Source organism: Herpailurus yagouaroundi, unplaced genomic scaffold, assembly GCF_014898765.1.
Source record: "Herpailurus yagouaroundi ecotype Mexico unplaced genomic scaffold, PumYag 67793, whole genome shotgun sequence".
In the NCBI taxonomy this organism is placed as follows: Eukaryota; Metazoa; Chordata; class Mammalia; order Carnivora; family Felidae; genus Herpailurus; species Herpailurus yagouaroundi.
In genome coordinates this window covers 24,857,269-24,927,099 of record NW_024420586.1, presented here as the reverse complement: position 1 = coordinate 24,927,099, position 69,831 = coordinate 24,857,269, and the positions used below count along the sequence as shown (strand labels likewise).

Here is a 69,831-nt window from a genome sequence, read left to right as displayed (position 1 = left end):
GTAAAATGCTTAAAGCAGTTCCTGGCACACAGCATCAGGTACTTTGTAAAGGCTGGCTGACTGAAATCTTACCAGTCAAAGTAAAAATTTCAAAGGTGAAATTTTACTGAGCTTTTTCTTGAAGGTGCCCTTTACTCAAACTCTTAGATAAAAAGGCAAATTTACCTGAATGTATTAAGGCGAACAATTCATTCCATTGTCTTCCACCTACCCAAGAAAAAGAAAAAGGACTCAGATATTTGCCTAAGTTTTTCCATTCAGTAGACTTGGTCTTACCCACTGATTTTTATAGCTCTTAGGAGGCAGGGAGGAGTGTTTTGGCCCCAGAAACCATGTGATCTGGGCGTAGAACAAGGTGCAGTTAAAGCTGGTTGGGGGGGGGGTGTCACTGGGCTCAGGGACACGTGTTTCCAGACCTCAGAGGGCAGTAGGGTGTGGCGCTGTGGAGCAGCCAGGGGCTGGGGCATCGCGTCTACAGTGCTGATGGGGCAGTCCTGGGGGCGGATCTCCTTGGCCAGCCGCCCTTTCTTCTTCAACGTGCAGGCCTCCTGGTACGGTGGTGAGATGGGGGGCTGCGTGGGTGGAGTGTACTTGTACTCTGAGCCATCCTCCAGCTGCAGGGACACATGGTGGGGGGACGGTGAGGACCTGGGAACCTAGGACAGAGCCCCCATCCACCTACTGTTGGTCAGGCACTCACGTCCAGTGGGTAACTGCGGTCTGAATCATAGGAGCTCAGGTCCCCACAGGTCACAAATGGCACAATGATGCGAGTGGGTCCATCTAATTGGTTGAAGTCTGGATCTGACAAGCAGGGAGAAATAAGACAGGACAGGGCTGGGATGCCTGGGACCAGTTAGGACTTGGGCTACAGCAAGGGTACAGAGTCTTCCCCATGTATCTACCAGCTACTCTCACACTCCTTCACCAGGAATACTTCATTTGGTTCAGATCACCTCCTTAGGAAAGCCCTCCATGATCACCTGTTCTAAAATATCACCTTCCCCTGCTTTCCTCACACTGCAGTTATATCCACCTGCCATTCTACCATACGCTGCCTGAACTCTGTCTCACTCAAGCGTGCTTAAGAGCAGACTCTGTGCCTTTTCCCACTGTGGACCAGGCTAAAGACTCTCTCGGGGCAAAATTCTTATGCAGGGGTGCAGTATCCACCTGCAGGCATGACCGAGTCTTCCTAGGCTAGAATCTGAGGTGGGAGGAATCTCCACTGGGGCAGGACTCAGGACAGAATGTTCACCAGACTTGACAGTAACCCTTAGAGGACCAGGATGAAGGTCCTCCTAGGACAAAACATCCATACAGGGGTGGAATTTCTACCACACGGTGGGGCTAAGGATCATCTTGGGACAGAATTTCAACAAAGGGTAAGTTTCCACCAAGGGGTGGGGCTGAGGGCCCTCCTGAGATAGAAATTCCATAAGGGGGCAGAAGTCTCCCCCGGGAGAGGCCCAGGGCTCTGGCTCTCACCGTATGAGTGGTCCAGCAGGGGCTTTGTCAGGTCCGGAAGGAAGCCCGCAGGGGGGTCATAACCCTGACAGACAGCGAAGGCCTCTGTGGGTGGAAGGTGGAGTGAGGAGAGACTTCTGCCTCTGCCCTGCACAGGATGTGTCCCCAAGACGCGAATCCACCTGCCCGGCCTTTCCACCCCACTGACCTATGCTGGAGTTGCGGCTGCTCCTGGGCTTGGCACACAGCACACTGGAGAAGAAGACACGCAGCTGGCTGTAGATCAAGGTCACATCCCGGCCTCGGAAGATCTGTAGGGGGAGGAGGCAGAGATGAAGAAGGCATGAGGGCGGCCCTCGAGGACCTCTCTTGACCCCTCACCAGGTTCTCTGAGACTTACCTTGGCTACAAAGCAGCCCCCTGGCTTCAAGACGTGTGTAGCAATGTTCAGAGCCTGTGGGTGGGACAAATGGCTAAGGCTGAGGTGGAGACGGGCATGAGGGGTCCAAACTGAGGCAGGGGCAGCCAAGGTTACTCACAGCTAGGAGGAGCTGGGCCTGCATATACTCATCAACATCGTGGAGGCCAGTTACTGCAGCAAGAGGAACAGTGTTAGGGGGAGCCATCCAGTTCTGGCCATCTTCCTGTCCCAGAGAAGTCAGAATGCTAAAAGCATATCCCAGGCTCTTTCACTGCTAAGGTTCTGCTTGCAAAGTAATATCTGCCAACTGGAGGCTTATTTTGACCTCCCAACACTTACTCATTTTAATTTTCAAAACAACCTTACACATAAGTATCATTAATTTGTTTTCAAAGATTTTATTTTTTAAAGTAATCTTCACATCCAACATGGGGTTCGAACTTACAACCCCGAGATCAAGAGTCGCACGCCCTACTGCCTGAGCCAGCCAGGCACTCCTACACGAGTACCATTACCATCACTTCTACCTTCAACCCAGACTGCTCCCCTGAACGCCTGACTATAGATCAGACTCAACATGTCCAAGACCAGACTCCTGACCTGCCTGCTCAAACTCTACTCCTTACACCATCTTCCCCATCTCATCCGATCCTTCCAGCTGTTCCAGCCAAAAGCCTTAGTACCATACACCTTCCATTCTCTCCTCACATCCACGTTCAAATATTAGCAAGTCCGGTCGGCTGTACTTTCAAAAGATCTCCTGGATCAACCCTCTTCCCGTCTCCACCACCGATACCACTGTCATCGCTTCCCTGGACTACTGCCGTGGCCTCCTCCTTGCACCCTCGACCCTCACACTGTTCACAGCAGCCAAAGGGATCCTGTTACAACCTGAGTCAGGCATGGCCGTCCTCTGCTCACAACCCTCTCCTGGTTTCCTCCGAGCTCTCATCTCGGTGAAAAAGCCACAGTCCTCACTGTGGCCCACAAGGACCCACACGGGATCTTGCCCTCTGTCAACTCTCTGACCTCACCTCCTACCACTCTCCCCTCACTCGGATCCAACCACACTGATATCCTCGCTATTCCTCATACATGCCCAACAATAGTCCTTGGGGACTTTGCACTGGGTGGTCCTCTTGCCCAGATTGTTCTTTCTCCAGATATGCCCTTGACCTACTCTCTCACCTCCTTTAGGTCTCTGTGTTAAAGTCAGGGTGGGGGGGCCTTCCCATTCACTTTACTTAAAATTCCAACAGGCACTTCCTGTCTCCTCCTCCTTTTCATTGATTTCCTCATGGTACCACTCACCTCTTCACATGCTACATGGCTATCATTTGTTTCTTTTCCATATGCTTCCACTAGAACATCAGGTCTATGAGATCAGATTAGTGGAATTTTATTCACAAATATTTTTCCCATGTGTAGAACAGTGCCCGACACACAACGGGCGCTCAATAAATGTGCACTGAATGAATGGCTGACTGAAAAAAAATGAATGAACACATAGTACAAGAGAAATAGACAATTGCAGGTGAGAGATGAGCAAAGGGAAGGGGAGATAACAGACAAAACCAAAATGGTACGGTGTGGAGAGAGAGGCAGAGACCAGGAAGCAGAGGTAGGGAGAAGTTACTAGATGCGGGGAACAGCTGAGAGTAGAGGGGAGAGGCAGGGAGTAGCTGAAATAGTGAAGAAGCCAACAGAGGTGGGAGCCACAGAGGAGGACACACACAGGGCCCCCGCCTGGCCTCCCAACCGCTGCTGTTTACCATCGGGAGCCCCGTCGCACACCACTAGGTCCGCGGGGCAGCCCTCAAAGTGCTGGATGATCTCCTTGGCAGTGGACAGCTATGGAAGAGAGGGAGGATGAGTGGTCCCAGGCCCCCTGTCCGCAGCCCTCTTACCCCACCTGCCCACAGCCCTAGCCAGCAACCCTGGGTCAGCCAGACCCTCAGGCTTTGCCAGTCTAAGACTGGGCTCCCTCTCTCGGGACCTAGTACTGTCATTTCCAGCTGTCTCCGCGATGACGACCTGCCGGATCTTGTTTCTCCACTGCTACGCTCTCTCTGGCTTCTCTCAGGTTATGCTCTCTTGCTCTCTCTTTTCCACTCTCCATAGCCCCCAGGTTGGAGGGGCTCTCGCCCCAGATATACCCCAATGCCCCCAGCCATGCTCTTACCTGGGTGATGTCCCCTTGGATCTGTAACACACCTGGTAATGGAGCCATCGCCTGAAGGTCCACAGCCACCACATGGCCGGAGCCCTGACCCCTGCAGACAGCATGGCCCATGTCAACCCGGTTTTCACTCCTGGCTCATCCCTGACCTGGCCTACCCTCCCCTCCCGGCCACCCCATCTGGGACTCCACACTCACCCAATTTTCTGGCTCAGCACCTGGCTCCAGCTGCCCGGGGCTGCACACAGGTCAACTGCCCGTGTCACGCCTGAGCACACACAGGAAGGTGTAGTGGTCAGTTGCACCCGCCTCCCCAACCTCGAGCCCTGCAAAGTTCACCCCTCTCCCACATTCTATCCATGCCCAACTCCTTTCAAGCACCTGTCCCTCTTCCTACCTGTCCCCTGTCCCACAGACTCTCCACGTCAGCCCACCTACCACAGGAAGCTCTGCAGACATGGCCCACTTGTCCATTCCCTTTGCCCACCCCATCCCCCGGTGACTCGCCCGCCAGGTGGGGACCTTGGAAGAGTTGGAATTCCTCATCAAGTTGTAGCAGCTTGAAGGCACTGCGGGCACGCCAGCCATTCTCCTTGGCCAGGCGGTAGTAGACATCCCGCTTGTCCTTTGATGTCCGTCCCATCTCACGCTGTTTGCCCAGGGACCTGCCAACAGTAAGCTGATGCCGCCCTATATCAGTAACTGGGTGAGTGGGCTACCACCTATTTCTGCAGGGCAGTGAGAACCACACAAACTCCCCATGAGCCCCATGACAGCTCACTCAGCAGATGGGAAAAGTGGAGCCCGGTCACTGACCCCACTGACCTCACAAGGCCCAAGGGACCCCATCACTGAATTCTAAGGCTCTACTGCTCCCTCAAAGATCCCCCCACTCACCCCACAGATCCCCCAAACCCAACACTTCTAGATGACCCATTACTGACCCTGTTGACCTCCCACTGCTGCCACCCATGCTGCACACACTTAGCCCCACAACTTTCACTTTGAACCCTTCTCCACCCACCATTAACATCTCACTGACCATCTCCCCAGCTGTCTTCATGGCCCCTAGATTCACACAGCCCTATCATCCTGCTGTCAATCCCTTGCTTTCACCCTCGTTATCCTAATACTACCTCCTTGTACTCCTCACCCCCTTAATCTCTCTCCACACCATTCCCCATTAATCCCGAAATGATTAGGTCCCCAGTAACTCCTTTATTTCTACATCCTTATCAACCTCCATTAATACATAGAGGATCATGGCCTATTAACTCCCCGTTAAGCTCTCGGTGACTATGATTTATCAGCTCCCATTAACTCAGCCCTCCAACTGATCCCTCATATATCACACCATTAGTCCCCTGTAATCCCTTCATTACCACGTTAATCCCTGATGACCATCCCTCAGTTCCCCACTCTCCCTCAATGCCCACCTTGCCCCCTCAATAATCACTTTTTTAAGTTTTAAATTTTTATTTCTTTTTTTGAGAGCGAGCGAGCGCACAAGCCAGGGAGGGTCAGAGAGGGAGGGAGACAGAGATTCACAAGCAGGCTCCCCGCTGTCAGTGAAGAACCTGTCGTGGGGCCCGAACCCATGAACTGTGAGATCATGTGAGCCAAAACCAAGAGTCAGATGCTTAACCAACTGAGCCACCCAAGCGCCCAATCAATAATCACTTGATGATCACACCCAGCAGCTTACTATTACCCTCCCTTTGCTCACTCTGTTCCCATCAATTCCACAATTATCATGCCGTGGTTACCTAAAGCCCGTGACTACAACCCACCTTCAACCTCTCATTCACTCTTCTTTGATCACTGACCCCATTAGTTCCTTGATCATGACTCCCACTGGCCTCTATTATCCCCTCCACTGCTTCACCATTATCCTTTTGATTACTATCGCCTGCCGCTCTTCATGAACCTGTTTAATACCACACGTCCAGCAATCCCTCAGGGATCACAGATCACACCCCATCTACCTCCAATTATCCAATTTCTTTCTAGTTGTCCATTCTACTATCCCTTCGTTAATCAATGAACACACCCCCGCCCCCGTGAGCATGTTGACTAAAACACTCCTATTAGCCCCCACTGATTCCCCGGTAACACGCCCATCAGACCTTCATTACTCTCATGCGACCTACCCGCCCCCTCCGTTAAACAGTCGTCTGGCCACACTCCGGATCTCGCATCATTACCTCAACGTCCATGTCCCCATTGGGACCACCGGACCCCACTCAAGGAGGCTCCGCCGATATCTGGACCCCTGAGCCCCTACCCTCAGCCCGCCGTCCACCCCGCACAGCGGTTCCCTTCTAAAGACAAACCTTGGGTCTGGAGCCCACCCGGCACCAGGCGCCCAGACTACGCGGCTGCAGCACGGAAGGCGAACTTCTCTCCTTCCCTCGTCGGCGGGACAGAGCAGGTGTGCCTCAACCGTCTCGGCCTGGACCCCCATCCTCCTCACCCCAGGGCCTACCTTAGCTTTCGGAGTGGGGAGAAGGGGAACGAAGGAGACCGGTCCGTGAGCAGCCCGAGCCTCGGCGAGAGCGCAGACCGGCCAGAAGTCGCAAGGCTGATTCAGTTTGTGTTCTCAGTCAACCCGAATGCCTGTCGCGCATGCCTAAGGGCCCCCACAGCGTGGGGGGCCTGTCATCGCGGAACGCGAAGGCTCCGGCGCGACGCGGGGCCAACCTGAACGTACGACGTGAGCCCCGTCATCTTGTGTCGACGTAGCCGGTCTCGCGGACTGCCGTTCCCAGCATGCAACGGGCAAGACCCAAGCCGCTGAAATCGCGCACCGGGACGCCGAAATGTCGCGAGGCTCAAGAACGGACTCTTCTCCTGTTCCAAGGCTAAGATCGCTTTACTCCCCGTCCCTCGTGTTTTTGGACCGTCGGGTTCACTGGGGACTACATTTCCCAAGATGCAACGAGCACGACGGCACCCATTCCTTTTAGGCGTGGCGCGAGGTGAAGTTACTGCTAGGGTCGCAAACGTGAGAGTGAGGAAAGTGCGTTAATTTAGTGCGCGAAAGCGCTGAAGCCGCTGTGCGCCAAAATTCGAATCCACGTCAGCCAATTCATAGCGCTGCTTCAATTGTACCCTTTCAGAACTTCAGTTTCTCCCTCTGTAAAATGGGGATCACTAATATAGGCTTCACAGAGTTATTGGGAGGATTAAATGCGTGTACTTTAGCACAGCGTCTGTCCTTTTGTAATTCTGTGTTTTTCAAACGTTTTGAACTTCGACCCACAAAAAAAGATCATGCGACCCAGTGCACAAGCAAATAGAATAATGGAAACATTCATTATAGCGTTTACAATGTGCCAAAGCACCTAAAGTGCTCTCAGTGATGTGCTGGTAAATGACTAACAAGCGATTCTCTGGGCGGGGGGAAAGGGGGGGGGGAAGCCCTGATTTCTCACATTTGCCAGTTTTACATGGTTTCCATAGTATCGTCTTGTCAGATTTTAAATTACCAAAGTGTAGTCACGGAACACAGAGTTCGGAAGACATGGCGGTAGTGCACCATTATGTAATATTTCTACCATACAGTTCAAATAGGGGTAAATTTCCTCAAGAGCATAAAGAATGAAATGTAGTAAAATAATCAGGAAGTGACGAGTTTTGAATATCACCTTTTAAAAAAACTAACTTATTTAATTGTAAGTTTATATTATTTCATTTTAAACAATAGCTTTTTACCAACTGGTTGACAGGATTCCTGAAAATGGAACAAGCAGTCTGCAAACCTGTGCTTGGCTCCAGTGCACTGCTGAATTCTTTCCTTGAACTCATTTTAATCCTTATAACAACCACATGAAGAAGTTACTGTAATTATCCCCAGGTTGTAGATATATAGGGAGAATATAGATTACATTAGGTATATAAACATATGTGCTGCTTGATATGTATGTGATTATATAGAAATATAGTGATGTATAACATCCACTAGTATATAGGTTATATGTTAGTAAGAAATATAATAAATATAAATATACTGTTACATGTAAATATAAGAAAATATATAACCTATTTATGCATTTTGTATCATGTACATATAATACACATACCTTATGCATATAATATGCAAATGTGTATGCTGATATATATAAATACGCTGGTATCTATATACATTTACTTAGTAAAATAACTACTAAATTAAACATACTATCGTGTATGTAAATATATAATGTTTGTCAGGTGGTGATAAAATCCATAATGAATAATAAAGTAGGGTGAAAGCGATGGAGAGTAGCAGAGGATTTGAGTTGCTCTTTTATTTTATTTATTTTTTAAAGTTTATTTATTTATTTTGAGAGGGAGATGGACAGCAAGCAGGGGAGGGACGGAGGGAGGGGGAGACAGAATCCCAAGCGGGCTCCGCACTGTCAGCACAGAGCCCCATGCAGGGCTCAGACTCACGAACTGTGAGATCATGACCTGAGCCAAAACCAAGAGTCGGACGCTTAACCGACGGAGCCACCCAGGTGCTCCGAATTTTTCTTTTAGACAGCATAGTCAGGGAGGGCTTCTCTGAGGAGGTGGCATTTGAGCTGAGACCTAAAGGGAAACGCACCCTAGGAATACTTGGAGGAAGAGCATTCCAGGCACAGGCAACACCGAGTGCAAAGACCCTGAAGTGAGAACAAGCTTGGTGAGTATTCAAAGAACTGAACGATTGGGGCGCCTGGGTGGCGCAGTCGGTTAAGCGTCCGACTTCAGCCAGGTCACGATCTCGCGGTCCGTGAGTTCGAGCCCCGCGTCAGGCTCTGGGCTGATGGCTCGGAGCCTGGAGCCTGTTTCCGATTCTGTGTCTCCCTCTCTCTCTGCCCCTCCCCCGTTCATGCTCTGTCTCTCTCTGTCCCAAAAATAAATTTAAAAAACGTTGAAAAAAAAATTAAAAAAAAAAAAAAAGAACTGAACGATTGATTCATCATTCCTTAGAAATATGAGCTTCACTAGGTGGGAATTTTGTTCTGTTCCTTTCACCGCTGCCTCCCGACCCTGGAACAGGGCCTGGCATACAGGTGGCATGCAGTAGATGTTTGTTGAATCCACGCTTTTGTTGCCTTGGTCCTTTAGTCCTTTATTCTTTCCTCAGTGGTGCGCTCTGCATTTATGCCAGGCCCTGGGAGTTGTGGACAGACAAGCAGAGACACAGAGAAAGCACTTCCTGGAGGAGTCCCCAGAGCCAGGGAGGAAGCAAGAGCTGGTGGCAGCGCTCCAGGGCCTTGTGGGGGCGGTGGGAACAAGGCTCCCCTGCAGAGGTGAGCAAGTGTGAGAAAGCAAGGGTTCAAGCCACCTGGCCTCTGCTCCACAGAGAGGAGGGGGTGCCAGGCATTGGGGGCCCATGTTCACCCTGTGGGATGCTTTCCACGTCCTGTTTTCTTGCCTCTCACAAAGAGGATGTTTAATTTTTTGCAAAGAAACTTGCTTCCTCCAGCAGGGCCCGGGGGAATTGGGGGACAGGATCCAGGCTCTGAACTCCCCAGGCTTTTCCCGAAGTAGGGTGTCGGCCTGCAGCTCCCACCCGGCACCCCACTGAGTGTAAAGGTGTCCTCCCCTCAGCCTCCTGAAGAGGTCAAGGAGCTGGGAGCTGCCAGGCCAGTTCTGTACCGGAGGGCATCTAACCGGGGGAGGGAAAGACAGGGGTGGTCCAGGTGCAGGGGACTAGACACAAACTCAAAAAAGCCTTGCTGCCCCCGGGGCTGCTTTGAGGGACGGAAGAGTCTCTCAGTGGGGAGCCTGCCTGAAAGGGGAGATTAGAATCCTAAATGCAGCCCAGTAGGGGGTTGCATTCACAGGCAGAGAAGAATTCATTAATTCCTTTCACAAATATGTTATTGAGCAATTACTGTGTGTCAGGCATTGTTCTCAGCGCTTTACCTGTGTTAATTCACTCGGGTTTTCCCAGGGGCCCTAAGAGTTAGGTGTTACTATGCCGCGGGGGGAAGCTGAGACAGAGAGGTTTCAGAATATGCTCCAGGCCACACAGCTAGTAAGTGGCAGAGCGGGGAAAGCTCTTGGTGTTAACTGCTTTGCTCTGTGGCTCCCTCCCCTGAAGGCTGCTGAGCAGTGACCTGTTTTAATGAAAAGCAGGGATCTGCTTATAAGAACCGACAGGAACCCAAGCCGACTTTTAATAGACTCGATAGGAATCCCAAACGTCACACAAGGGTCTGCTTTACTGAACCAACAAAAGCCTTAAATGACCCCGAGAAAGGACCTTACTTCGGTGAATTAACAAAGCATTCTTATCCCTGGCACAGTCTCAAGGCCTTGGTCAAGCTTAAAGACATCTGTTCCTTCTAAAGCAAGCTGCCCTCCCTCCGCAGCCAGATTTCCCTTTCCCTTTGTTTTCCCTCCTACCAGCATATGTTGAACACTTGCCATTTTCAGTGCCCTGAAACTTAGCTAAGCTATAGGGTGCGGAGCTGGGTGCAGGTTTGTCCCTCCCGGAGAAGAGTTCACTTGGCAGAAATAAAAATAAGAATGATGATAATATGGCACTTGATAAGTGGCATTTATTGAGCACCTGCTGTGTGCCTGGCGGCCCTGCACCGGGCAATGTTGGAGGGCCAGGGAATGATCAGGGCAGGACATTGCTGCTGGGAGGTGGTGGATAGGGGTATCTGTTTGTTGTCCAAGGTATACTAGCTTTTTTGGGCAGGACGCTTCAGACTTCTCTTGAAATCTAGACATCTGCCTAGCCTCCCCCCCCCCCCCCCAACCCCACCCGCCACACATACCATAGCCATGTAGGCCAAGGCCTCTGCCAACAGGTGTCTCTTTCCCTGGCCAGCCTCTAGCACAGATGTGTAATGGCTCTAGGGGGAGGAGGACCATGAGAGGAGAGAGACATCAGAATAGGCCGGGATAGACAAGGGGAGACTCTGTGGTGTGTGTGTGTGTGTGTGTGTGTGTGTGTGTGTGGGTGTGTGGGTGTGTATTTGAATACCCTCAATGTATCTCATCTGCCTGTACATGTTCTCAGCCACAAACACACGTATGTGAGCTCCACTTGTGTCTTCCTATGCAACTTGCCTGGGTGTATCTTGTGACCATGGCTGCCTGTCCAACTCCTGTGTTCCCTTTATGGCAACTGGGTGTGTCACTATGGCAACGGTGGTCTGTTTGCGCAGTTCGTCTCTATGGGGTCGTGTGTATGTTCCTTGGGTGTTTACGTGTCTCCTTCGTAATGCTGATGGGCGCTGAGTGTGTTTGTCTTGCCCGTAGGCGTGTGTGTCCTGTGTCTGTGTGCCTTTCTTCTCTGCCACCCTGTTTGTGTCTGTCTGTGGTGAGGTAGTGTAGGTGTGTGTGTTTCTTTTGGTGCTGCTGTTTGTGTACTCTCTGGTTCCTTTGTTTCCTCTTCATGCAGTTTAAGATGTATTTTCTGGATTTCCCCCTTTGTAATGACAGTAAGTGTACTCTCTGCCTCCCTGCTTCCCCTGTTTGTGCACCCCTATATGTGTCTCTTCTGATTTGATTTGTGAGACACTGGGCCCACGCATGATGTTGTCGGCTGTAGGAAATCATATTTGTGTGCTCTGTGTGCAGCTGTGAGTCTGTGTGCGATTTGCCTGTCGGCTCCCTAGGGTATGGCTCTTGAGTCCCTGGGTGATGATGTCCATGAGTCTAGAGGGGCTGTAAATCAGCACGAGCCCATCGCGTGTCAGTCTGTGTTCTCTGGACGCGACGCTGAGGCTGGGGGTGATGATACCTGGAATAGTGAGTCGTTTGGTGTGGCTGTTGAGTATGTGACTGTACTCTCAATGTGACCTGGGCTCTCGATGCGCAGTCTGTGAGTGTTCTTATGTCAGCCCATATTCTCTGTGTGTGGCTGTGAGTCTGCGTGCAAGTTTGTGCTTCTGTGGGTGATGGGTGAGGCGGCCTCTACCTCTGAGCCCCTGGATGGGGTTGTGACCCCTGAGTGTTCTCTCCTGCTGTGGGGGAAGTAACCGCCCCATCCCTTACCCTCCTCCGACTGCGGGTAGGGTGGGGGCATCTAGGCTAGCTTTGAAGCCCCAGCCAGCCCCTGGCCTTTCCGGGAATTCTGTGCTCCCTGTGGGGGATGGGCAGGAGGGTGAAGAGGCCCAGACAGAGGCCTCTTGTCCACCAGGGCCTCAAGCAGCCCAGTGGAGTTGGGCCCGGACCCCAAGTCCGATCCGCCTGACTCTGTGCAGGAGACACATGCTTTGCCTGGGACAGACATGCCTGTCACATGCTTGGATGAGAGTGAACAGACAGACCCACATAGAAGGCAGACAGACAGACAGTGGGGCTCCTAAGTTAGGGTGTGGACAATCCCCACCCAATGCCTGGGCTGGGGTCCAGCACTTTTTTTTGCCTAAGCTAGGCTCTCTCTCTGAGGTCAGCCCATAGTGGCCTGGCTGTGTCTTCCTGCACCTGTCGCACTGCCGCTCCCAGGTCTGTCCATCTACCCTGTCTGTCCCTCTGCCTGAATCTGACTCTCCCTCTGCCTGTCGTCATCTGTCCCTCTAGGTGTCTCCCTACCTCAACCACTCCCTCTTTCCCCTTGTCTCTCTCTGCTGGTGTGTCTGTTCCCAGCCTCTGGGGATGTGTCTGGCTGTGTCCACCTGTCTGTCTGCCAGTTGCGTCTCCTGTTTATTACTGGGCCTGACTGCCTGTCGCCTTCCTCCAGATGCTTCTGAGGAGGCCTCCCCCCCTCCCCCGTCTGCTTCTGAGTCTGTCTGCACCTCTCTTTTTTTTCCCCATGGCTGCCCCTCTGCCTATCGACCACTCCTCAACATGGCTGTCTTTCTGCCCTCTCTGTTGTCTGTTCTTGTATTGTGTCGCCTGCCCGCCTTTCTCTATTTGTGATCGTTTCCCTTACGATGTCTGTCTCTCCTCTCTGCATCCTCCGTGTGTCTGATCCCTGAGTCAGTTGCCTCTGCCTGCGTGTCCTTCTAAGTGTGGATCTACCCCCTCAATCTTTCTGTCCACCTCCCCCTACCCAAGGCCCCCACACACCTCTGTCTCTCTCCACGTGGGTGCAGGTGAAGGAGGGCGCCCTCCTCCCCCACCCCCTGTCCTCAGCCGAAAGCCAGATGGAGGGAAACTGAATTAAAATTAAAAGTTCTTCCTAGAAAAAAAAAAAAAAAATCCGCGGGCCAGATGCGGCGCGGGCTGCGCTGATTAGCCACCTAGCAAGCGCGGAGGAGCTGATTGGCCACGGGGCGGGGCGGGGGCAGGGTCCGCTGAAGGGGAGCCTTGCCGGGGCCGTGGGGTCCCAGAGCCCTAGTGAGTTACGGTGGCTTCAGGAGCTGAGAGGAGCAGGGAGGTGAGGAGGGGATACTGGCCGGGTCGGGGCTCCGGAGACCCCGAGGCATGAGTGGGGATCCTGGGAGAGGTTCTCTGGGGGAACCTCCGTAGAGGGGGGTTCCCCTGGAGACATTTTTAGCCCTAGTGGAGAATTGAATGGTACCTAGCTCCCAGGAAGTGAATTCAGAAGTGATTGAGAGTCTCCAGAGAGTGCTCGCGACTGAGCATGGGACTCCTTGAGAGCCCTCCCCTTCCCAGGAAGGGGATTAGGGGCTTGGGGAGGGGGTTTCCCAGAGGCACTTTTAGCAATGATGGGGACCTTGAATGGGAGTTTCTGAGATACTGCACTCTCAGGAAGTGAGCTCTGGGCGCGCGCGGGGTGAGGGGGTATCTTCAGAGACACTCCATCCAGAAGACAGGGGCCCCTCCTGGAGCACCTCCACCCCAGGAAACACATCAGGCCTTGGGATGGAGCTTTTGATGCAGGTTTCTGAGATAGCTCATCGTCAGGAGGGGGAGATTAGGGCTCAGAGCAGGTTCCTGAGACACCCCAAGACCAAGAAGGATCTTAAGTCTGGAAGTGTCTCTAAAGTTATTTGTGCCAGAAGAACGAGTGTTTAGGACTTGACAGGGGTCTGAGAAAAAAATCTAATCCCTAAAAGGGGGATTAAGTGGGGGTCCCTGGGTCATTTCTATCCCTGGAAGGAGGCTCTGATTGGAGAATTGTCTTTGGCTTCTAGTGAGGATATTCAGAGTTGTGGCGGAGGGCAGTTTGCAGCATGGGGTGGGGGTGGGGGGTTAAGGTCACCAAGTTGGCCCCCCACCTCCAGCTCCTGCAACAGCTTGCATCAGCTCTGGGCTCAGGCTCGGGGCCCAGGCCGGGGGGGGGGGGGGGGGCGGGGGGGGGTCGGAGGGGGGGGGCAGCCGGGCCGACACGTGTCCCTGTAAGGAGTAAGAGGCTTGGCCAAGCGGTGAGGGTGGAGGGAAGGGGGGGGGGGGCCGGGGTGGTGGCAAGGAAAGAGACAGTGAGAGAGACAGAGTGAGTGTGGGTTCTGGAAGGACAGGCTATCCCAGCTCCAAATGGCCATCTCGTCTGCTGTGGGGTCGGTCTCTCTCTCTCTCTCTCTCTCTCTCTCTCTCTCTCTCTTTCTTTCTCTCTCAGTCTCTGCCCCTCTCCCCCTCTATTTGTCTCTCGCTGCCCTCTTTTTCTGCCTGTCTGAGTAACTGTTGGCATCCCTCCCCCTCCGATTCCCTTCTCTGCCTCCCATCTCTTTCTGTCGTCCTCTCACTGTTGTCTTCGAGTCTCTCCATTTATCTCTCAGTCTCTCTCATCCCTCTGTTCCTGTTCCCCTTGCCTCACCTCTGTTTCTGTTTCTCCATCTGTCTCTGTCTGACCCCCTACCCTATTCATCTAGCTCTCCCTACTCTGTAGCCCCCCCATCTCTGATCCCCACCCCCATTTCTCTGCCCACAGGATGGAACTTCAGGACCCAAAGATGAACGGAGCCCTCCCTGCGGATGCTCTGGGGTGAGTCGGGGGCCCAGGGGGACAAAGGTTAGAGGTCAGGATTACCCTCTCACCAGCCCCAATTTCCCTGCCTTCTCCAGCTACAGGCAGGAACGCGAGGGCTTCCTGCCCAGCCATCCTCCTGCTCCTGGGAGGAAGCCAATCGAGTTCATGGATGTGAGTGACCTCACAGGATCTGTCCTGGCTGCACCTTGCCCAGCTCATCTCTTCCCCTACTGTTCCCTCTTCCCAGGGGTTCCCTGCCTGGCTATTTCCTGTCCCCAGCCGCTCTGGTCCCTCAGCCACTCTCCTCCCTCACTGTTTTGCCTCTGGTGGCTGCTCCACCCTCCTCCCCTGTTCCTCTCCATTTCCAGCTGCTCCCGTCCAAAGTTCCTCCTAGTTCTTCCTTCCTAGCTCTTGCTTCCCCAGCTTCTCCCTGGCTTCCACTTTTTTTTCCTTCCTAGTTTCCGTCCTATAGTCCTTTCTGGGCTTCTCCCCGTCCTGGTCACTTCTCCCCTAGTCTTTCCTGGGCCCCAGCGCTGGTCCCGTTACCTGATCTCCTTCCCCATGTGTGCCCGGCCTGGCCCTTACCTGCAGTTCGAAGGGAAGACATCGTTTGGAATGTCCGTGTTCAATCTCAGCAACGCCATCATGGGCAGTGGCATCCTGGGACTGGCCTATGCCATGGCTCACACAGGGGTCCTCTTCTTCTTGTGAGTCTTGGGCGGCCGGGGTGGCCTGGGCCAGGGGGCAGGGGTGCTGTGTGGGACATGCAGGAGGCCTGGGGCCAAGTCTGAGCTGTGCCATCTGCCACAGGGCCCTGCTGCTATGCATTGCGTTTCTATCTTCATATTCCATCCATCTCCTGCTGACCTGTGCCGGTGTTGTAGGTAAGGCCAGAGCTCAACGCAGATCTTGGACCCCAGACTCTGGATCTACCCCTCTGACCTGAGACCCTAGACCTCAGCCCAAACCCTAGATTCTGAAAGTACCACATGGATCCCAGATCCTGGACCCAGGACCCCAGACCCCATACTTAACTCCCTGGACTCCAGACCTCAAACCACACCTTGGCCTTCAGAACTTATCTGGGCTCCCAGATCTCCTCTTCTCAATCCTCACCCCTCACCCTCAGTCTGGCGTCAAACCTCATTTCTCAGACCCTCCCCACACCCAGATTACTCCACCTCTCACCTCCACTCCTCAGTCTCCAGCTCCCCCTAATTGTGGAAGCCAGCTTCACAACCCAAGAATCCCACGACCCACTACCCACATTTGGTCCCCAACCTTTTCTCTGGTCACAGATTCCCACCTCCCAGGCTCCACTGCAAGCCTAGCCCAAGTTCACTGCTTAACCCTCATCTCCAGCTTCCATCAATCAGATCCAATTACCCCAAGCCCCAGTTCCTCAGCTCCCTGACCCTCAACTGCTCCCCTCCACCCCCCACCCAGTTCCTTACCCCTTGCCTAGCCTCCTGGACCCACAGCGCATTCCTTCCTGTCTCCCTACCCCAGGCATCCGAGCCTATGAGCAGCTGGGACAGAGGGCGCTGGGGCCTGCAGGGAAAGTAGTGGTGGCTGCGGTGATCTGTCTGCACAATGTTGGGGGTGAGGACTCTGGGAGGTAGGGGATCAGCTTGGGGGAAGAGGGTGAGGTGGGGTGGGCTTCCTCAGGCTGGGCTGGGAGGATGAGGGGAATCCTTCTGCTTATACCTCCCCCCACCTGCACCAGCCATGTCCAGTTACCTGTTCATCATCAAATCCGAACTCCCTCTGGTTATCGGCACCTTCTTGGACATGGACCCTGAGGGGTGAGTGAGAAACACCCCTTAGCTCTGGCCTGCAGGCCACTGACTCTACCTGTGCGGTCTGGCTGCCATCTTCAACTCTGTGCTCAGTTGACTCCTAGGTGTTCAGAGATTGTTGGGCTGGCCAGTCTGGTCAGACTGTGATTCTTAACATATTATGATGCCGACAGAAAGTGTGACCGTTGATCTGACTATACAGCAGACCACGCGTTGATTTTTGTGACTTGTTCTGGCTGATTCTGTCGGGTAGCCGACTCCGTATGTCCAGTACACTCTGATACCGACCAGGCGACTGTACATATCGAGTAGACCTAAACTCTGTGGATTTGGTTCTGGACTGCTGTACTGGCAGATTCTGTGGCCAGCTGTATGACAACTGACTACAGCTGTGTTCTGAATGCTGCGATCCCAACCATGTGTGTTTGACATTTGCTTACTCTGACTTTCCCTGTCCAGCAGATTCTGTTTGATTCAGGGTCCATCAGGCTGGTGGAAATCTGTCTAGCTCGAAGTGCACGGTCACTAACTGCAACCGTGTGTGTGCAGCGAACTGTGGTGCCAACTACGTATATGTGATTTGCTCCAACTGTATGTTCCAGTAGAATCCCACCTGTGTGTTTAATTTGGCAACCATTTTTTTCTGGCAAATTCTCTCTGGCTGAGTGTGTGTGATCCTCTACTCTGACTATATGTCCTCTGTACTATGGTTCCAGCCGTGTGTGTTTGACTGATGTTCTGCGTATGCGTCTAGTTGACTGTATGTTTGATTTTGGATCCATCTGCTAACTAAATCTGTTCAGTTGTTTGTATATAATGGCTGACTCTGTGTATCCTGTTAGATCTTTGGTTTCATTCTGAAGCCATTTAGGTATCTGATAATCTGTGTGACTAGGTGTGTCTAATTATTATAATTATCTCCCACTGTATATATATGGCCAATGGTGCTTTGTTGGTTTATTTCTGTGTAACTGTGTGTATGAGATAGTGTGTGAATGCCTGGAACATAGCAGGCAATTAATAAAATTCCTTTGAACAAATGAGCAGTTTTTCAGCTGATTTTGTGTAACTGTCTTACCTGGGTACCTCCCTCCAATATCTGTACAGTTTCCACTCTTTCTTTGAACTTGGTTCCAACAGTATAGCCAGCTGGCTGATTTTGTCTCTAGTTCAGTCTTTGGCTATATGGCCAAGTTGGCCTGGCTACTTTTGGATATTCGACAAACCTTGACCTGTTCAAAAAACCACATGTGTGTGTTCCTGACTTCTTGTCTGACTTTGCATCATTGCCTGACTACCAGATCATCAGACTGTTGTTCTGCCTGTCAGACACACCAGGGTCATGACTCACTCTGTGTCTGGTACTCTGTGTTGGACTGTGTGAGTCTCACTGATTTGGGGCATTTTCTGCCCATCTGGTTGTATGTCTGCTGGCGAGTCTGATGGCACAGTTTTGTCCAGCCATGCGTGTGTTCTTTCTTAGCTGTGTCCCTCTGACAGTGTCTGACTGACAGTCTGATAATCAGTCTGGTTGTTTCTGTCAATCCTATTGTGCCATTTGTCACTGTGACCACCTGAATGGCTTCTCACAGCTGAGACGTCAGCTCACCTCCCCTGACTGCAGGTAGAAATCTGTGTGTCCGGCTGTCGTTTATGACTGCCTGCCTGACAGTTTTCTTTGGCAGGCAGCTAGTCACTGTGTTTGCCTGTCTCCCTAGGGGCTGGTTCTTGAAGGGAAACCTCCTCATCATCATTGTCAGTGTGTTAATCATCCTGCCACTGGCCCTCATGAGACACTTGGGTAAGAGGCTTCCTGTGTTGTTCATTGGATAGTGGAGTCAGAAAAAGGGAGCCAGATTGAGAAAATCCCCATTTTCAAGGGCTATGGAATACCAGGGGTGAGCTTATTTGATGTGGGTTTTAACAGATAAATAGGAGTTTGCTGTGGAGAGGAGGCTGGTTCAGGAAGAAGTAAAAGCTTGTGCAACATGTGGCCTAACTGGGGTGAGGTAGCCTTGAAGGCCAAACTGGGGCTTGATATTTGCTGTAGGGAGTCCCTGGATTTCTGAGGCTCTCTATATTACCTCTTGCAGGCTACCTGGGATATACCAGCGGTCTCTCTTTGACCTGTATGCTGTTTTTTCTCATCTCGGTGAGTCTGAAAGAGAAGAACATGAAAAAGTGAAGCAAGAGTTTGGAACATTGGGTCATAGCCTTCCCCATGACCTCGCTTCCCCACCCTCCCCCAGGTCATCTATAAGAAGTTCCAGCTTGGCTGTCCTGTAGGTCTCAATGAGACGGAAGTGGAGAGCAAGAACCCTACGGCCCTTCCCATCCAGGGACTCAACAGAAGCTGTGAGGCCCATATGTTCACAGTTGACTCACAGGTGGGTGTGCAGGCATGTGTTTGGAGCTTGCACCACACTTAGGCCCTCTGGTCCCGTCACATGGTCCACTCTGTTCACAGTGGAGCTGGGCATCAGATATCGGGGGGCTTCCATGTGTCTTATATGGAGTGCAATGGTGGGGTCAGGCGGATGAGGAGGGGATATAACCCTGTAGGCTCTAACCTCATGTACTTGGGCCATTCCCCTAGATGTTCTACACGGTGCCCATTATGGCTTTTGCCTTCGTCTGTCACCCTGAGGTGCTGCCCATCTACACAGAACTCTGCCGGTGAGTGGGCAGGCAAGTGGGCATATGTGATGGGCCAGCAACTGGTAGGAGAGTCATAATGTCCGACAGCCCCTCAAGTGGTCCTTGTACTGTAGCTTGATGGTGGCTAGTTGGTGCCGGTGGTGGGGGGCGGTTGAAGTGGCCTTGGGGAATGCAGGGCGGTGACTTTTTACTGATTAGGGCTTAAATATTCTACTTTTAACATCCTGTACAAGTGTGAATGGACAGAGTGGGGAGGCAGGAATGATCAGAAGGAGGGTGTAGCATACGTGGATGGGGATGAGGAGATGGGGATGGGGAGGTAGAATGGGGGATGGGTGAACAAAAGAGGGAGCAGGGATTATATGGTAGGGGGATGTGTGGATGAATCAGATGGGGGCGCAGCATGGATGGTCAGATGTGAGGGAAAGGCAGAGATGGGCAGACAGAGGAGATGGACAAAGATGGTCATATGGGGTGAGATGGCTGGACAGAGGGAGGCGTGGCTAATCACACAGGGGAGGTGGAGATGGGCATCTCAGCATGTACCAGCTGAATGTCAGCTCAGGAACAAGGGGACTCTGGAGAGTGCAGGCTACTTTGGAAGCGCCTGTACCAAGTCCAGGGGTCTGGGCATGACAGTTCCATAACCTCTATGACTCAGGCCCTCCAAGCACAGAATGCAGGCTGTGGCCAACGTGTCCATTGGGGCCATGTTCTGCATGTATGGGCTTACTGCGACCTTTGGATACCTCACCTTTTACAGTGAGTGGGGCTGGGGCCAGGGTTGGGTGGGGGCTGGAGTGGGGAGTGGGCAGACTGCTGGGGCAGGAACCTGAGTGCTTTTCCTCTGTGCCCTGGACCCATCAGTTTCCAAACAGAGGGTGCACATCACACATGTAGATTTTGGTGTGTGTGTGTGTGTGTGTGTGTGTGTGTGTGTGTGTATGAGTTTGTGTTTCTGGGACACTGGTCCTAGTGCTCCCACTACATCCTGCATCCCATGTCCCATGTCCCACATCCCAGATAGCGTGGAGGCGGAGATGCTGCACATGTACAGCCAGCAGGACCTGCTCATCCTTTGTGTGCGCCTGGCAGTGCTGCTCGCCGTGACTCTCACTGTGCCAGTTGTGCTGTTCCCTGTGCGTGGGGTTGAGGGTGGGCCCATGGAGTGGAGGGATGTGGATGGATGTAGAAGGCATAGGCATGGATGTCTGACTGGGGGGTGGAGATAGGAGTGGATTTATGGATGGAGGAGGCAGGGATGGACAGATAGGGAAGGCAAAGTTGGCAGACGGACAGAGAACGCAAAAATAGATGGTCAGACAGATGGGGGATAGATGTCAGGGCAGAGAGAATGAGAGGGAGAGGGGTAGTCAGTTGGAGGGAGGGGGCACAGATGTCTGTCCAGACAGAAGAGGGAGGCAGGAATACTCAGACAGGGTAGAGGCATAGAGATGGACACTCAGAATGAAGAAACAGGGATGGACAGAAAAAGAGTGGAGGCAGAAGTAGTGAGGTATAAGGGGGGCCAAGGCTCTCAGATGGGGAGGTGGGATGACTAGACAGAGGAGGGAGGCTGAGGAAGTCAGATGGCAAAAGAGAGGCAGGGATCTAAGACAGAATGGAAGGACAAGAGGGTGGTCAGACAGGGAGGCAGAGATTTCAGATAGTGGGTAGAAGCATCGATGGGTGATCAGACAGAAGGAAGACACATGGATCGTCAGAAGGGCGGCGGGATACTCATTCAGAAGGTGGAGGCACCGATGGGTGGTCAGACCAGGGGGACATGTAGATAGTCAGATGGAGGGGGAATCAGGCATCTCACACAGGGTGGAGGCACGATGGGTGCTCAGATGGAGGGTGGAGTTAAAGTCAGATGACCGCATGGAGTGGGGAGGCAGCACGTGGGCCCTGACTGGTGTCCTGCCCTACTCTGACCACAGATCCGCCGGGCCCTGCAGCAGCTGTTCTTCCCAAGCAGAGACTTCAGCTGGCCACGACACGTGGCCATAGCCCTGATCCTGCTTGTCTTGGTCAATGTTCTTGTCATTTGTGTGCCAACCATCCGGGATATCTTTGGGGTTATTGGTTAGTACCCCTAACCCCAGTCCCAGACCCCACCTAATACGGGCCTGGTACCCCAAACTTACATTGGTTTCTGTCCCTCCTGCTTGTCCTTCAGGGTCCACTTCAGCCCCTAGCCTCATCTTCATCCTTCCTAGCATCTTCTACCTCCGCATTGTACCAACTGAGGTGGAGCCCCTCTACTCCTGGCCTAAGATCCAGGTGAGCATTCCAGGAGAGGGTTGGGGAAGAGGGAGAATTCTGAGGAGAGAGCACTCCTGGATGGCCAGAGATAAAAAGAACATTTTCAAGAGGGGGCTGGGGGGAAAGGAGCAGGTGGTCTGGAAGAATGAAGGAGATTGTCTTAGAAAGGGGCTGAGCAGACAGAGTACCAGCAGGGTCTGCAAAGACAGAGGGAGCATTCTACAGACAACAGAAGGAGTACTATTTGAAGAGGGTCAGGAGCACTTTCAAGGAGGATATAGGAGAGTACTCTCTGAAGTGTTCTAGAAGGATGAAAGAAGAATTCTTAGGAAGGGGCTGGTTTTGAGGAAGGGGAGGGAGCAGGAGGGTCTGGAATGCATGGGGCACTCTGGAGGGGATGGAGGGCTAGAGGGACATTCTCAGGAGGAGCTCTGGTTTGGAGACCCAACCAACTGCATCTTGTCTCCCTCTCATCCACAGGCTCTGTGTTTTGGTCTCCTGGGGGTCCTCTTCATGGCAATCAGTCTAGGCTTTATGTTTGCCAACTGGGCCACAGGCCAGAGCCCTGTGTCTGGACACTGACCATGCCCTGCTCCTCCCTGGGCCCCCGTGCGCATGCTCCTGTGCACGTGGAGGAAGATGGGGCCCCTGTCCTGGGTCCCTCCTGCCTGTTGTGTGGAGGTGGCTGGTTCCCATTATCATGGCTGTTGGAAGTAGGGGGCTGCAGAGGTTGCAGAGTGGTCCACTTCCCTCCTCCCCAGGGATGCTGAGCTTGGATCATGGCCCTAAGCCCAACACCATGGGAGGAGGAGGAGACCAGGTCTTTGGGGAATCCCTGCCCAGCCCAGTCCTTTCTGCCTCTCTTGGCAGAAGCTGTTTGTCAGGATCACCCTCGAGCTAAAGGGGAAGAATAAAGATGCTGCATTGCAACTCTGGTCTCAGCCTTCTCATCTCTTTCTAAGTCTTCTTGGGGGAGTCTGCCTAGGTTCAGACAGGGGTAAACTAAGGCCCTGAGAGTAGGACTGAACTGGCTCTCAAGTATTCACTCACTTCTCCACTCCTTCAGTAACTTGCTACTCAACTCATTGTTCCATTCACTTCCTCACTCAAGAAACCTGTTGAGAGCCTACTGGGTGCCAGGCACTGTTCTAGGTGCTGGGGTTGAATCAAGCAGACAATAATCCCTATAGTTGGTGTTCTAGCAAAAGAGTAGGCAAACTATGACCTACAAGCCAAATTCAGCAGCCTGCTGCCTCTTTTTGTATGGCCTGAGCCAAGAATAGTTTGCACATTTCTAAGTACTTGAAAAAAAAATAAGAAGAGGAATAATTTGTGACACCTGAAAAGTATGAAATTTAAATTTCAGTGTCTGCAAATCTTTTATTGGAACACAATAATGCTTGCTCACTTACATATTGTTTATGGTTATTTATTGCTACAACAGCAGGGCTGACGAGTTGCAACAGAGACCACATGGCCCACAAAGCCTAAGCTATTTATTATCTGGCCCTTTTCAGAAAAAAAAATTGCTGATCCCTGATCTAGCAGAAGAGAGGAAAAGAGATTAATTATTTCTGATAAAGATGAGCACTATGAGGGACTCCTGGCTGGCTCCGTCAGTGTAGCATGCGACTCTTGATCTCAGGGTTGTGAGTTCAAGCCTCACGTGAGGTGTAGAGATTACTTAAAAATAAAATCTTAGAGGGGAGCCTGGGTGGCTCAGTCAGTTAAGCGTCCAACTCTTGGTTTCTGCTCAGGTCATGATCTCACAGTTTCGTGGTTTCAAGCCCCGTGTCAGGCTCTGTGCTGGGAGTGCAGAGCCTGCTTGGGATTCTCTCTCCCTCTCTCTCTATCCCTCCCCCTCTCAGGCTGTCTCTGGCTCTCTCAAAATAAATAAATAAGCTTAAAAAAAGATGCACACTGTGAGGAAAATAAGTGATGTGAGTGTGGTGTGCAGGGGGCAGTGAGGGGGTAGTCAGGGAGGCCTCACTGTCGAGCAGACAAATAGCTGAGTCAGTCCTAGATTGGCAAGAAGGAGTGAGTCCCATGCTTATTTAGACAAAGTGTTCTTGGCTGAGGCCCCAGCAAGTGCAAAGGCCCTGAGGTAGAAACAAGCATAGCAGGTCCAACAGGAGCCAGCATAGCCATCTTGCTCTCCCACTGGCAATGTGTATGAGTGCCAATTTCACCACAGCCTTGCCAACATCCTGAGTCATGAGACATGGATTTTTTGCCAACCTACTAGGTGAAAATGGTATTGCTGTTAAAATTCGCATGTGTTTCTTTATGAGAGAAGTTTCTGGATATTTAAGAGACTTTTTGTTTATCTTCCCAGATAATTTTTAATGCATGTGCAAGCCACCACAGATAATAATCTTTCTCCTCTCTATATTTAGAAATAGGGCAGTTGACTGTAGTTGAATATGGTATCCTTCTTATTTCACTCTTCATTCCTTACTGCCACTAGGCTCAACACTAAAGCTCAACAAGCTGGCTTTTTAAAAAAGCTTATTTATTATTTTTTTAAAAAGTTCATTCACTTATTTTGAGAGAGAAAGAAAATGCGAGTCAGGAAGGGGCAGAGAGGAAGAGAGAGAGAATCCCAAGCAGGGTCCGCACTGTCAGCATGGAGCCTGGCACGGGACTCGAACCCACAAACTGCGAGATCATGACCTGAGCTTCTATCTGCTGTTTCTCAAATGATCAGCTCAAAGCCATCCTTATGCCAAAGAGGCATATTTTGGGGTGGCATATTCTGGTCTCCTACAATATGCGACAAATTAAAAGTAATTATCCCTAATATGTAAACAAGCTTTTGCAGATCAATAAGAGAAACTGGAGTAGCTCAATGAAAAAAAAATGTGTTCATGCAATGGCATTACTTCACATTACAGCACAAAGGATTAAGAAGTAGATAGTATGAAAGAAATAAAGGAAATGGAGGATAGGCCCCAGAAGTTTCAACATTCATCAAATAGGAGCTTCAGACACAGAAAATAGACAGTGGGGAGAAGGCAATACTTGAAGAAATAATGTTCTAGAATTTTCTGAGCTGAAAAAAGACAATCATCAAACTGAAAAGAGCCACTAAATTCTAAGCATGATTTACGCGCATGCACGCACACACACACACACACACACACACACCATGGAAATAAAATTTCTAGGTTAAAAATAAAATCTTAAAGGATAACAAAATCCTGAAAGGTCCCAGCAAGAAAAGAGAGAAGAAAGAATACAGTGGAGGAGTTCTTCAAAGAGCTGATGAAAAATAACTTTGAACCTATATTTCAAAAAACCTGTATCTAGACAAGATAATCCAGATGAGAGCAAAAATATTTCAGAAAATTCATCACACACCTACCCCTTCTTAAAGGATTATTAGGGTATGTGATCCAGCAGAAGAAAACTGGATTAAGGAGCCAGGAGGGGGTTCTGGTAAGCAATGGTGAGGGGAAAAATAGTAACATTCATTGAAAAGTCTAAATAAGTTTTGATTGTAAATTTTAAAGATCACCATCTTGAACTAAAATTCCAGGTAATATAAACATGGGAGATGAGGGGAGGAAGAGGAAAGAAAAGAGAGTTCTTATGTTGTTTAAGGGATGACTGTAGATGCAAATTAATGGTAGAATTGTAGAACAGTTGCTTTTTAAAGTGTAAACTCTGGAGTCAAACTGCACGTGGTCAAATTCTGGCTTCTCAATTTGCTGGCAGTGTGACCTTGTGTAAGTCACATAATCTTTCTGTGCCTCAGTCTACTCAAGAGTAAACTGGGGATAGTTATTGAACTCACTGGATGGTTATGATGATTACGTGAGTTAATATATGTAAAGCACTTAGAATAGCCCCTGTCACATGGTAATTGGTATATCTATTTCAGCTATTGTTGTTGTTGTCTTAAGTAATGACTTCAAATGTCTGCTAAAATATAAGGCAGGGTACCTGGGTGACTCAGTCAGTTGAGTGTCCGGCTCTTGATTTTGGCTCGGGTCATGATCTCATAGTGTGTGGGATCAAGCCCTGTGTCGGGCTCTGTGCTGACAGCATGGAGCCTGGTTGGGATTCTCTCTCTCCCTCTCTCTCTGCCCCTCCCCCCTCAAAATAAACAAACTCATAAGTAAGTAAGTAAGCAAATAAATAAAATGTAAATGTAGCTATAGATGAAGATGTTGACAAGCAATAGCAGATACCACAGAAGAGGTAAGGAGCTGGTCAGGTTTCAGAATACTTCCCAGTCACAAAACTCTTGATGGTTTGGTCCCCAGTCGGGGATGCGATGGCCCAGAGTGGGAAAAGGTCAGAGGTCATCGATGGAGGATAAGCTGAAGTGGAGCTCTCTGTGTCCTTTTGTCTCCTTATATTTTTTGGAAGGCTCATTACCTGTCCTGTAAGCACTACAAAGCAAAAAAGTGGCAGGGCTGGCCCAGTGCCAGTCTGAGGAGACATGGTTACATCGGGGTAGAGTGGGTTTGGAAAGCTCATAGAAAATGTGCAGTCAGGCTAGCCAGTATATAGGCAGGCATTCTTCCCTTCACCCTCTGGGCTAGGAAACTACAACAAATAACACCCCCCCCCCCACCGAAGCCCCTCTACATCCTCACTTGGTGCAGAAGTCCTGGAAGTTTCTTTGGGGAGTCACAGGCTGGGGAGGGAAAAGAAGGATTAGCTGAGCCCAGAGGACAACTCTAGAAGTTCTCTACCCTGACATACCAACCTCCAAACCCTCAAACCCACAAGGAATGTCCAGGCTACATATCTTCCCAGAAGGTTATATAGAACTTTTACCTGAACCCGGGTTCACCTTTTGGTAGGTGTCTAGCTAAAAGACAAAACTAAGCCAAAGAATAAGAAAAGGAAGGGTTTTACTTGCAACAGGTATAAGAGAACACCAGAGATATTTCTCAAAGCAGTGTCTCCTCCAACAACTAAAGCCAGGTTAATTTTTTTAAGCTTATTTATTTATTTTGAGAATGGGGGAGGGGCAGAGAGAGAGAGAGAGAGAGAGAAAGAGAGAGACAGAGACAGAGAATCCCAACCAGGCTCCATGCTGTCAGCACAGAGCCCAATGCAGGGCTCGAACTCACGAACCCTTGAGATCATGACCTGAGCCAAAATCAAGAGTCAGATGCTCAACTGACTGAGCCACCCAGGTGCCCCTAAAACCAGGTTAGTTTTAAGCTAAGAGTGCATACATATTTATGAAGGGGCTTGCACAATAGGGAATTACAGCACGGAACTGGGGCAAAAGTCATTTTAAGGTGACTGAGTCCAGGTCAAAGTCACAAGGGCCAGCAAGGGCCAGCATCATCAGTTCTCTGGCTCCAGATCATCCAGTCTCTGAGTGCTTAAAGGGGTTTAGATCCTGCAAAGATAACTCAGCATGCATCTGGTCAGTCTTCACTTTTGAGTGGGATTAGACTATCTCCTGGCCTGATAGTGACTGTTTGTTATATTCTTTTACAAGTCGACTGGGGGCCTAAAATAACTTTTCTTATATCAAGAAAGCTGTGTCTGTTTTTCTTTTTCTGGGGACCCCAGCTCTTTCTGCTTAACAGAACTATTAGGAATACTAGATATTAATTTCTCAAATCAATAATTCAGTGGGCTAGGTTGGATATTAAAACAGATGCATTTGAAAAGGCAAGAAACATGATGAGGAATGGATAGAGATGGAGTAAATGAAAGAAATGCTAATTAATATGGAGGATAGATGTATACATGTCAAGACCCATCTAATAGTAGCCTCGTAAGGACAGAATGCTTAAATTAAAAAAATGAGTGAGAATATCTCAGACTTAGACGACTTCAGATTTAAAGGGATCATAGTATGCTGAACAGAGTAGATAAAGACATGCACATATATACACTCCCCTAGACACAGTAAAATTCCAGATTATGAAAGATAACAAAAATTATTTTCATTTTATTTTATTAAAGAGTTTATTTGTAAGTCATCTCTACACCCAGCGTGGGGCTCAAACTCACAACCCCGAGATCAAGAGTCACGTGCTCCACTGACTGAGCCAGTCAGGTGTCCCCCAAAAATGATTTTTAAAACATCTACAGAGAAATAGAAGTTTACTTACAAAGCAAAAGTAATTTAACTGACATCAGATTTCTCAAATACCATACCAGATGCAAGCAGACTAGGGTGTAATAACTCCAAAGTGTTGAAAGAAAGGAACTTTTATATAAGGTGGAATAGAGACAGTTTCAGGCATACAGATTGTCAGAAGTTTAAAGACAGAGAGAAAGTCCAAGCAATAAAGGCAACCACACAGCAGTAAAATGAATGTGCGAGGAAGGATAATTTTTGCACAATACTAAGCAAGAATCTGCTTAACCTGGTATGGCATAAAGGTTTCCCTTCCATCACCAAGGGTGAGTATTATATTGAACTTTTATTTTTTATTTTATTTTTTTCACTTTCAATATACTAGCTAAATACATTTATTGAACTTTGAAAAAAATTTTTATTAGTTTTCTTTTATTATTTTTGAGAGGCAGAGAGAGAGAGAGAGAGAGAGAGAGAGAGAGAGCACGAGTGGGGGAGGGGCAGAGAGAGAGGGAGACACAGAATCCTGAGCAGGCTCCAGGCTCTGAGCTGTCAGCACAGAACCCGATGCGGGGCTCGAACTCACAAACCGTGAGATCATGACCTGATCTGAAGTCGGTCGCTCAACTGACTGAGCCACCCAGGCACCCCCATTTATTGAACTTTTAAATTCATTCTATTGTAATTATGATGGTTGCTTTCCTTTGCCTCTTACTATGGGTTTACTGAATATTTTGGTGGCTACAAACTCCCCGAGAAAGGCAGAAATGGCAATGGAGGTATTTTAAATATCTCCATTTAATAGTGTTGGGGCGCCTGGGTGGCTCAGTCGGTTGAATGTTGGACTTCGGCTCAGGTCATGATCTCACAGCTCGTGGGTTCAAGCCCTGCATCGGGCTCTGTGCTAACAGTGAGGAGCCTGCTTGGTTCTCTCTCTCTCTCTCTCTCTCTCTCTCTCTCTCTGCCCCTCCCTGACTTGTGTGCTTTCTCTCTCTCTCAAAATAAATCAATACATTACAAAAAATAAAAATGGTAGTGTCACTGTAAAAGAATAACCAAAGAGGAACACTGTTAGGGTAAATAAACACAAAACTGAATTTTCCCTGTTGCCAAAAAAGGGAAAGAGACTTCCCCTCCTTCACTTTTCTTCAAGCATTTCCTTGAGAAACCTAGGATTTTGAATCTTTCTCTGCCTCTTTGATATGTCTGTACATCTTTTTAAGAGCTAAATAATCCTGTTGCCAGCCTATAACACAGGAATGCCTTTCTTAATAAGAGCATTGGAGCCATATCTTTGAAATGTGGTTGTCAAAGAAGATAAGCATCCCATTTACCTGTCACCTGGGAGTTTCACCTACGTGCTTGGCTCCAAGCTGTAAGCACCTGCTTATCATAGAGATAGTGGATAAAGGCAATTAGCTAGCACAGATGGCTAGTACAACTACCAGGTGAACTTAGGACTTGCCTGGGAGTACTTAGCGCTCACCCTTGGATGCTGCTCTAAAGCCAGGCCAGTGAGCTGCACGCCTGGGCTTTTTGGCTCCTTCCATCACTTCTGATTGTATGAAATGCTGGGTCTCAGAAGTGTGTAATCTGGCTTCCCAAACGTCTGTCAAAGGGGTCAGGTGGTGCAATCTGGAAATGTGGGGAGTTCATGCCTTCATGCCTGTGGGGTGCATTTTGGCCAACAAGAAAAGGATCCGGGAGTGAGCTGGGCAGATCAAGTCTCTCCTTCCTCCCTCTCTTCATGCAAAGTTCTGAGCTGCATTTCTTTGTATAATCTGCCTGGAGACATCCTATATGCCCAAAGTCTGTTTCTTTGGGAATCTGGCCTTAAACAATGGTCATTTGAACTTGTGAAGGCCATGCTAAGTGTTGATTGTGGAGAACCCAAGTCTGAGCAGAGTAAAATTGTCCAAAAGAGAAAAAGGGCAAATATGAGGATTCGGGATAGATGGAGGTGATGTATGCTGGCTGGGGCCAAGGACCCAGAGGGGATCCCACAGGACCAGCCAAGAGGGTCCTTGGCTTCACACAAGAATAGAAATGGAGAACTGAAGAGGAAGTGATGGCAGAGTTTATTGATTAGTAGAAGTGATAGAGTACAGTAGAATGGAGACTAGAAAGGAAAAGAGAGAGTCTCATTTTTGCTTGGGGTCTGCAGTTTTTTTTTTTTTTTTTAAGGAAGAGATTTTATTTTATTTTAAAAGTAAGCTCTACCCACAACGTGGGGCTCAAACTCATGACCCCAAGGCCAAGAGTTGGCATGCTTTACCGACTGAGTCTGCCAGGTGCCCCTGGGGTCTGAGGTTTTTATTGAGGATGGAGATGTGGTGTACGTTGTCCTCTCAGGCATCCAGGAACTAGTCAAAACAAGGATGAATGCGGGGCCCCTGGGTGGCTCAGTCGGCTGAGTGTCCAACTCTGGCTCAGGTCATGATCTTGCAGTTCATGAGTTGGAGCCCCACAGTGGGCTCACTGCTGTCAGCCCAGGGTCTGCTTCAAATCCTCTGTCTCTCTCTGTCCCTTCCTCGCTTGTGCTCTTTCTCTCTCTCAAAATAAAATAAAATAAAGTACCAAAAAAACCCAGGGATAAGTGCTCAGGTGTCCTCCATAAGTCACTTATGCCCTGGGGGCACAGGCCTGGAGTCAGTGGTCTGGAAAGGTACTGTACTGGAAGACTCCAAAGAAATCATTAACTCCATGACCTTTACAAGGAGTACATACACCGTTTTCTATAAGGTGTGTGTAAGGAGGGGGGTATAGGTCCTAGCAAGAACAGAGGCAGGAATAAAGCAGTATATTATGGGGCCCCTTCAGTTTCCCTGTCTTAGAAGGAATAGAAGAATGGAAAGAGGACTTTAGATGCCTCTATTTTGACCTCGAGCTTTCTAGTTGGGTTCTTTCCTGTTTGTCTCTTAGCTCAGGTGGAAGACCCCAGGGCAAAAGCATCCCCTGATGGGAACTGCAAGTACACTCCCCAAGCAATAGGGACTGCCCTGAGCCAGCAAGACCCCATGTGACTGACCCCAAGACAACGATCAGTTTGACCTTCATTGCCCACCTGCACTTACGCACGCGCCTTTACCCCACATTGTCCTTATATAACTTGGAACTTTCTGGCATTTTGGAGTCAGTCTTTGAGACACTAGTCTGCTGTCTTCCCGGTGTTGGCTTCATTGAAATCATTTCCATTCTTGTTCCACTACCACTCGTTTCTCAGGCATTGGGTTTTGTCAGTGGCGAGTGGCCGAACCTGGTCTGTTTAGGATGCCTGGAGCCAGGTACTCTTGTACCACAATACCCCGGCTACAGAAACAGTAGAATAGCTTAAAGGCAAGTTTTAAAAAGTTAATGTTAATATATTTTTGAGACAGATAGAGACAGAATGCAAGCTGGGCAGGGGCAGAGGGAGGGGGAGACACAGAATCTGAAGCAGGCTCCAGGCTCCACAGAGCCTGATGTGGGGCTCGAACCCACAAACTGTGAGATCATGACGTGAGCCGAAGTTGGGCACTTAACTGACTGAGCCATCCAGGCGCCCTTTAAGGGTGATTTTTTTAGGGGTAGGGAAGGCAGTTTAGGTGATTTTTGCAATGAACTTCTCAGCTCTGTAAAATATATACTTCCTTCACCTCCACTAGTCTTCTCTATGAAATCTTCAATAAATTGTCCTTTTATAATGATATTGCCTTGTGAAATGAATTTTCCTTTGGGGAATAAAACACATTGAGTCCTGTGCTAGCATTGGTGCAAGAGAGACTGCAGAGCAGAGCCTGGGGAAGGAGCAGGTCTCAGAGGACCTAAGCCTGCCATGTGAAGAAGCCCAGGCTGGCCTGTTTGAGGATTAGACCACAGGAAGCAAAAAGACTCAGGCTAGCTGAGCACCCTACCAACCTGCAAACTGCAGTCGAATGAGTGATCCCAGGCAAGACCAGCAGAAGAACCACCTGGCCCGACCCAAAGAGCTAACCCATAAGATCCTGAGCATATAAAATGTTTGCTGTTATAAGCCAAACAAAACAAAACAAAACAAAACCCCAAAAGCATATCCCCAATGGAACCTGCACATAGCCAGGTTACAAAATATTATATACAATAATTTTAAAAAAAATTTAAAGTAGGCTCCACACCCAACGTGGGGCTTGAACTCACAACCTGAGATTTAGAGTTGTGTGCTCTACTGATGAAGTCAGACAGGCGCCCCTTATACACAATAATTGATAGGTTTCAAGAACCATTTAGAGAATAAAATGCCATTTAGAGAATAAAATGGAGGAAAATTGGGGCGCCTGAGTGGCTCGGTTGGTTAAGTATCTGACTCTTGATTTCAGCTCAGGTCTTGATCTCAGGGTCATAAGTAAGCCCTGCTTTGGGCTCCATGCTGGGTGTGAAACCTTAAAAAATGGAGGAAAATTACACTCATATAGTGACAAAAATTCATTACATCTACAAACAGATGATCGGAGGAGGATGGCAAATAGAGACTGTACGTCTCTCTCCCATCCCACCCAACATTATATTGATTTGGGAAGTGTTTTTAAGGATAAATTCTTTTTTTTTTTTTTAAAATAAGTTCCACTGTCAATGCAAGGCTCAAACTCATGAGCCCTAGATCAAGGGTTGCATGCTCTACTGACTGAACCAGCCAGGCATGCCAGGGATAAATTATTTTTTTAAGTTTATTTATTAATTGAGAGAGAGAGAGAGAGAAGAGACTGCAAGCAGGGGAGGGGCAGAGACAGAGGGACAGACAGAATCCCAAGCAGGCTCCGCACTGACAGTGCAGAGCCTGATGTGGGCCTTGAACTCACAAACCATGAGATCATGACTTGAGCTGAAATCAAGAGTCAAACGCTTAACCAACTGAGCCACCCAGGTGTCCCAGGATACATTCTTAACAGTACAGGGAAAAGGTGCTGGTGGGCCACCGGAAATGCTGAAACACTCCTGGAAGATAGAAACAAGGTGGGATCAGACTGAGAGAGAAGTCCAAGGAGACAAGATCACACCTCAAATCACCAGAGGCAAGAGCTGTTCTTTGTAACAAAGCCTCCGAAAAAGTCCAAACTCAGAGTCAAAAAGGACAAAGAGCAGGGGTGGGGGGGCTTAGGATAATCATCTGGTGAGTTCATTGAAAAGTTCATTGGTAGATTGCCCTCCAACACTTACATAGATTGGCTGGCAGTAGCCCTTTCTGCCTCTAAGGTGCAACTCCAATAACTGTTCATTAAAGAAAGTAAATAATCAGGAATCTGCCCAACTTTCTGTATAATACCCATGAACATTAATACATTTGACCATGTAACAGGCCACAAATAAATCTTGAAGCTGCCCCTCAAGATGTAGAAAATGCAAGGGACATTCTCTGAACACAATAAAAGTAAAACAACGGTTTCTACTCGGAAGTTTAAAAAACACCCTTAAAGATGTTCTGAAGATGGCTGCTTGAGCAAACTTGTCTACCTCTCCACTGAAATAACAGAAAAAAATTGTACAGAGTACCAGGAAACAAGAAAGGATGTCATTTGGGGACCAGAAATTGTGACGGATTCCTTAAAAACAGAAAGTAGCTCAGATGAGAGTTTCAAGGGGGAAGGGAGCCAGAAGCCAAAATGAGCAGGAGGAAACAACCAAGAAGAGAAGAATATATCTGGAGAAACTTCAAACAGGGTAAAATGGATAAAAAATCAAGAACTACACTCACAGCTAAACGGCTAGTTGGACCTTCAACACCCTTACTTACACTGGGCAGATGGCACACTAATGACCATGAACTCCCTACCTCCTACATGGGAAAGTCCCTTAGGATGCATGTGGGGAATGCTGAGAAAGAAGCATATCAGAGCCTGGGGTACCTTCAGCCCTCCATAGTAATAATGAAGGAGAGAAATGCATTTGTAGAGAGGGAACCATTTTAAAAAATTTTATTTTTAAGTAATCTCTACCCCTAACGTGGGGCTTGAATTCACAACCTCGAGGTCAGGAGTCGCGTGCTCCACTGGCTGAGCCAGCCAGATTCCGTGAGAAGGGACCATTTCTAGTCTGTCTGCTCCATGGCTAGTCATGCCAAAGCAAAGAGGAATATTCAGCATGCCCTACCTGCTTACAGAGAGTCTGAGACAGGCACCCTACAATGAAACTTTCATGCGTTCTATGATAGTAATATTTAGATAAAACGGTAAAACACAAAAAATGTTGTCAAAGGCATCATTGGCCTATTTCACTGGCTCAAAAACTGTTCCCACAAGTACATGTGTCTCCCTAAGGAGAATAAGTCTTTTTATTGAGGTAAAATTAGTATATAACATCACATAAGTTTCTGGTGTACCAATATTATAATTCAATATCTGTATACACTACAAAGTGATCGCCACCAAAAGTCTAGTTACCATACATCACCATACAATTTAGCTCCTTTACTCATTTTGCCCACCCTCCGACACCTTTCCCCCCGGTAACCATCAATCTGTTCTCTACTAGGTTGTTTTTGTGTTGTTTGTTTGTTTGTTGTTATGTTTTGTTTTAGATTCCATGTATGAGTGAAATCATGCTATTTGTCTTCCTCTGTCTTATTTCACTTAGGATTATACCCTCAAGGCCGTCCATGTTGTCCTCTACTCTGAGACTTGGGACAGAACCTGAAGCTTATTCATGTTCCCCCTCCAATACACACCTGTTCTCCTTTTTTGAAAAGTTTACCTATTTATTTATTTTGAGAGAGGGCAGGGAGGGGCAGAGAAAGAGAGAGAGAGAGAGCGCGCATCCCAATCAGGCTTTGCGTTGTCAGTAGTGCGGAGCCCAAAGCGGGGCTCAATCCCACAGACAGTGAGATCATGACCTAAGCCTAAATCAAGAGTCGGAAGCTTAACCAACTCAGCCACCAGGTACCCCCACACCTATTCTCCTTAATGTCTGAAGTCTCAGTGAGCTCCAAGCCCATCCATCCCACACATGCAACTTACAAGAACTCTGGCAAGAAGTCTGACATCTGCCAGTGTCTCTGTGTATAATCTCTCTCTATTTATATATAACATCTATTAAATGCATGGTGAATATTAATTGCACTTTATATGGTTATTATGGAAGGTGGGCTGAGAAGACCCCAGTGAACCAGACCTCCCCCATTCCTGCAGATGGGGTTCTTGTCCTGGGATGTAAAGTCCTGGATTTGGGACTTGTCCCACCCAGAGGTGTGACAAGTGACAGGATAATATTCTCAAAGAAGCAGGTAAACAAGGATGTCCTCGATACACATTCCCCAGGAGCTGACTTTGTGGGGAGGGTCGCCCCTGTGAAGAAGGCTGTATCATGGGGAACATGCTGGTCAGAAAGAGTTCATGTATGTATCCCTATCTGCCTATACCCCTGGCCATGCTTTATTCCTCACCTGTCTTGTCTAGAGCTCCAATGAATGGTGATTCTTTGAGGCTTTTCTCAATCTCTCAGGGCAAAGTCCTCCGGAGTAGGGTCCACCAACTCTCAGGGCTTTAGGAGACCCAGCCTCAGGGCTGATGTGAGGACAGCAACCCTGCGGCTGTCATAGTGTGTACATGGGAGAGGGCAGACCCAACTCCGGCCCAGCAAATGTGGACTTAGCCTCGAGTCATAATGATCAGTCAGACCCCCAGGAGAGCCTTTAATTCTTGTCTGTCTCCTCTGGACCCAATCATCTGTGGCTTTATGGCTTCTCCCTACTTTGGATCCAAATCTATTGGGATGAGGAGACAGGTCCAGAGGTGGAACAAAGGCAGAGGTAGGGGAGATGGAAGCCTCAGCGGAAGAGTAGAGACCTGCCAAGGCTGGGTGGTTGCTGGGAGGCTGAGGTGATGGGCAGTGGATGGTTAAAATAGCACCAACCCTGCTTCCATCTGGGGCTGGTATTTGATGTCCAATGCAAGTCACCTTGGTGACCTCTGTTGGCAACCTTAATGTCCCTTAATGTACCACACAATGGTTTGTTCCCTCAAAGACTCCCCTCTTCCTTTTCCCAGAGCTGATTATGTGGTCTGCAATGGTATGTATAGGAGGAGACTCTCCCATTCTCAACTCTTCATCCCCTCCCCAGCCCTCAAAACTTTGGTCATGAGACCCTTGATGGGCAGTTTCATACTTTTGTTCAGTGGATTTTTCCATCTGCTGCTCTCCTGCATCATGACTAGCAAACTTCCATTCCTGCGCACCATATGCTCTCCAGGGGACCACTCCTTTTTCTATTCTTCTACGTTCCCCAGTTGATGGTTTTATCTCTGTCTCCTCTCACAGACTTCCAAATGGACCATTCCAGCCCCTTACTAAGGAGATCTTACAGAGAGCAAAGGCCAAGGTGTCCAACCAGCACCTGCCCCAGAATTTGGGGTGTATAGTGTCCATCAAAATAAAAACTGGAAACATCACCCATTAGAATGTTAGCTCCATTTGGGCTGGGACATTTGTCTGTCTTGTTCCCTGATGTCTTTCAAGCACCTAGAGCAGTGTTCAGTACACAGTACATGTTCAATAGGTGTTTGTTGAATGAATGAGCCCTTTGACACAACAATTACACTTCTAAGACTGCGTGCTAAAGAAACACTCACACATATGCACAGGGCTCTGTGCAGAAGAATGAAAGGAGCAAACAACTGAGAAAAGCTTGTACATGTTTATTAACTGTCAATGACTAATACAACATAGATTAATAATGTGGATTTACAACATGGAGCACCTGCTGAACAGGAACAAAATGAATGGTACTTGTCCAGGACACGCTGGTAGTGGGGAAAAAGCACGTGGGAAATGCTTATAGTAGTACCGTATGTGTGTGTGTGTAAATGCAGAGGAAAACATGTGAAATCAAACACCCAAAACTGCCCTCAGCAGTCACATCTGCACATCTGGGGAGGAGGGTAGTGCTCTTCTATGCAGAGAATTACCTGACAATACAATACTTATTTTCTAAGATAAGTGCATGGATACACAGAAAGAAATATGTATTAGGTATATGTTTTACTCATCAACAAAACTCTTATATCTAACAGAACATTTGGCACACAGTAACAAAAATCATGCTTAACTTTTCACTATTGTGAACTCTTTCTTTTGCTTGCTATACACCTGATGGCTAGGAATTCACAGCCATGCCCATGTTCATGAAAGGCCACCAGGTTCTGCTTCTTATCATGGGCACTTGTACATCCCTGAGGTTGAGGCAAGGAAAGAGAAGGAGAATCAGTGGCAGTGAGCTCCTATTGTCTGATAAATCAATACCAAACTCCTCATCCACACCTGCTCGGCTGTGAGCACTCTGATTCTACCCTACTTCATCATCTGCATGCATCTCCCACTGCTCCTCAAAGTGAACCTTATGCTCATGCCATAGTGACCCCCTTACCTGTCTTTTGAGTTTTCCCAGACTACAGGAAAGTGTGGCCTACACATCAGTAGCTGACCAGGGGTTTGGGAGCCCACATCATTCTAGGTAGGGAGGATCCCTGGGTATACTGAGCAGGGAGCAGAAAGAGCATGGGAAACCTCATCATTTAGCTTCAATGCTGCACCCCAAGGGACTAGGAGAAAGGAATGGTTTGGGGAATAAGCGACAAGATGGGATACCAGTTCTATAACAGACAAGTACATTTTGCAGGGCTGCGGGTATGGACTGAAGGGTTACTTACAGGATTAGTCATCTTCCTCGGGATCACTGATTTCTTCATATGCTATCAGGTTCTTTCTTTGGCGCAGTCTATTGGCCCAAATATTCTTCCCTTTCTTGGATCCTATGGTGGAGAAGAGTTGGTAAATGAGAGTTGGTTGGGTTGGGGAGTATAAGTCTCTTGTTTTGTTTTGTTTTGTTTTGTTTTGTTTTGTTTTCAGATAAGGAGATGCCTCCTCCCTCCCAAGTGCCCACAGGCATTTGACATAGTCTGTTTTCCACATCTTCTGGCTCAGAGAGGTTGAGATGTTAGACCAATACACACCAAATGCCCACAGTTTTAGCTTCTGGCTCTTCCCATTGTCAGATTTAGATTTCCAACCTCTTTACTTAGCAGAAAATTCATTCAGACCTTCTTTCATTCAGCATATTTGTGTTAAGGGCATATTGTGTGTCAGGCTGAGGGCTGGGGATACAACTGTAAGATGCATTCCCAGGTTATCACAGATGGAATTACTTGACCACATTTCATATTGTCAAGCTTTCTAGATTTAACGCCCTTGAACAATTTGTGAACTATGATTCTTTATTTCCATTTTATGGACTAGGAATCTGGAGTTCAAAGAATTTAGAAGACTTGCCTATAGTCACTTGGATTTTATTTTTAATTCTTATTTTTTTAAAGTAGGCTCCACACTCAGCATGGAGCCCAACATGGGGTTTGAACTCACAACCCTGAGATGACCTGAGCTGAGATCAAGAGTCAGACACAACCAACTGAGCCACTCAGGCACCCCTAGTTACTTAGCTTTTATATCAATGACAAGTCAGGTCTATGACCCTGGAAGTCATGTTCTAATATCTCAGCTGGAGCTCGGTGAGCTCCTTAGTCCAGTCTGGCTACAACCCTGTCCAAGATCCATCCCCCATACCTAGACCACATACTTGAACATAGCCAGGAAACAGAGGAGTCGTTCCCACATAGCTACCTCTTACCTGGTTTCTTCTTACTCTTTTTACCAGGGGCACTCGCTTTTCCTGGGCAGTGCTGCTGTTCCTGAACCTGCTTAGAGACAAGTGTTACTGGCACTGGGTCTGAATCATCTTTTTCCTTTGGTTTCTTGTGCATCACCTTTTTAATGTGAAGGTCATACATAAACAGTATCAACAGCATTTCTCTAGTGCTTTAGAGCTTACAAAATGTCTTCACATGCAGTACTTTGATTAATGTCCTAAAACCCTGGAAGATCATTATATCACCTGTACCTAAATTATGAAGAGCCTGGGAGATTAGAACAAAAAGGAATGGCCTAAATGAGGATGTCTCCAGGGCTAGAACGTTTGTCTTCACCTTCTTGCAAACAGCAAAATGCTCCATGTAAGTGGAGTGTTGTAGACAGAAGAGTTGGGGTAGAATAGCATTCTAAGAATCCCCATGAGGGGCTCCTTTCTTGCATAGAAGCTAGTAGAGAGCTGCAGGGAGAATAAATGTAAAAATGCACAGAGACAAAACACTGCTGGAAAATGGTATAGAGGAGAGGAGTACAGGGAAGGGAGAGGAAAGGAATAGTTCACAGACATTAATATAGACAGCAAAGAAAGCAGCACCAGATGTCACCTACTATCCTATGCTGGCAAGAACACTGAATGTGGAATTAGGCAAGGTGGCTCTCATACCAATTCTGCTTGCATCAGGATGTGTCACTGACCAACAATCTTAAGTTACCTTTCATTCAGTTCCCTCGTTTATGAAATAGTGAACAATAAAAGTAAAAGAAGCTAAGTGAAAGTACTGAGCTTGCAAACACTTTAATGTGGTAATAATGAAAATGAATACTTTCTTTTATGATCCTTCTTTGAATTCTCTCAACTGTCTCCAACCGTCTCAACTGTCCCAGATGCCTTTACCCTCTAAAGTAGAGTTTATTCTACAATTGTGGAATCACTTATTCAGTGAACATTCAGGTACCTCTGAGGGACTCCCTGGGCTGGGATCGAGGCTTCAGAGATGCCTCAGATGCTGACAAAGCCCCAAAGGAGATCACAGTAGGGAGGGGCTGACAGCTCAGGCCATTCTCAAGCCACATGAAAGTGTCCCTGCCACAGAGCAGAGGGGAGCTGGTATTTCATTTTGCGAGAGTAGGTGTCTAAACAGAAGCATGATCAGCTTCTGTGGGGTAAAGCTTTGGGAGAAACCTTCGAACTTCATAAACACATGAAAAGTTTCTTGAGCTTGGAAATCCTTTGGGGGCTTTTCTTAATTGTCCTGTGATTCATTAACAGTGTTTAGCAAGAACAATCACCCCTTTAAAAAAAGAAATGTTTCAAATGTACAGACTACTACCACTACCTCTGTGGTCTCAGGCAAATTACTTAACATCTCTGCACCACAACATCCTCATCTTTATGATTAGTTTTTATTACTAATATCCTCAATATTATCTGAGAATAATGATAGGAAAACATCATAGACGTTTTCTGAAGATTAACGAAATTAATCCTTGTGAATTGCTTAAAATAGTATCTGACATCAGTATGAAAACAACAGAAGTATCAGCTATCACAATCTCTAATTATTAAGTTATTGATGCTACATCAGGAATTGTGATAAACAGATCATGAAAGGGAGGCAGCAAGGGTCAGGCAATATTCAATATTCCCTCGCTCTTACCGATATTCATATCTGTGGAGGAAGAAAGAGTCTCTGGTTCTTTAGATTTGGGAGATACTCACCTTCAGGTGTTTTCTCTGTTGCACATCAGAATCCTCCTGAAGAGGTTCATCTAAAAGAAATGATAAGTGGAAGTTTTTCTCTGTTGACAAACATTCCCAAACACCAGAGACTCCTGTAGTATCAGGGAATTCTGAGGAAAGGGTTATGAATCCACTTATTGTCAAGGAGTTATTTTGAGACTGGCTTTAAAATTTTTTTTTGATGTTTATTTATTTTTGAGAGAGAGAAAGAGACAGAGCACAAGTGGGTGAGGGAAAGAGAGAGACAGGGAGACACAGAATCCGAAGCAGTCTCCAGACTCTGCACTGCCAGCACAGAACCTGACGTGGAGCTTGAACCCACAAACTGTGAGATCATGACCTGAGCCGAAGTTGGACGCTTCACCAACTGAGCCACCCAGGTGTCCCTGAATTATCTTTAAATTGTGATTATACATTTATTCATGGCATCATAATTCATAATTTTCCTTCTGATGATTTATAAAATGTGAACTAAACTCCATCACTACCTCATCCTATTCTACTACATATTTCTTGCGTCTCCCCCCAATTAAACTGAATTAATTAAACTAAATTGATTGCATTCATTTAAAGATGTGTGACAACTAAAATCACTGTCTACTTAAACCTGGTGAATTTTATAATATGCCAGTTATACTTTAACCAAGTCATTAGGCGTATGATGAACCATGGATGATTTAGCAGTGGTTCTGGAATGTTTCCAGTAAAAAGATACTCCTTTAGTGTCAGGGGTGCCTGGGTGGCTCAGTCAGTTAAACATCCACCTCTTGGTTTTGGCTCAGGTCATGATCTCACAGCTCGTAGGTCCGAGCCCCATGTCATGGTCCTGGTGCGGGGCCTGCTTGGGATTCTCCCTGTCCCTCCCCCATTCACACACTCTCTCCCTAAAAATAAATAAATGATAATAATAAAAAGATACTCCCTTAGTGTCAAAAATTTTGTAGATTTTCAAGCACTAGATTTTCAGCCCTCTCACAGTAGTTTTGGGAACTTGTGGAATCTGGTCTGTCTTCCTGGAGAGTCACAGGTCTGTTGGAGATGGTTTGAACATTCTGACTCTGTCTGCTTACAACTGTGCCGTCAGAGCAGAGACCAAGTGAGTATATCTCATCCTCTTTACAGCGAGTACACACACTGCTCAAATGCACACAGATTTCTAGAATCTGCTACCCTTTTCACTGTGTGTTACCTGTGCTCACTGACAACTAGAAAAACTCGGTGTGTGGAGAATCGCTGTCTCAAACTCTCTCCCAAGCTCAACACCTAGAATCAGGTTGGATTAGGAGCAAAAAGACTACTTGGTTTGGGTAAAAACACCAAATAGCTGTATGTCATTATATAATCCATATGATGCATTATACACACACACACACACACACACACACACACACACACGTATATTATATAATGCATTAATCACTCTCTCTTAAGATATTTACCCAATACCTCTGCCCTATTATGAAATTGACTCTTGAAGTTTTTTGTGGATTTATACTTTTTTATTTTTTATTTATTTAAAAAAATTTTTTTTCAACGTTTATTTATTTTTGGGACAGAGAGAGACAGAGCATGAACGGGGGAGGAGCAGAGAGAGAGGGAGACACAGAATCGGAAACAGGCTCCAGGCTCTGAGCCATCAGCCCAGAGCCTGACGCGGGGCTCGAACTCCCGGACCGCGAGATCGTGACCTGGCTGAAGTCGGACGCTTAACCGACTGCACCACCCAGGCGCCTCAGTGGATTTATACTTTTTTTTTTTTTTAAAGTAACTTCTGTGCTCACTTTGGCAGCACATATACTAAAAAAGTAATTTCTATGCCCAATGTGGGGCCTGAACTCATGACACCGGGGTCAAGAGTCTCATGCTCTACCAACAGCCAGCCAGGTGCTCCACATGGATTTAGACTTTAATTATATTTTTCTTAATTGTCCTGTGATTCATTAACTGTGTTGAGCAACAGTAACACATTAAAAAAAAGAAGTGTTTCAAATGTACAGAAAATTATGGAGAATAATATGGGAAACACGTGAACATCTATCACTGAGTCTAGTCAGATATTACCATTATCCCACAACTGCTTCAGATTGTTCTGAGATCTTTATTCAAAATATAAGAAAACATGGGGCACCTGGGTGACTCAGTCGGTTAAGCGTCTGACTGGATTTTGGTTCAGGTCATGATGTCATGGTTTGTGAGTTCGAGCCCCACATCGGGCTCCATGCTGACACTGCAGAGCCTGCTTGTGATTTTCTCTCACTCTCTCTCACTCTATGCCCCTTCCCTGCTCTCTCTCACACACACACTCTCTCAAAATAAATAAATAAAACTTAAAAATATATATAACAAAACACAATAAACAAGTAACAGCTGAAGTCATCTGTACAGTCCTCACTGATCCCTGCCCTCCCTCTTTCTGCATTCCTGAATTTGATGGGTTTTATTCTCATTCAGGTTTTATACATTTACCATTGCTTATTATCCATAAAAATATATACTCTCATTTTGCATGTTTTAGGATTTTATATGAATGGCCTCTGACTCTACTTAACCTTCTACATCCAACTTTTCTCACTCAGCCCTGATACTTTTGAGAGAGCAAACTCCTGAGAATCCTTCCCAAGCAGCTGGACCCAAAGCAGTTGGGCTTTAGGAGACCCTTTCCAGGCCCTTCCTGTCCACTTACTCTCATTCCCGGAGTCCTGGTCTTCATCAGAATCATGCCCACTGGACTTTGTGGCACATTTTTTAGGACACATGAAGGCTGGGAGGGTGGTCTTGAAACCTAGAAAGAAGCAAAATATTTGTTCTTTAAGAGACAACCTGAGAGGAGAGGAATGTGGGGTGGGATCCTGGGAAGCAGCAGGAAAAGTAAAGCTCATCAGCTGGGGGAATCCCAACAAAGGTGAGCAGAAGAGAAACATGTGGGATCTATGTTTGAGCATCTTTGTGGCCACCCCAGGCCCTCAGCCCTGCACAGAATAGAAAAGAGCAGAGGGGCGCCTGGGTGGCTCAGTCGGTTGAGCGTCCAACTTCAGCTCAGGTTGTGATCTCACAGTTGGTGAGCTTGAGCCCTGCATCAGGCTTGCTGGTGTCAGCGTGGAGCCTGCTTCAGATTCCCTGTCTCCTTGTCTCTCTGCCCCTCCCCCGCTCATGCTAGCTCTCTCAAAAATAAATAAAACACTAAAAAAAAAAAAAAAAAAAAGGAAAAGAAAGGAAAGAAAAGAAAAAAAGAAAAGAATGCCTTGAAGTTGCCCTAGGATTTCTCCCCGCACAAAGGGCAGGTGTGGGACACTTGCAGCCTAGGAAGAAGCCGTGGCATGTAAAGGGACTGAGGGGGTAGTGATGTGTTCCCAGGCTTGTCTGTACCCAGAACTTCCTGTTACCTAGACCATTCATGATGTCATAGTTTCTCTTCATGTACACATAGGTGATTTTATCTGAGTATCCAAGTTTTGCCCACTCTTCCTTAGAGAAGAACTTGGAAATAGCTTCGAATTCCTAGGAAAGAAAAATAAGTAAATCCTAACAGCAACTCAGCTAAACATGTCTGGTCTTCAGTTGGGGTCTCTTCCTCTGCCACAGGATCTCAATGTTGGATCTGTGAACTGGGGATAATAATCCTTCGCAGTTAATGTCATGGGTAACATTCTCTAGCCTTTCCCCAGGCATGCAGTAGATGCTTAATGCTGGTAGCATGCTCTTTCACCTTCCAGAATGGACTGAGAGTCACCAAATGCAGTGCAAAGTCACAGATCTGTTGTCTCCAGGGATGGTGGATGAGGAGAGAGTGAGGATGGGAAGCTCCTGAGTCTCTGGATCTCCCCCTGACACCCTGCTCCTTTTCTCCAGTGCCTCTTACCTCACCTCCTCAGAAATCTAGTCACTCTACAGTGTCCCCTGGGCCACTCCTCTACCCCCTCCAGATCACCTCACCTTGCATTTCTCCTCTGATTTCTGGGTAACCTCTTTGGGCCTCTTTGCAAAGGAGTTGCCTTTGTCCATAGTGCTGGAGATGGTTTGATCTTGAAGGGACATAACCTAAATCTCTCCAGTCATGTATCCAAAGGACCTGAGGAAGGGAGATAGCACTGAGGGTAGGCTACATTTCGTCAGTTACCTGGAGTTCTAGGTTCTACTTTTCTCCATCCTGGGCTTATCTGCCCCTGAAAAAGGACATGGGTTGGGGGGGGGGCAGAGTCAAATTAACAGGGAGCTGGAGATCTTTGGGAGAAGTACTGGTTAGGAATGACAGGTTTTCTGTAAGCATTAATGCATCCTTGAGACTTTGAGAAGGGATTTGTTACTGTTGATAGTAGTTTGCCTGAAGTTTGGCTTATCCTGAAGGAAAGATATAAAGACAACCTTGTTGGGCAAGAAGTGAAGTGAGCATCTAGTTTTATGAGGGGGAAGGGGGCATGTTTTGAGGCAAAAGAGTGAGGAGGTAAGTCCCAGAGACCATATGGTGTCTCTGACAGATGGGTTTAGGTTTTCAGGCAGAGGGATGTGGGGTTTTGCTCTGTTGAAAATAAATGAGGATTGCTAACATAAAGTGGATTTAGAGCCCATTATTAGGTTATTTGAAAATTATTGGTGTGAAGACTGCTAGAATCTCCAAGACTACTCGATCAGCCATCATTTAGGCAATGCAGCAATGTGGAAAGTTTCAATGCAGCAATCTGGTGTTCCTCAACATTGGGAATCTCTTAGGGAGAGAAAATTCAGGGGTCTCTAAGGCAAAGAAGGTTTCTGCTCTATCCTAGAGGAGTCAATAAAAGAGTCACTTAGGCAGTGGATATTATCTCTGGTTGAAGAAATCTAGGGGCATCTAGCTGGTTTGGGGGTTTCTCAGGCTGACGGGAGTTCTTTCCTCAGGAAGGCCAATTAGAAAGTCTCACAGACGAAAAACTAGTTTTATCTTTGCCTGACGGGGATTGCCCTGAAAGGCTTTAAGTCACTTCTCAGTCCTAGGGATATTGAGGATGTTGGGAGGCCCAGCGAGAATTAAACTACTTGAGTGACCTGTGGAGATTCCTTACTTTTTTACCTGCCCACCTTTGACCGGTCTGCAACTGTCCGAAAAGAACGCTTCCCTCAGAGGCGAAGCAGAGGCGAAAAGCCGCTCCAACGGATGATATCCCACAATTCTACTGCCCAAGGACAACCAATCAGAACAGTGAATGAACTTGAACTGGCCAATCAGGGGGTAAGAAAGTAGGCGAGGCAAGGGAGTCAGTCACGGGGTCTATTAAGTCCAGCTCCAGGGACAGTACCGTTTTTTTCACAGTGGGTTGATTTTCACGCTTGAAGCAGGATTGTGCTCTGCCAAAGTTGGCCGCTCTAGCTTCCGTAGGCCCTTAAGTGCGCATGCTCAGATGGTCCCTTTTTCTTCAGCGTACTGCTCTGTTCTGTGCATTTGTTGTTTAGTTTTAATAAATGCGAAATATGAAACCATCGCCTCAAATCCTTGCTATCAATCTCCAACTTCCTCAGGTATGGGGGTCTTTTTTTTTTTTTCAACGTTTATTTATTTTTGGGACAGAAAGAGACAGAGCATGAACGGGGGAGGGGCAGAGAGAGAGGGAGACACAGAATCGGAAACAAGCTCCAGGCCCTGAGCCATCAGCCCAGAGCCCGACGCGGGGCTCGAACTCATGGACCGCGAGATCGTGACCTGGCTGAAGTCGGACGCTCAACCGACTGCGCCACCCAGGCGCCCCTATGGGGGTCTTTTCTAGGACTACTCTAGTGACTTCAGAATTTTAAACTTTTAAAAGATTGAATTCCTTTCATTAATATATGTATGAAGTTATTGAAACAGAGACTTCATGTAGTTGTCCCATTAAAGATAGCATTTGCAGGTACAAAGCTGCAGAGATGTCTACAGTCTTTATAAGTCGATCCTTCAACAGCAGTCTCATATTGGATTTCCTCATTCTAGATGAAGATTAGCAAATTATCCATAATCAAACTGATGTCTTTGATTAGATGACTAACAAAATTTCTAGTTATTTGGCTAGGAGCTCCCCGAGGAAGAGACACACAAATAGGGCATATCACCGGTACTGTCTGAAATAGGAACTATGTGATCATTGTTACAGTGATTCCATAAACGCTGTCAGGTAAAATTTGACCCTTGACAAAAGGGACACTTAATGATGGGATGTCCAGAAAAGCTTGTATTCTCTTGACAAATTTCTGTGTTGTTAGAGGTGAGTGTTTCTCTCCTATTAATGTTCTCTACTGAATCTTGAGAGATCTGAAAATTTGGAATGATAGAAGAAACACAATATTCATCTTGAAAGCTTTCCTTTTTGAGAGAGAGGGAGAGAGCAGGGGAGAGGGGCAGAGGGAGAAAGAAAGAATCTTAAGTAGGCCCCATGCTCAGTGCAGAGCCTGATGCAGGGTTTGAAGTCATGATCCTGGGATCATGACCTGAGCCAAAATCAACAGTTGGATGCTCAACTGACTGAGCCACCCAGATGTCCTTATCTTGATATTTTTTTTTAAGTTTATTTATTTATTTATTTTGAGGGAGAGAGAGTGTATGAGCAGGGGAGAAGCAGAGAGAGAGAGAGAGAGAGAGAGAGAGAGAGAGAGAACCTCAAGCAGGCCCAGAACTCAGCACAGAGCCTGATGGGGGGCTTGATTGCACGAACTGCAAGATTATGATCTGAGCTGAAATCAAGAGTTGGATGCTCAACCGACTGAGTCAACAAGGTGCCCCCCCATCTTGATACTTCTTAATAAAATTTGTAATGATATCTCAAGTAACAGGATTTAATCTGTTTTGCACAGCATCTACAACTACCTGAAAACTTCATCATGACAGTTTCAAGGTCTAAGGCTTGTTCGGGACATTCTCTCTTAAGTCTAGTCACATTTCCATAACAGAGGGGACAACGTATTCTGCTCTCTCGTTAAAATCAGAAAACATTTCTTTAAAAAATTTTTCAATGTTTATTTATTTTAGAGAGAGAGAGAGAGAGATAGTGGGGGGAGGGGAAAAGAGAGAGGGAGACACAGAATTGGAAGCAGGCTCCAGGCTGTGAGCTGTCAGCATGACCTGAGTCGAATTCGAATGCTCAACTGACTGAGCCACCCAGGCGCCCCAGTCAGAAAACATTTCTTACAGAATGTGCTGATAGGCCATGGCCCCATGGCGGTTTGGAGCCCCCCTAACAGGTGGAGCAGTAGAAATTATCTTTGGTGTAGGACGTGGCCGAAGACAGGTCCTCAGCCATGGTGAGGGATAAAGGATCAAGGCAGTGATGGTGGTGGTAGCAGTGTCAGCAGCCAACGTGGAAGTGGGGGCTTGCATGACTCCCTGTGCAAACCCAGTGAGGGACAGGAATTATTTTAAACTTTTTTTTTTTTTACACTGTTTTTGATAGGTGTTTTTGAAAGATGTGCTTTTTCTAGAAGACCTGATAACCAGGAATGTTTTCCTCCTTAATAGTAATATTTTAATAGTAATAGTATTAAAAAGAGTATCCATATAATTACAGCTTGCTCTGTCCCTCAGGGGACTCAGAAGATACTTTCTCTAGGAATTCGTTCCGACCCCCTACCACCAGTGCCTCCAACGGGTCCCCAATTCCTCCTGTGCTTTCTGTCCACAGTCTTGATCTCTCTAAGTTTTTCCTCCCAGAATGATAGGTCTCTTAGAACAGGGACAGGGCAATGACCCTTGTGCCCAGCACAAAGCTGTATGTGTGCATTATCCCATGTAATTTTCACAACCTCACCTTGAGTTAAGTACTGTTATTATCCCTATTGTGTAGATGTGGAGACTGGGGCTCAGAGAGTTATGCTGCCTGATCAAGGTCACACAATTCACTCTCAAGTTGAATTGAGTCCAAAGTCTGTGCTTTTAATTACTGTTTTATATGGCTTTCAATATTTGTTGGTTAGTTGAATGAATGAATGCATCTTAAAACTACAAGGGACTTTAGGGGCGCCTGGGTGGCGCAGTCGGTTAAGCGTCCGACTTCAGCCAGGTCACGATCTCGCGGTCCGGGAGTTCGAGCCCCGCGTCAGGCTCTGGGCTGATGGCTCAGAGCCTGGAGCCTGTTTCCGATTCTGTGTCTCCCTCTCTCTCTGCCCCTCCCCCGTTCATCCTCTGTCTCTCTCTGTCCCAAAAATAAATAAAAACGTTGAAAAACTACAAGGGACTTTCAACATAATCTACATAATCTCTAATGATCACCCAAATTTCCTATGGCTGCTGTAACAACTTACCAAAAGTTTTGTGGAATAAAACAAGAGAAATTTATTTTCCCAGGGTCTAAAATTAGTTTCTCTAAGCTGAAAAGAGGGTGTCAGCAAGGCTGTACTCCTTCCAGATGCTCTAGGAGAGAATCTTCTCTCTGCTCTTCCAGCTTCTGGAGGCTGCCAGCATTCCTTGGCTGTGGCTGCATTATTCAAATCTCTACCTCCATGGTCACATCCCCCTCTTATCTTCTGTTGGTGACAAATTTCCCTGTGCCTCCCTCTGATAAGAACACTTGTGATGCATTTAGAACCCACCCAAATAATCTAGGATAATCCCCCTATATCATGATCTTTAACTTAATCACACTGGCAAAGTCTTTTTTTTTTGTTGGTATTGTAGGTAACACACATAAATTCCAGGAAATAGAATATCTTTGGTGGGAGAGGTGAAATTATTCAGTCTCCCATAATCTGACCTCTGGTCCCAGAAGATTCACATCCATCCCACATGCAAAACACATGTACTACATCACCAATACCCAGATTTCTCAATGCATCAACTCAAGTCCACAATCTCATTTCATATTATCAGCTCAAAAGTACCAAATCTCATCACTTAAAATAAGTATGGATGAAACTCTTCGCATGATCCATCCTGGGTTAAAATTCCTCTTTGGACTTGGACACTAGAAATCAAGTTATCACTATTAGAGGGAAAGATGGCAGAGTAGAAATATCCTTAACTCACCTCCTCCCAGAGACACATCAAGGTTGTAACTACATTTAAAGCAACTCTTTCTGAGAATGACTTGGAGACTAGCAGAAAACCTCTTCCACAGCCAAAGATATGAAGAAAAATTCCTATCAAGAAGGGTAGGAAAGGCAGAGATGAAACCTGGTTGGGAACCAAAGCCCTGGTGTAACAATCCACAAGTGGGAGGAATATGATAGACATGGGGGTCCTCTGTGAGGAGCAAAGGGTTCAAGTTCCATATTGGGTACCCCCAGCCCTGAAGATATGCACCAGGAAGATGAGCCTCCATAACATTTGGCTTTAAAAAATCAGTGGGGCTTAACTCTGGGAGAGCTGGTGGACTGTAGGAAACCAAGGCTCTGTGTTTAAAAAAATTTTTTTATTAAAAAAGTATTTTTAATGTTTATTTATTCTTGAGAGAGAGAGACAGAGTGTGAGCGAGGGACAGGTAGAGAGAGAGGGAGACACAGAATCTGAAATGAGCTCCAGGCTCTGAGCTGTCAGCACAGAGCCCGACATGGGGCTTGAACTCACGAACTGTGAGTGAGATCATGACCTGAGCCGAAGTTGGATGCCCAACCAACTGAGCCATCCAAGTGCCCCCCAAGGCTCTGTTTTTAAAGGGCTTACACAATCTCACTTGCTCTGACACCCAGCACAGAGGCAGCAGTTTGAAAAGCAGCTAGGCCATATATGAAGAAGATTTATTGGCTAATTTTAGGGCATGTGGTGGAGGGGTAGAGATCTGTAGGAAATTTTCCTGGAACAGAAGTGTTGACAGGTGCCTAGCTGGCCCAGTGTTGGCATGCACCAGTTCTGTCACTGTCCATCTACCTTGATAGTACCACTTATCCTGTCTGACTCCTTGCAGCCCTACCCTACCAATGCACCCACTTCAATAGGCACCCCTTCAAAGCAGCTCCTGCCCCACCACTTTCTATGGACAGCCTCCTTTGGGACCAGTGCCCCTGCAAAGTGATTCCTGTGACAGGGAAGCACAGCTTCCTCCACCAGCATGCCTGTAAGAGTCATGGACAAGCCTCACAGCCAGTAACACCAGGGGATAACTCTACCCACCAACAAATCCACAGCAGCTTCAACCAGGCCTCTCAGGCAGTCATGCTGGGGGTCAGCCCCACCCACCAGCATTCTCACAGCAGTTGTAGCCCATTCACAATAGGAAGGCACATGCAGCCTACATAAGGGACACCCCTGGAGTTCCCACTTCTGGTGATCAGAGGGGATTGTGCTTCTGGGTCCCATAAGATGCCTTCTACTAAGGCCACTACCTTAAAGACCAGTAGATGTAGCTGACCTACCTAATACACAGAAACAAACACAGAGAATCAGATAAAATGAGGAGACAGAGGAATATGTTCCAAATGAAAGAATAAGTCAAAACCTTAGCAAAAGAACTAAATGAAATGGAGATGAGCAGTCTATCTGATAAAGAGTTCAAAGTAATCATCATAAAGATGCTCACAGAACTTGGGAAAGGAGTGAATAAACTCATTTAGAATGTGAACAAAGAGAGAAAAAATACATATATAAAAACAAATCAGAGCTGAAGAATATAACAACTGAAACGAAAAACATACTAGAGGAAATCAACAAAAGATTAGAGGATGCAGAAGAACAGATAAACTATCTGGAAGACAGTGTAGTGGAAATCATTCAACCTAAACAGCAAAAATAAAAAAAAAAAGAATTTAAAATATGAGGATAGGTTAAGGGACCTCTCAGACAACATCAAGCATATTAGTATTTATGTTGTAGGTGTCCCAGAGGAGAAGAGAGAGAGAAAGGGGCAGAAAACGTATTTGAAGAAATGGTAGCTGAAAACTTCTCTAGCGTGGGGAAGGAAACAGATATTCTGGTCCAGGGATCACAGGAGTCCCCAAATAAATGAGCCCCAAAAGGTACACACTAAGACACATAATAGTTAAAATGTCAAAAATTAAAGATAAAGAGAGAATCTTAAAAGCAGCAAGAGAAAAGTAATTAGTTACATACAAGGGAACACCCTTAAGGCTATCAGCTGATATTTTAGCAGAAACTTTGCAGGCCAGAAGGGAGTGGCATGATACATTTAAAGTGATGAAGGAGGGGTGCCTTGGTGGCTCCATCAGTTACATGTCCAACTTCAGCTCAGGTCATGATATTGCGGTCCACGAGTTTGAGCCCTGTGTCGGGCTCTGTGCTGATAGTTCAGAGCCTGGAGCCAGCTTCAGATTCCGTGTCTTCCTCTCTCTCTCTGCCCCTCCCTGTCTCTCTCTATCTCTCATGCTCTCTCTCTGTCTCGAAAATAAACATTACCTAATTAAAAAAAATAAAGTGATGAATTTAAAAAAAAAAAAAAGAAGAAGGGGGCGCCTGGGTGGCGCAGTCGGTTAAGCTTCCGACTTCAGCCAGGTCACGATCTCGCGGTCCGTGAGTTCGAGCCCCGCGTCAGGCTCTGGGCTGATGGCTCAGAGCCTGGAGCCTCTTTCCAATTCTGTGTCTCCCTCTCTCTTTGCCCCTCGCCCGTTCATGCTCTGTCTCTCTCTGTCCCAAAAATAAATAAACGTTGAAAAAAAAATTTTAAAATAAAAAAAATAAAGTGATGAAGGATAAAGAAACCTGCAATCAAAACTACTTCAGCAAGATTATCATTCAAAATTTAAGGGGAAATAAAGAGTTTCCCATACAAACAAAAGTTAAAGAAGTTTATCACCACTAAATCAGGCTCTCAAGAAATGTTAAAGAGACTCCTTTACATGGAAAAAAAGAAGGTCATTACGAGATGTAAGAAAATTGAGAAATAAAAAATTGGTAAAAGCAAGCATATAGTAAAGGTAGTAGATTAATAACTTATAAAGCTAGTATGAAGATTAAAAAACAAAAGTAGTAAAATCAAATATATCTACAATAAGTAGTTAAGTGATACACAAAATAGAAATGCAAATTATGACATCAAGTACATGAAACATTCAGGAGGGGAGGGAGTAGAAATATAGTGATCTTAGAATGTGTTTGAACTTAAACAACTATAGATTTAAATAAGATTGCTATCTATATAGGGTGTTACATATGAAGCTCATGATATCCACAGACCACACACCTATAATAGATACACACACACACAAAAATAAAATAAAAAGGAATCCAAGCATAACACTAAAGAAAATAATCAAATCATAATGGAAGAGGGCAAGAGAAGAGGAAAGCAGAAAAGAACTACAAAAACAACCAGAAAACAATTAACAAAATGGCAATAAGTACTTACCTGTCAACAATTACTTTAAGTGTAAATGGAATAAATTATCCAATCAAAAGACATAGGGCGACTAAATGGATTAAAAAAAACAAGACCCATTTATATGCTGCCCGCAACAGACTCACTTCAGACCTAAAGACACATACAGACTGAAAGTGAAGAGATGGAAGAAGATATTCCATGCAAATGGAAATGAGAAAAAAAGCTGGGGTAGCAATACTTATATCAGACAAAATAGCTTTTAAAACAAAGCCTGTAACAAGAGATAAAGAAGGGTATAACATAATGGTAAAGAGGAATATAACAAGAGGGTATAAAAATTGTAAATATCTATGCACCAAAATAGGAGCATCTAAATATATAATGCAAATACTAACAGACATAAAGGGAGAAATTGATAATAATAATAGTGGGGACTTCGACACACCACTCACATCAATGGTTCAATCATCCAGATAGAAAATCAATAAACAGGGGCTCCTGGGTGGCTCAGTTGGTTAAGCATCCAATTCTTGATTTCGGCTCAGATCATGATCTCATGGTTTGTGAGATTAAGCCCCACATTGGGCTCTGTGCTGTTAGCACAGAGCCTGATTGGGGTTGTCTCTCTCTCCCTCTACCCCCTCCCCCATCAAAATAAATAAATAAACATTAAAAAAAGAAAATCAATAAGTAAATGATGGGTATGAATGAAACATTAGACCAGATGGACTTAACAGATATATACAGAGCATTCCATTCCCAAACAGCAGAATACATATTCTTTTCAAGTGCACATGGAACATTCTGCAGGATAGATCACATGTTAGGCCACAAAACAAGTCTCAATAATTTGAACATTATTAAAATCATATCAGGCATCTTTTCTGACTATATAATGGTATGAAACTACAAATCAATTACAAAGAAAAAACTGGAAAAAATAAATGGAAATTAAGCAATATGCTACTAAACAACTAATGGGTCAATAAAAAAATCAAAGAGGAAATAAAAAAATACATTGAGACAAATAAAAATGGAAACCCAACATTCCAAAATCTTTGGGACACAACAAAAACTGTTCTGAGTGTTTATGCTGATATGGGCCTACCTAAAGAAAAAGAAAAATTCAAATAAACAATCTAAGCTTACACCTAAAGGAAATAGAAAAAGAAGAACAAAGCTCAAAGTTAGTGGAAGGAAGGAAATCATAAAGATCAGAATGGAAATACATGAAATAGGGACAAAAATCAATAAAGAAGATTAGTGAAATGCAAAACTGGTTCTTTGAAAATTTAAACAAAATTGATAAACCTTTAGCCAGACTCATTAAGAAAAAGAGGACTCAAATAAATAAAATTAGGAAGGAAAGAAAACGGACACTACAGCAATATAAAGGATTATAAGAGAATTATGAATAATTATATAACAAATTGGACAACATAGAAAAATGGGTAATTTCCTAGAATTTACAATCTTCCAAGACTGAATCATAAAAAACAGAAAATCTAGGGGTGCCTAGGTGGCTCAATCGGTTAAGTGACCGACTTTGGCTCAGGTCATGGTTTCATGGTTCATGAGTATGAGCCCCGCATCAGGCTCTCTGTTGTCAGCACAGAGCCCACTTCAGATCCCCTGTCCCCACTCTCTCTCCTTCTTTCCCCTTCCCCCCACGGTCTCTCTCTCTCTCTCTCTCTCTCTCTCTCTCAAAAATAAATAAACATTAAAAATATTTTTAAAAATAGAAAGTCTGACTAGACTGATTACTAAAGGATTTTGACTCAGTAAACAAAAACCTCCCAACAAACAAAGTCCAGCACCAGCGCCAGTACAGATGGCTTTACTGGTGAATTCTACCAAATATACATTTAATATTTTGAGACAGAGAGAGAGAGCGCCAATGGGGAAGGGGCAGAGAGAGAGGGAGAGAGAATCCCAAGCAGGCTCTACACTGTCAGTGCAGAGTCGAATGTGGGGCTCTATCTCATGAACCATGAGATCATGGCCTGAGCCAGAATCAATAGTCAGATGCTTAACCGACTGAATCACCCAGGCCCCTGTCTACCAAACAGTTAAAGGAGAGTTAATATGTATCTTTATCAAACTATTCCAAGAACTCAAAGAAGAAAGAACACTTCCAAATTCATTCAAGGGCAGCAGTACCCTGATACCAAACCCAGATAAAGACACTACAAAAAAAGAAAATTACAGTCCAATATCCCTGTTGAATATAGATGCAAAAGTCCTCAACAAAACATTAGCAAACCTAATTCAATAATACATAAAAAGGATCATTCACGAAGATCAAGTGGTATTTATTCCAGAGATGGAAGATGGTTCGATATTCTCAAATAAATAAATAAATAAATAAATAAAATTCAGGGGCATCTGGGTGGCTCAGTTGGTTAAGTTTCCAACTTCAGCTCAGGTCATGATCTCATGGTTCGTGAGTCCATGCCCTGCATCAGGTTCTGTGCTGATAGATCACAGGCTGGAGCCTGCTTTGGATTCTGTGTCTCCATCTCTCTCTGCCCCTTCCCCACTTGCGCTCTGTCTCTCTCTCTCTCTCTCTCTCTCAAAAATAAGTAAATATTACAAAAATTAAAAAAAATTCACAAATCAACGTGATACACCACATCAACAAAATTAAAAATGGAAATTATACAGCCATCTCAATAGATGCAGAAAAAGCATTTGACAAAATTCAACATCCATTCATGATATTAAAAAAAAACTCAACAAAGTGGGTATGGGGGAACATACCTCAATATAATAAAGGCCGTATATGACAAACCCACAACTAATATCATACTCAATAGTGAAAAGCTGAAAGCCTTTGCTCTAAGATCAGGAACAAGATAAGAATGCTCACTCACCACTTTTATTCAGCATAGTGCTGAAAGTTCTAGTCACAATAATTAGGCAAGAAAAAGAAATAAAAAACATCCAAATTGGTAAGAAAGAAGTAAAAGTGTCATTAGTTGCAGATGATATGATACTATATATGGGAAAACCCTAGAGACCCCACTGAAAAACTATTAAAATTAATAAATTTAATTGAATAAAGTTTCAGGAAAGAAAATTAATATACAAAAATATGTTGCATTTCTGTACACTAATAACAGATTATCAGAAAGATAAATTAATAAAACAATCTTATTTACAAGTGCATCAAAAAGGCTAAAACACCTAGGAATAAATTTAACTACAGAGGTGGAAGACCCATATTCTGAAAGATATGACATTAATGAAATAAATTGAAGATGACACAAATAATTTAAAAGATATACCATAGTCATGGATTGGAAGAATTAATATTGTTAAAATGTCCATAATATCCAAAGTGATCTACAGATTCAATGTAATCCCTATCAAAATACCAATAACTTTTTTCACAGGACTAGAACAAGCAATTCTAAAACTTGTATGGAATCACAAAAGTTCCTGAATAGCCAAAGCAATCTTGAGAAATAAGAACAAAGCTGGAGGTATCATACTATAACATAGAAAGTTAGTATAGTATAGATTTCAAACCATACTACAAAGCTATAGTAATCAAAACTCTATGGTACTGGAACAAAAATAGACAATAACATAGATTGATGGAACCAAATAGATAACCTAAAAATAAACCCATGCTTATATGGTTAATTAACCTATGCCAAAGGAGGCAAGATTATAGCGTGGGGAAAAGATCGTCTCTTCAATAAGTTGATGTTGGGAAAACTGTACAGTTACATGCTAAAGAATGACTGGACCACTTTCTTACACCATATACATAAATAACACCGAAATGAATTAGAGACCTAAATGTAAGACCTGAAGCCTTAAAGCTCCTAAAGGAAAAATTAGGTAGTAAACTCTTGGACATTGGTCTTAACAATATGTTTTTGTATCTGTCTCCTGAAGCAAGGGCAACAAAATAAAAAATAAACAATTGGTACTATATCAAACCAAAAAGCTTTTGCACAGTGAAGGAATCCATCAACAAATAAAAAACCTACCTACTGAATGGGAGAAGATATTCACAAATGACATATCTGATAGGGGGTTAATATCCAAAATATATAAGGAGCACATACAAATCAAAACCATAAAAATGAACAATCTGATTAAAAAATAGGCATAGGATCTGAATAGGCCTTTTTCCAAGTAAGACACTGAGATGGGTAACAGACACATGAAAAGATCTTCAACATCACTAAACATTAGGAAAATGTAAATCAAAATTACAATGAGATATCACCTCACACCAGTCCAAATGGCTAGTATCAAAAAGATAAGATACAACAAGTGTTGGTGAAGATGTGGAAAAATGGGAATCTTCATGTACTGTTGGTGGGAGTGTAAATTGGTATGGCCACTGTGGAAAACAATGCGGAGGTTCCTCAAAAAATTAAAACAGATATACCATACAATTCAACAATTCCACTTCTGTGTGTTTACTCAAAGAAAATGAAAACACTAGCTCAAAAATATATATGCACCCCTATGTTTATTGCATTATTTACAACAGCCAAGTTTTGGAAAGCAAACTAAGTGTTCATCTATAGATAAAGGATATGTGATATATACATGCCATAAATATATATGCAAAAAAGAATCAAACTTTGTCATTTGCAACAAAATGGATGGACCTAGAGGGTGTTACACTAAGTGAAATAAGTCAGACAGAGAAAGACAAATACTGTATGATTTCATTTATATGTGGAATCTAAAAAACCAAATAAGTGAACAAACAGAATAAAACAAAAACAGTCATAAATACAAAGAACAAACTTGTGGTCACCAAATGAGGGGGATGGGAAAAATCGATAAAGGGGACTAAGAGGTAAAAATCTCCAGTTTTATTATCCTTTCTTTGTGTCTGTAACATTTTGGGAGTCTAACAGTCTTCCTCCAGTTTGTCCTGCCTCTGCCTCTGCCTCTTTCAGTCCATTCTGGCAATTTTTCTAATGATATTCTCAAAAACCTTGTAGATTTCCCATATGTCACAGCAATTCATGCCATTAGTCCATAGGGTCTTGCACAGATCCTTCCCAGATAATCCCATCTCTATTCCTAGCTATGGCTGAGATGGTTGAAGAGATTCATGAGTCACACACTTACTCTCTTCAGTATTAGCAAACACAACCACATTCTTGACTTTCTCACCATAGACACCTTCATGAGAGTAAATAGCTTAATTTTGTGTATTTTACAATGTTGATATGCTGAAAAATTTCCAAATCACCAAGTCCTGGACCTATTTTGCTTAATAGTTCTTTCCTCAATTTATCTCTTTCCTTTGACACTTAACTAATGCAGCAGGAATAAATTAGGCCATACCTTCAACACTTTGCTTAGAAATCCTCTCAGCTAAATATCCAAGTTTGTCACCTATAATTTCTGCTTTCCACATGATGGTAGGACATAATTCAGGTAAGTTTTGTCAGTGTGTAACAAAGATTGCCTTTCCTCCAGTTTCCAATAACATGCTCCTCATTTCCTTCCTATTTACCACCAGCATAACCCTTAATATTCATATTTCTAACATTTTACTTTTGACAATACATGTATTTTCTAAAATGATATATGTTTTATCTTCCATGCTCTTCACTTCCTTCTGAGATCTCACCAGAGTAACACTCAGTGTTAATATTTCTACCAACAATTTGTTTAATTCAATCTAGGATTTTTCCATCAAGCTTCTCAACATTTTTCTAGCCTCTATCCATTATCCAACTCCAAATTTACTTTCACACTTTTAGGTATTTGTTATGGCAGCTTTCCACTTCCAGGTACCAAAATCTGTATTAGTTTCCTCTGGCTGCTATAACAAATTACCACAAACTTGTTGACACAAACAACAGAAAATTATTTTCTCATGGTTCTGTAGGCCATATGTCTGAAATCAGTATCACCGGTCAATATGAAGCTGTCAGAGGGCTGTGTTCCCTCCACAGGCTCTAGGGAGAATCATGCCTTACCTTACCTCTTCCAGTTCCTGTCACTGTCTTTATTCCCTGACTTTTGGTGGCATTGCTACAATCTTCAAGGTTAACCTCCTCATATCTTTCTGTGTTTAATCTTTACATTGCCTTCTTCTGTGTGTATCTCTTAAATCTCCTACTTATTTCTTTTGTCTTTTCAATGCACAGTCTTTATTTTCTCTAAAAATTGAGGTAAAGGGGACTCTTTTGAAAAGGAAACCAGGGGCGCCTGGGTGGCGCAGTCGATTAAGCGTCCGACTTCAGCCAGGTCACGATCTCGCGGTCCGTGAGTTCGAGCCCCGCGTCGGGCTCTGGGCTGATGGCTCAGAGCCTGGAGCCTGTTTCCGATTCTGTGTCTCCCTCTCTCTCTGCCCCTCCCCCGTTCATGCTCTGTCTCTCTCTGTCCCAAAAAGAAATAAACGTTGAAAAAAAAAAAATGAAAAGGAAACCATCTGCATGATTGAAAATGGGTAGCTCTTAACTTACTCAATGTTATGTGTCAATTATATCTCAATAAAGCCTGGAAAATTTCTTAATACAAAAAAAAACTGAAAAAAAGAAAATGGGAGGGTCCAGCTTCATGCAATAGCTCCAATGTGCTCAGAGGAAGAAATGAAAGTTGTCCAAAGTTAACCAAAAATTTCCTATTTCCTGAATGACTGGTATTTCCTGAGTGACTAGTATTTCAAAGATGAAAGCAATCAGTCAAAAGTTTGAGTCTTACTGTCCCTGGAAATATGAAACACTGATGCTCCTGTTACCTCAGCTGAGCATGCTGGCTGGCATTTCTGGTATTAGTGAAAAAATTGCCCCAATTTCCCAGGCTCTTCTGCTTTCCCCATGACCAACCTGGGATCTGCCCAGTCCTCCTGCCCCAAGAGAACAGCTAATTCTTGTAAGTCTTGGAGAATACTCTGTAGATGTGAATGTCTTGTACCATGAACCAACTTCACAAGAGTGTTGGATAGGCAAAGGTTTCTATAAGGGTCAGGAGAATCAGAGTAGGGCAAGATTTTCAACAATAGCTCCACCAGAAGGACAATATTTCAGGGTGGGCCTTCTCCTTTGTCCCTTTTCATTGTGGCCGGACTGGTCCTGGATTTTTAGAAGCTCACAGTGACATTCTACAGGCACTCAATGGTTTTGCTATTTCAGACCCTTGGGGCACCCAGGTCCTCCTGCAGTCACTGAGGTACTTGTCACACTAGGGCTCCAGGCTCTCAACCAAGGCACAGTGGAGGCTGGTCTGTGCCCCCTACCATGTTGACTTGATGAAGTGGGAGAAGACCCTCCAGAGCAGGCACAACAAGAAGTAGTGCTAGACCAGTTGGGAGTAGATGATGCCTGGGTGCACTGCATAGGTGGTGACCCCTGTGCCTTGGAGCCTCTTGGCCAGTTCCCAATTAAAAATATATTGGCCACCTAGCTGTGGCAATGAGCAAAACTCCTGGCTGTAGTGCTTCTTACCCTAGAGTTTGTGGAAATGAATCTTGCCAGCATGGTGAGTTACTGATGACAGGTTCATCACCTGTGAGGGTGCAGACGTTTTCAGCAGCTCCAGGAGCAAGTGGGCACAAAAGAAGTGGCCCAGGTGGTTGACTCCTAGGTGGGTTTCAAAGTCACCAGCTGTCTTGGAATATGGATGCATTATCACTCTTGCTTTGTTGGTCAAAATATGGAGCTGCTTTTTCTCGGCCAGAAAGCCCTTAGCAAAGGCTCAGGTGGATTTGGTATTGGACGGGTCCAGTTTCTGAATTAGCATCTGAGAGTTCTTTGTATTGGCCTAGATTTCACTGGCCAGATTATCCCCCTTAAGTATATCTTGGTAGGCAATGCATAGTTGGGCTCCTCTGCTACCAAGCTCTCTGTCTCCTTGCTAATGTCTATGTTGGCTCCAGTGATCACTCCTATCTTCCTGGGAAGCTGCATGTTTGTTCTCCATACCCCAGCAGCAAAGAACTTCCTAATGGATGGAGCTATCACATATTGGAGAGAAAGGAAGGAGGTGAGCAGTCCAAAGATAACTGGCATCTTTTCAATTTTTTTAGTTGCTGCTTCTTTAGCAAAAGCAGCTTTTATTCCAACTCTGGCTTTGTCTCCTGGTCTGGGTCCAACCTTTGGTTGCTTCTCTCTCCCCCTTCTTTAGCTTCTCTAGCTCCTGGGCACTCAGTAACATCTTGGCTTGCCTCTTTCTTACAAGGACACATGTGGTTGCATTTAAGGCTCACCGAGATAATCCAGGATAATCTCCCTATCTCAACAGCCTTAACTTAATCATATTTACAAAGAACCATTTTCCAAATAAGGTAACATTTACAGGTTCCATGGATTATGGCTTAATATCTTTGGGGGGCATTATTCAGCCTACTACAAGGAGTAAATCAGACACCTTGTTCTGAAGTTCTAGGATCACTGGGTTTGGAAAGGAGTGACCAGAGCTTTCTGAGGCCACATGGGCAGAAGTCAGTGGAGACTGGTGGGAGGGATGTGGGCTCTGTGGTCAGACAGACCTGAATTCGCTTTCCAGCCTCAACATCTGATGACCTTGGGCAAGTTACTTAACCTTTCTGACTCTCCATTTCTCCCTCTGTGAAATGAAGTAATAACTTCACAGGGCTGTTGTAACTTGTACTTGTAAAGCACTTAGCATAGGGCTAGGCACATTGTGAGTGATCAACAAATATTAGCTGTTATTATTAAATCATGAACATGGTGGCAATAATATCATACATTTGTTCTGTGTTTACTTTCTTCTGGTTTCACAAGAGATTGTAACATACACTCCCAGGAGGATATGATATAGATGTCCTTATTGCCCCATATCACAGATGTAGTTTCAAGAGGCCAGGACTTGCCCAGAGTCAGTTAACAAGTAGTAGAGGAATAGACGAAGACCATGTCTGGCTGATCTTTCAAAATAATGTTAGGAGGAGATTGTAAACCCCAGCACATGCAGAGGGCATATGTAAATGATGGACACGTCTGCAAGCAGGAAAGTCTATGGCCAGTTGTATGGACAGACTTGCCAACTCTTAGGGCTGCAGACTGTGGTGTGAAAAACCAGGATGGTGGAGGTCTCTGTGCTCAGTAATTTTCTACAAAGACAACAAGAGACACTCTCTGCCCAGTGGTGGTGACAGATCCCTGTATGGGGGCAAAGCCTGTACCATGAGCCAGGATGCTGTGTACCTTCTGACTCCAGGCTGGATGGATGAAAAAGCCAGCATCATGTGGCTCTGGGAGTTTTCCATGATTCCTGAAGAATATTGTTCATTGAGCCCAAGATTTTTTTCACTCTATATTTCAATATCTTTTCTTAAAAATTAAACTTTATATTAAGTGTAACATAAAGACGGAATCTTGCACAAATTGTAGCTATCATTTGACATAGGTAGGGGAACTCAAGATTTAAGAGTTGGTATTATTTTCCTCAAGGTAAACCACTGCTGTTGAGTATGATATCAGAAAAATATATCTACCAGTTTCATGGTTCAACAACTTAGACTTTCTTGCATGTATTTCTGATATGATTGGCCATGTAGACTATTGTAACCTATGACATTAAAAATAGCTTTATTGAGGTGCATGGGTGGCTCAGTCGGTTAACCATCTGACTTCAGCTCAGAACATGATGATCTCACAGCTCATGGGTTTGAGCCCTGCGTCAGGCTCTGTGCTGACAGCTCAGAGCCTGGAATCTGCTTTGGATTCTGTGTCTCCCCTTCTCTCTGCCTCTCCCCTGCTTGTGCTCTGTCTCGCTCTCTCAAAAATAAATAAGCATTAAAATTTTTGAAAAAAAACTTTATTGAGATATAATTGTCATACAATAAATTATACATATTAGAAGTGTACAATTTAATGAGTTTATATATTACACATATTCACCATAATCCAGATCTTAAATATATTCATCACTCTCCCCACTCTCATCCCCACTCTCACACATTCACTGATCCTGTCACTAAAGTTTAGTTTGCATTTTTATAAAGTTTTATATAAATAGTACCCTTATTCGTATAACTTCCTTCACTCAGTATTATTTTGAGATTCATCCATGTTGTGTAATATGCATATACTCTAATTTGCTTTTCCATTCATTTGTTGATGGACATTTAGGTTGTTTTCAGTTTTTGACTATTACAAATACACTTGCCATGCAAATATTGTACATGTCTTTGTATAGACATATTTTCTTTTCTCTTGGAAAACAACTAAGAATGGGATAGCTGGATCATATGGCAGATACATGGTTAGATTTTTTTTTAATGTTTATTTATTTATTTTGAGAGAGAGAGAGATAGAGAAAGTGAGCAGGGGAGGGGCAAAGAGAGAGGGAGAGCAAGAATCCCAAGCATGTTCTGTGCTGTCAGTGCAGAGCCCAATGAGGGGCTTGATCCCTTGAGCTGAAATCAAGAGTCAGATGCTTAACTGGCTGAGCTACCCAGATGCCCCGTTGCACAGTTAGAATTTAAAGGAACTATCAAACTGTTTCCCAAATTAGCAGTGTACGAGAGGTCCAGCTCCTCCACATAAATGCCAATATTTATTATGGTCATTTTAATTTTAGCCATTCTATTAAGTGTGTAGTGGTATGCCTTTATGTATATATTTTTGAGAGAGAAAGAGGCAGCACAAGCAGGGGAGGGGCAGAGAGAGAGGGAGACAAAGAAATCTGAACCAGGCTCCAGGCTCTGAGCTATCAGGGTGAAGCCCGATGCAAGGTTTGAACCCACAAACTGAGAGATCATAACCTAAGCTGAGGTCAGACTCTTAACAGACTAAGCCACCCAGGTGCTCCTAATTTTTTTTTTTAATTTAGAGAGAGAGAAAGAGAGAGAGAGAGAGCATGAGTGGGGAAGAGGAGCAGGGGGAGAGAGAGAATCCCAAGCAGGTTCCACACTAAGCATGGGGCTTGATCCCACAACCCTGGAATAACGACCTGAGCTGAAATCAAGAGTCAGACGTTCACTGGACTGAGCCACCCAGGTGCCCCAGGTTTTTATGTTTTAAATTTACATTTCTTTATTGACAATGATGCTGAGCATATTTTCATGTATTTATTTCTCATCTGTATATCTTCTCAAATCTATTGCCTATTTTTTATTGGGCTACTTAAAATTTTTTAATGTTTATTTATTTTGAGACAGAGAAAGTGCAAGTGGGGGAGGAGCAGAGAGAGAGAGAATCCGAAGCAGGCGCCAGACTTCGAGCTGTCAGCACAGAGCCGGATGTGGGGCTCGAACTCATGAAATGCAGGATCATGACCTGAGCTGAAGTCAGATGCTCAACTGACTGAGCCACCCAGGCGCCCCTATTAGGCTACTTTTTTTTTAATGTTTATTTATTTTGAGAGAGAGAGAGAGAGAGAGAGAAAGAGTGTGTGCATGTGAGTGGGAGAGGAGAGAGAGGGAGAAAGAGAGAATCCCAAGCAGGCTCCATGCTGTCAGTGTAGAGCCCCATGCAGGGTTTGATCCCACAAACCATAAGATCTTGACCTGAGACAAAATCAGGAGTCCGTCCCTTAACCAACTGAGCCACCCAGGTACCCCACTGACATTGTCTTTTTAGCCAATGGGCTTGCTTTTAACAGATTTGTCATTTTAATGCGTCTTTCATTTAATGTATCACCCTAAATTATGTATAGAAAAGTGAACAGAAGTCATTCCACAAAATCCTTTACTGACTATTCACTACCATATTCACTATCAATAAACGATTAGAACAGTGGTTCTCAACCAGGGGTAATTTTGCTCCCCAAAGGACATTTGGCAATGTCTGCAAAATTTTGTCATGATTGGGTTGAGGGGGCCACTGGCATCTAGTGGATAGAGGCCAGAGATGATGCTAAACATCCTACAATGCACAAGATAACCTCCCACAACAAATAATTATCTAGCCCAAGATGTCAATATTGTTGAGGTTGAGAAATTCTGCATTAGAAATAAGTAAATATGCAGATGTGAGCCTCACAATAAATGTACTTATGCAGACAACACAATGTAGACAGATGTAGCTCATTTATTTTTTTTAATTTATTTTTTAAATGTTTTTATTTATTTTGGAGAAAGAGAGAGAGAGAGAGAGAGGAATATGAGTGGAGAAGGGGCAGAGAGAGAGGGAGACACAGGATCTGAAGCAGGCTCCAGGCTCTGAGCTGTCAGCACAGAGCCTGACGTGGGACTCGAACTCACAAACTGCTAGATCATGACCTGAGCTGAAGTCAGACGCTCAACCGACTGAGCCACCCAGGTTCCCCTAGCAGGGCTCATTTAAATTTCATATAAATTTTGTCCTTTCCAGGGGCGCCTGGGTGGCTCAGTCGGTTAAGCGGCCGACTTTGGCTCAGGTCATGATCTCGCGGTCCGTGAGTTCGAGCCCCGCATCGGGCTCTGTGCTGACAGCTCAGAGCCTGGAGCCTGTTTCAGATTCTGTGTCTCCCTCTCTCTGACCCTCCCCCGTTCATACTCTGTCTCTCTCTGTCTCAAAAATAAATAAACGTTAAAAAAAAATTAAAAAAATATTTTGTCCTTTCCAGGGTGCCTGGGTGGCTCAGTCGGTTGAGTGTCTGACTTCGGCACAGGTCATGATCTCTTAGTCCATGGGTTCGAGTCCCCCATCGGGCTCTGTGCCGACAGCTCAGAGCCTGGACCCTACTTTGGATCCTGTGTCTCCCTCTCTCTCCCCCTCCCCCACTCATGCTCTCTGTCTGTTTGTCTGTCTCTCCCTCTTAAAAATAAACATTAAAATTTTGTTTATCCTTTCCTCAAATCCTATAAAAATTGTACCTTTTCTTTTATGTGGTGAGATGTCCCATGGTTCTTCTGGTGTGTAGTTTCCCTCATTGAAAAGGGTCAATAAACTTGACATTGTTGGACTGCAGGTTTGTTGCTGGTGCTTAAGAGCACTGCCTCTAACTGTTAAAATCCAAATGCCACTGCAGTTGATTAAGCTAGACCAAATTCATGGGACATCTCGGTGGCTCAGTCGGTTAAGCGCCCAACTCTTGGTTTCAGCTCAGGTCATGATCTCACGGTTCATGAGTTCAAGCCCCCAAACCGGGCTCTATGCTGACAGTGTGGAGTCTGCTTGGGATTCTGTATCTCTCCCCTCCCCTGCTCGCACTGTGTCTCTCTCAAAATAAATAAATAATATTTTATTTCTTTAAAAAAATTTTTAATGTTTATTTTTATTTTTGACAGAGACAGAGCATGAGTGGGGGAGGGGCAGAGAGAGAGGGAGACGCAGAATCCGAAGCAGACTCCAGGCTCTGAGCTGTCAGCACAGAGCCCAATGCGGGGCTCGAACTCACACTGCAAGATCATGACCTGAGCTGAAGTCGGATGCTCAACTGACTGAGCCACCCAGGTGCCCCAAATAAATAATATATTTTTAAAAAAGAATGAATTCATGCTGTGGAATCAGATTATCTATTTTGAGATATGTTTCTTGGAAACTGGACTGGTCTAGAAACTCTGGAGGAATGGAAGTAGAGGTGATGAGCTTCTGAGATAAGCCTCTGAAGGATGGGAAGGGTAAGCTCAGTATAGGCCCTAATTCACAAGCATCCAGGGCTGAAATACTCTCTACTTGCAGTGACCTTGACCCTCCTTTCCCTGCTGCAACAGCTTCATCAGCTCCTGAAGGCTTAATGTCCAGACGATGGCCCAGCCCTGTGGTCTGAATCACCCAGCAGAACTGATATGTTAATGGGGCTGGGATTGTGTAACCTGGGTTCCTACAACAGTAGCCAAAGCAAGCTGGATCACCAAACACAGTACCCTTGAAGGGTGGCACTGACGTTCAAGCTTAGCACCTCATTCCAGATGGATGTTGAGATTCACACTGCCTCTAGCTGTTGAAATCCAGATGCCACTGCTCATCAAATCCTGAGTAATTAATTGTTTTTCCTTCTCTGGCCCAGAATTTCCCATGGCTCCACTGGCCCCTGGCCCTTAATTCCTTTTAACCTGCAAAGCTGCAAAGCAAAGCAGTTTGGGCCATCTGCTGAGAAACCTGGGACACAGGCCTCCTCCCCTGAGGCCTTTGAATCCACTGGTGCGACTGGTATGTCCTGATACTTGGCTACCTGGAGGCAGAGGGTTGGACAAAATGACCTATTGGGGCACAGGCAGCACAGAGAGAGGACACTTTCTGCAGCCCCATCCCAAGGGTGTCAGATATAGATTCCTCACTCCTGCCCTAGGGATACCCTGGCTGCTTCTAGGGATAGAGCAGTTTCTCTGCTTCCTTTAGTCCCTCACAAGCCCCTTCCAAGGCCTCTTCAGTGGGAGGAAGGCATCAGTCCTTAGCTCTTGACCTTTCCCTTGGGAATTTTCTCCACAGGTTTCACTAGACATGTGAATTTATCCTGGAGTAGGGACCCAGTTGGACAGATAACAGGGCAAGTGTTCTACCAGAGAGAGGCTGGTGTAGCCAGATCCTTGACATAGATTCTCATTGGTACACTTCAGTTCTACCTGTGAGTTGGGTTGGTGTTCCTTGGGCAGGATACCCTCCATACCTGACTCGCCAAGTTAGTTGCCCACTTTGTCTCTGGTTTTATTTGCTTATCTCTTTCTGACTCTCTTCATCTTCTTCTCTCCATTCTCTTTCTCTTAAAGCCTCTCAGAGGCCTTTCTCTCTCTCTCTCTCCCACATTCTTCCTCTTTTGTTCTTCTCTCCTCTAACGGTGTTGGCTGCAGCATCTCTAGCTGATGTCCAAACCCTAATACAACCACACACAGGACCAGTGACATTGTCTTTAAGCACCTGCTGCTGTCACATCCTGGGGGACTCTGACAGTGCTGACATCCTGTTGAGGTCATGTGAGAAATAAGCCCACTGACTCAATCAAAGGAGGACTGCAGAGACTCAGAGGCCCGTGAAATGAGGCTTTAATCAACATTCTTGCAAGAGCAGGTGTCTGATGGACAGGCACATTCGGGGCAGTCACAGCAGGCAATTTATCTCCCAGCACACAAGACCCTCCTCTGATTCCTCATTGGCTGAGTACTACGGAGGTTACAGCCTTACCCAGACATCACCTATGCCCACGTAAGGTAAAAAGTAGTCTGATTGGAACAAATGTATGTTTCCTGAGGTGACGCAGAACTTCAGTTCTTTAGTGCATGCTCATTGCAAAGCCCTCAAAACGGAGAGGGGAAGAACCAAGAAGTTAAGTGTCTGAGGGTTTGGGACTCCATTATAGGGGGGACGTTCATATATATTTCCAATAGATTGTAAACCTACTGTTAACTAGACAGCACAGCTTTTAATTGGTACTTCTGAAAATGAATCATCTCCCTTACTTCTTACAATCCCTTCTCTTCTTTTCTAAGTTGATTCCATTTTCATTTATATTTCCTTTATTTTTGAGCTCTCATTCAAACATGTTCAGCAAGTGTTGACTCTCCTCTTCACAGTCAGGTTTATCTTCTAATATGCCCTTATTTGGGGCATAAGGCACAGATATCTGTTTCTAAAGAGAAACTTTATGCCCGAGGGGGTTTGCTGTGGTCAGAAGCTCCCAGCATTGTTACAAGACATGTTTGTTTTTTTTTTTTCCCACCCAGGGACCTCATGTCCTAACCTTTCCCTCTCTGCCTACTGAATCCCACCTTTTCCTATCATATTCCCTGGCATTCAACATGTAACTCCTAACTGCCCTTAGGAATTGGGACCATGACTGATCTTAACTGCTTCCTGCTGAAAGGGGGTGATGACATAGGTACAACAGTTGGGGGGGCAGGTTCAGAGGTCGATCCAGAGGTCCGAAATAACGGGAGGGTATTTGGAACGTCTGGGCTAGAAAAATTTTCTCGGATGTCTTCTTTTTCTGGCATATGCGATGGCTTCTACAAATGACATATAAAAAGAATATTAGACCAACAAGCATTATTATTCTAAATGCAATGCCTCCTAGGGAGGAGGTCACACGAGAGGAAGGAAAGATGCATTATAGCCATCCAAAAAGTCCCTGACGTGTCTGGTCATATTTTTTTTTTTAATGTAACTGTAGTTTTTCCTTCCCTTACATATTTATTGGGATCTTGTGATATTGCTGGTTAGAATAATTAAGCACCTGAACTAGTTTTTGGTTCTCAATCTGCAAAGATTCCTTTGGCCCTCCAGTTTCCATAGGAACAACTCCATGACACGTATTTAATTTTACCTCAAGGAAAGATTGATCTTCGATATCCAGATTACTATAAGTTTAGGCAATTGTTTATCTGTCCTGGAGCTAGTAGCACTATAGTCCTTAATTTAGTCAATTATGACTCGTCTCTTTCTAGCAAGGGAGAGGGGCTCTCTGGCATTATGAAAAAAGAATGTGGAAAAAAAAGTCTCCCCATATGCACCCTGGTGGCTGAGAGAAAAATTTAATCATAAGTTTTCTGAAGATGCCCCTAATTGTTACACCGTGTTTGGACAGTTGGCCAGAAGTGGAAAGGAGGACAGAAAAGGTGGCTCCTGTGTCAAGACGGAAATCAACCAGTTTTCCTTCTATTTTCAGAGTTATCTGAGGCTCTGGGTTTCCAACAGATGGTTGGTTCAGGGGAGCCACCCCAAAGAGCCCCAGGCCCCATCAGTTCCTTTCAGGGACACTGGTTATCTGAGACCCCACAGGTTGAGGTCCCCAAGGGCATTCAGATCTTCCAGTGATCACCACATAAGGGCATGGCTTATGGGGTTTCGACTTCTGTTGTCCCCTCCAAGGACATTCTCGTTTCCAGTGCCCTGAATGGCACTTGGTTCCAAGACCTCGGGAAGTCTGGACTGACATAATAAGTAAGGCCACGACTAAGGCTTTAGGTTTTTTTTTTTTAAAGCTTCTTTTCATGTTCATTATTCTCCTCTTGATCTCAGTTGTAATATACTCAATTGGCAGCTTGTAAGAGCTCCTCCAGGGTCCCTTCCAGGCCAACTGCCAAATTTTGCAGCTTCCTTGGAAATTCTGGGGCTGATTGGGTGGCAAATTTGTCCTTTAGAATTGTCTCAGCTTCAAGGATATCAGGGGAGATAGCCGTATATTTTACCTTAATCTTTCCAGGGAGGCCACCAGGCTCTCATCCTGTGTTTGTAAAGTAGTGGCCAATTTAGACTAATTTAAGGCTTTAACCTAAATCTCCTTAATTTTTCCAAAACACAAGCTTGGAAGTGGCAACGATAGCATTCCCCAACAGGATTATCATAGTCCCAATTAGGATCTTGGGGCAGAACTGCCTGAACCCCAGTAGGGAACTGGGAGTTCCCTATAGGACCTCTAGTCCCATGATAATTAGGAAGTTCCTTGTCCCCATATCTCTCAGCTGCTGTCAGGACACCATGCTTCTCTGTCTCATTAACAGTCTGATTCAACAAAAGCATTGTATCTTTCCAGATCAACTCAAAAACATACGTAATATTCTGAAAAACCTCTATCTATTTATCCGGATCATCAGAAAATTTACCTAGACATTCTTTTATCTGTCTTAAGTCCTGCAATGAAAAAGGTACTTGCAATCTTATCCTAGTGGTGCCTCCCTGTGTTTCTCCTTCTGGCACTCTAGCTTCTCGTAGGGGAAACATGCCTGTTACATTATGGGGAGGGCCTGGATAAGGTGGGCATCAGGGAGCA

At 45.6% G+C, this 69,831-nt stretch overlaps 3 protein-coding genes and 2 pseudogenes across 14 annotated transcripts in view; 1 reads left to right on the top strand and 4 right to left on the bottom strand.

Moving 5' to 3' along the window:
* Positions 1-6,824, bottom strand: part of FTSJ1 (FtsJ RNA 2'-O-methyltransferase 1) — a 9,890-nt gene extending 3,066 nt beyond the window's left edge. Inside the window, exons 1-12 of one of the 9 annotated variants that reach the window (XM_040468681.1) lie at positions 6,553-6,824; positions 4,575-4,732; positions 4,266-4,335; positions 4,071-4,161; positions 3,661-3,739; positions 2,007-2,059; positions 1,868-1,921; positions 1,676-1,778; positions 1,489-1,572; positions 701-804; positions 417-614; positions 166-207 (exon numbers count right to left, since the gene is read on the bottom strand). In XM_040468681.1, the coding sequence (XP_040324615.1) occupies positions 175-207; positions 417-614; positions 701-804; positions 1,489-1,572; positions 1,676-1,778; positions 1,868-1,921; positions 2,007-2,059; positions 3,661-3,739; positions 4,071-4,161; positions 4,266-4,335; positions 4,575-4,710 (1,005 nt within the window). In that variant the 5' untranslated portion in view covers positions 4,711-4,732; positions 6,553-6,824 and the 3' untranslated portion in view covers positions 166-174. Of the gene's footprint in view, positions 1-165; positions 208-416; positions 615-700; positions 805-1,488; positions 1,573-1,675; positions 1,779-1,867; positions 1,922-2,006; positions 2,112-3,660; positions 3,740-4,070; positions 4,162-4,265; positions 4,336-4,574; positions 4,747-6,400; positions 6,515-6,552 lie in introns of those variants that run through there. The other 8 variants (XM_040468679.1, XM_040468680.1, XM_040468682.1 and 5 more) reach the window with 8 other exon arrangements.
* Positions 6,825-13,298: 6,474 nt separating this feature from the next.
* Positions 13,299-22,529, top strand: SLC38A5 (solute carrier family 38 member 5). 4 transcript variants are annotated; one of them, XM_040468774.1, is made up of 16 exons: positions 13,299-13,380; positions 14,836-14,889; positions 14,970-15,045; positions 15,466-15,581; positions 15,685-15,758; positions 16,384-16,476; positions 16,601-16,679; positions 18,392-18,474; positions 18,767-18,825; positions 18,923-19,060; positions 19,270-19,349; positions 19,993-20,093; positions 20,355-20,470; positions 21,275-21,419; positions 21,514-21,617; positions 22,080-22,529. In XM_040468774.1, the coding sequence occupies exons 2-16, from the start codon at positions 14,837-14,839 to the stop codon at positions 22,179-22,181; spliced, it is 1,419 nt and encodes a 472-aa protein (XP_040324708.1). In that variant the 5' UTR covers positions 13,299-13,380; position 14,836; the 3' UTR covers positions 22,182-22,529. The 4 variants fall into 4 exon arrangements, with proteins under 4 accessions (XP_040324708.1, XP_040324707.1, XP_040324710.1 ...); XM_040468773.1 differs by lacking the exon at positions 13,299-13,380 and adding an exon at positions 14,362-14,464; XM_040468776.1 differs by lacking the exons at positions 13,299-13,380; positions 21,275-21,419 and adding an exon at positions 14,362-14,464.
* A 13,754-nt stretch (positions 22,530-36,283) lies between these two features.
* LOC121026027 (protein SSX1-like) lies at positions 36,284-45,180 on the bottom strand. Its single transcript, XM_040468836.1, has 8 exons — positions 45,087-45,180; positions 43,976-44,111; positions 43,426-43,540; positions 42,726-42,824; positions 40,022-40,071; positions 38,285-38,420; positions 37,311-37,412; positions 36,284-36,833 (listed from the first exon to the last, which is right to left on the bottom strand). Exons 2-7 carry the CDS (start codon positions 44,075-44,077, stop codon positions 37,315-37,317), a joined length of 600 nt encoding a protein of 199 aa, XP_040324770.1. The 5' UTR covers positions 44,078-44,111; positions 45,087-45,180; the 3' UTR covers positions 36,284-36,833; positions 37,311-37,314.
* A 685-nt stretch (positions 45,181-45,865) lies between these two features.
* Positions 45,866-47,283, bottom strand: LOC121026014 (E3 ubiquitin-protein ligase RNF138-like; annotated as a pseudogene).
* An 11,927-nt stretch (positions 47,284-59,210) lies between these two features.
* On the bottom strand, positions 59,211-60,245 carry LOC121026013 (retinol dehydrogenase 12-like; annotated as a pseudogene).
* Positions 60,246-69,831: the final 9,586 nt, after the last annotated feature.

What these genes read in the sequence shown, in the direction of transcription:
- SLC38A5 (XM_040468773.1), top strand. Translation starts at nt 14,442, where the DNA reads ATGGCCATCTCGTCTGCTGTGGG. An exon ending in GGCCCTCATGAGACACTTGG is followed by an intron (nt 18,475 to 18,766) that starts GTAAGAGGCTTC and finishes TACCTCTTGCAG; the next exon opens with GCTACCTGGGATATACCAGC. An exon ending in ATCTACACAGAACTCTGCCG is followed by an intron (nt 19,350 to 19,992) that starts GTGAGTGGGCAG and finishes TCTATGACTCAG; the next exon opens with GCCCTCCAAGCACAGAATGC.
- LOC121026027 (XM_040468836.1), bottom strand. Translation starts at nt 44,077, where the DNA reads ATGTCCCTTCAAGATCAAACCATCTCCAGCACTATGGACAAAGGCAAC. An exon ending in TGACATCATGAATGGTCTAG is followed by an intron (nt 42,825 to 43,425) that starts GTAACAGGAAGT and finishes GCTTCTTTCTAG; the next exon opens with GTTTCAAGACCACCCTCCCA. An exon ending in CCAGGACTCCGGGAATGAGA is followed by an intron (nt 40,072 to 42,725) that starts GTAAGTGGACAG and finishes CATTTCTTTTAG; the next exon opens with ATGAACCTCTTCAGGAGGAT.